Raw genomic sequence first — 72,089 nt, 5'->3', positions numbered from 1 at the left:
GGTGCCTTCTTCCTCCTATGCAGCAATGTTGATAACCCTGTGGAGATGTGATATGCGACCTCTTGCATGACCAACTTGTACATGGCATACCTTGGTAGAACATGTGGAGGCTTCTCTCCACCAAACATCTTGATGAAGGTACCACTGAGTGAGGCATACCAATCTACAATGCTAAGTACTGCCTCCATTTCTTCCTGGGACATGCAAGGTGGATCCTGCTCAAATATCAACTTGTACACTAGGGTGATGAAATGTTTAGCTAGCCTAGTCATAACTCCTCGATAGTTGCACTTGGAAAGCAACTTGCAATAAATATTAACGGCATGCTCCTGTGTTGTCCATTTCCAACCCATGCCAGGAAACTGATGTTAGGCATAGATTGCATCAAGTAAATACGTGTACATGTAGAATCTCACTTGCTCATCCTTGGGCGGATTCTGAGTGTTAGTCACATGGACTTTGAATTGATGAGCCAATAGATCTGACCAGTTGAATGGTTTTCCATCATTCACCAACTGGTCCAACACAACCACCCTATTCTACAGAAAGGTCTTCGTTCTCTCTTGACCATACAATCTACATTCAAATATGATCAAGAACTCGTAGGCCTTCCTAAGTGACTTCGTTTTGTAAACATGATTGGGTGTCGATCTGAACTTCAATGGATATTTCACCCAACACTTTATAATATCCCTAGTGTTCACGTAGTTGTGGGTGGCATAGAAAATTTCATCCATGCGGTTCACCGACTGAGGTAAGTGATACATGTGATGATAATTCTCTATCCTAAATGTAGCAAATTGTGTTCCACTAGCACTGCTCAATGTCATAGTTTTGAGATCTGTGTGTGAGACAATCCAGTTGATGATGTCCACACATGGGAAGGTCGGGTACCTACATGCAACCTTATGTAATTCTGACAGGTGGATATTGACATACACCTTCCAGTCTTCTAGATCTACCTTGAAGTCTCCTGTAAAGATATCCTTGGTTTCCTGCCATGTTAACTTCATGCCCTTCTCAATGAACAATTGAGTGTCTGCATAAACTAACAAATTCATTGACACCTTCTCAGCTACATCCCGAGTGCTACTTTCAACAGTATCCTCTGATGTAGCTCTCTTGGAAGCCATGTTACCTATAACTCTCGGAGTGTTTCTCAAAAATTGTTGTACTTGGAGACAGAGAGGACACTCATGACATGCAAATATTAGCGTGAAACCAAATGCACTTCAAGAACGGATCAAACAACAAGTTCGGCAACTACTGGGAAGAATTACACAATACTAGCTCTCAGAGGTGACTAACGGCCAGTTGGTTCTGCAAATTGCACATTCCCAGTTGCCAGTGGGGAGGTGATGCTAACTGGAACTACACAAGGTGCAATTCAATCTGGATTAGACTAGCTAGGATTGTGCATTGCACAATCCTAGTGACCAAGGCTCGGGACTAGATCCTAGAATTGCACAGTGTGCAGTTGGAGCGAGGCCTTGGCAACCTCTGCACAATTTCTAAAGCCAAGGAAGAGCCTTACGATCCAGAAATGTGCAATGCATGCCTGGGAAGAGCTAGATCTGAGCCAAGGAAGCTCAGATCTGCCCAATGACAACATGAAAATCACCAGATTTGAAAGTGCAAGTGAAGATGGGGTAGATCTTAGTGAATGATGATGCGTGAAGCTAAAACGAGTGTAGGAATCAATCAAACTGAAGAAAAATGAAGTGTGTGGAGGTAAACACCGCAACAGGGACTGTTAGTGAAAAAAATGGGTAATGCATGCGATGTTTGGGAAAGGAAATGCAAAACTTAGAACATCATTTCTGCAAGCTAAAACAAATCAAAAGGCTAGTGGTCATTCAATAAAACGGGTAAAACAACACTCTCATAATCCAAACAAACAAAACTGACAGAAAAAGCAGCAAAAGACTAGAAAAGAAAGACTTACCCGGAAAAGCTACGACAACTGTGTCGAAGGTTCCTAGATCTCCTCGGGAACGCTAGAGCTCCAATATTAAATGTGAAATGAGCTTTGGCAGCGTCCATTAAACAGACTTGGTCGATTTAGGGGTTATGACGCGAAGGCCAAAAATCATGTACGAAGATATTGTGCAGTTCCCAGGGAAACTGGACAACTCACTACTTACGAATCAGGGAGTTGCTGAGGGAAAGCTTCTGTGTAATTTCTAGGCTAAGTGGCCCTAGCTACCTCTCATGCTCTGCGTATTTTCCCAGCTGAAGGAAAGATGTCAGCTAGCTTTGCGTAGTTTTGGAGCTAAAGGCTCATTGTTGGCTTGGACTACACAATTCCTGAGAGCAAGGCTAGTTTCCCTCAAGGATTGCGCAATTCACTAAGGTAAGCCTAGAACCGGGTTAAAACCAAGTGAAGAGATTAGCTTGTGGGTTAGATAGAAAGGTAAGTTAGAAAACATAAGCCATAAGCAGAGATAAAGCCCAATCAAAGCACAAGTACCTGGGTCAGCGTAAGATGAGTTGTTGTGATTTTAGGAGGGAGGCTCTAAAACGAAGGATAGGAAAAAATTTAGAGGGTGGTTGTAGCCACTACAACAGGTAGATAAAATCAAATTAATGTGTTTCATAGACTATATCAAGATTTTTCTTTGCGTAACTGATAGGTTTTATGTTTAGAAAATTAACGTGCTATTGTGCAGGCTACTTAAGAATGTTATGACTAAGAGAAAATGTGTGACAAGGTATATTATATCAAAAGGAGATAAGGTAGGTCGTGACAATAGGATTGCACAATTACGTGAAGAAAAATATAAGCGAGAATATGATTTTCTTATCGTGGTGCACCAAGTAAACTAGTATGCGTCATTGTGGCGAATGAAGAGTAGCGGTGGTGGAGAAAAGATAAATTTAAAAATCAGGCTTGGGTTAGTCATTGTGCAAAGAAAGTATAAATGTCAACTGAAGGAATTTTCGATGCTACATGATTGTTGCGAAACATTATGGGAACGAGAAGCATCAATATGAAGGGAAACTCATCAATTTGCACTATAGGATTGAATAACATAAAATGGCCAAGTGTAAAGGAAAAGGGTGAAGAAAAAAATTGAAAGAGGGGACGAAAAAGAGCAAGATCAAGGTGTAGTTAAAACATATAAAGAAGCACTAAAGAAGTAGGGGTAATTGGAAGGTCAGGGGTCAGAATGTAAAAGGTTATGCGGAATACGAAAAGATAAGGAAATGCGTGAGGATTTACCTAAAACCCTAGCATGACAGTTGGTCTCCTAGCAACAACGGGATCTCCAGTATCAAATCGTGATCAACTATGCTTCCTTGTGCCAACAAACCAAGGAATTATAGCAACAAGAGAGTAAGGTAAGAATGATATGGGATATTGCCCTTATATAGATTTTTCACATATTCAAGAGAATTTGTGCGCATTAAATGCACTATCATCATAATGTTTATGAAAAGGCTTAAGGCAGTGTGACAGGGTTTGAGGGTCGCATTATCATGAAGGAAATTGTACTATCAAGGTTTTGTGTGTGATGTGTTACACTAGATAAGAGTCTTGTGTAGCACTAATTAATAGTGTTGCACTATGTTAAACTTTAACACGATGTGAAAAACAACAGAAACATGTGATATTCTCATTTTGCAAAAATTAGCAAGTGTGAACATTTATCACTTAATTGACTTTAGGAAATTTAAAGCAGCGGAGAATCCAAATTTTAGAATATGTCAAAAATTTGGGGTTGTTGTAGTAGCTACAATAGAATCATTATTATTTAAAATTTATTTTAAATATAAATGTTATGATTTTTCCTTCAAGAAATTCATTTTCGTACAATCAACACAGGTGTTATGGAGCTTCACCCCAAGAATGTTGAGAGAATTGAATCTATGACCTCTCAATAGCAGAGGTGCTTTAACAACGAGGACTCGACCAACTAAGCCAACCCTTGAGGCCATACATATATATATATATATATATAAAGAGAGAGATGGAATGTTGAAATTAATATAGCAATAAACATTTAACATTTACAATAATATATTTGTATTATAAATAAAACGTTGCAATTACATATACCATATACTTTATGTTTCGTTAACTTATATTGGTAGATATTCATTATAGTTATCAATCTATATTATACATCAACGTGATGAAACATTTCATATTACTAAAATTTGAGAAAAGGAAACATAAATAATAATTTTATTTTAAATTTATTATTATTAATAGTAATTACAAAAAAAAAGGTTAAACACATACACATATATAAACGAGCATAGATTCATTTTAACAAGTGCCAAGAGGGATCAATTTTTTTTTCATTCTAAAAGAGGTTTGCACCTCAAGAGATTTGATCCCTCTAGACTTTTAGCAAATCTAGATTTAAGATAGATCTATACTAGTTTAAGTATTAATTTTAATTAATTATATTTTTATTTATTTATTAATTTTATTTTATTTTATTGTTATATAATTTAATGGAGTATTAATAATTATAGTTATTTTCTTTTTAAAATTTATTTATTTTTGCATAATTTAATCTAGTCAAAATGTTTAAATAACATAACATGACATCCAACATGTTTTCTATACTAGAATCAATAATTAAAAAAAACATAATAATTTAACATTTCTTAATAAATATTTAATAACATATGTAAATATGATATATATTTTTAATTAAAAAAAAAAAAACATAATTATTTTTAAATAGAAAATAATTTAGAAAAATATTATATAAAGTTAAATTCTACCATCTAATTATATTAAAATTATAAAAATATGATAAATATACAACATATATAATTTAATTTTAAGATATAAAAAATAAATAAATTATCGACCTAATTTTTTAAGTTAGCAAATCTGTTATAATAATCTATATGCTCTTTTTGATTTAATATGAAATATGAAAATGAAATCTCCCCTTCATTGCTCCAATCCATCCCTTCATGCTTACTATAATTCAATTCATGCATGAAAACTTGAAGAGGAAGAGATGGCCATATTGCCCATCCTATCTCCTTAACATCTATGTGCACTTGTACTCAACCTCCATTATCATGGTTAAGAAACAGGTTATGTTTCTAAACTTCATGGGACATGGGAGTTTCATAGAACCCTCCCACGTATACTTAACATTTCAATTTCTAATGAAACAACCAGACATTTGCCTAAATCCCAATAAACACCCACTGAACATTTTGAGAGTTCAATTGATTATATATCTATCCCAATAAACACCCACTGAACATTTTGAGAGTTCAATTGATTATATATCTATAGGATTAGAATTGAGATGTCTTCTATTGCACTAAGGCTTTTGATTCCTCTTGATCTGAGAATATTTAATCCCTAGTACGATGTAATCACTTCAATTGGTTGTTGATAAATTATAAATTTAATTTTTTTATTTGACTTCTCGTTATTGATAAATTATAAAAAAAAAAAATTATTTTCTTTGAAGTCAAAAAACAAAAAATCCAACTTCAACCATTATTATGAAACTAATTTAATTAATGAAAATTCATTATAATATATGAAACATATCTCCTATAAAATTACTCTTCAACTTATTATTTTTCAATTTACTTATTTATTACCTACTACTACTATAACACATGTGGGGATTTGAACCGAATCTCTTTGCACACAAAAATTATTTCCACGGACAATTGAGTTGTTCCAGAAAATTAACTTATTATTTTTCAATTATTATTATAAATCAATATAATTAAAAAAAAAAACTCATATACTAAAATTTATTCTCAAACTAAAAAAACAATATAACCAACTAGAAATTGAAACATAGAACATTTAAATGGTGATTTAAGAAAAATCAACAAATAATGGTCATTCTAAAAAATAATCTATGGAAAAAAACGCAAACACAACTATTTATGAAGCTAAAAAATTAATTCCTAGATGGGATGCAAATGAGGGCAGAATTAGGGCAGCGTTGTAAGTTGTGCCCAATTCAAAAATGTCTCGATTTGGTTATGGTATGCCAGAGTACCGTTGCGGAGCATTGGGACGCAGATAAGGGGTCTCATCGTTATAAACGTGGAGTAAAGGTTATAAATGTGGAGTAAAGGTTGTCGGGGTAGCGGAGGTAGATGTAATGTGGGAATGGAGGTGAGGTTTCATTTTAGTGCTATTTTCTTTAATTATTATGGTTCTCACTTTGTTGAGGGCATTATATGTTGTGGAAGCTGGAATTGCCATAGTTGTTACCTAGGTTAGTCTAGGTATTGGGAACCTTTATGGTTTGGTTTGGTTATGGGGAATTTAGTGTTATATGTCGTTGCGTTGTCTTGAATTGGGTAATATACTTGATTTTGGTCTTCCAATTTGACCATTGGGGGTGATTGGTTAGCCTTTTGGTCAAAGGTTCAAGGGTCGATGCTCCATCTGTTTTCTTGTTTTCCAAGTCAATGTTGTTGTACTTACTTTCCCTATTTACTTGCCATAGTAACCATGCCTCCTCGGTAGAGAATGATGAGAAGGAGGGGTGGTTTAGGCAACATTGGATTCAAAAGAATTCAACCTTTTGCCTATGACTCAATTGGAACATTTTTTGATGTTGTTCCTCTTGAGGTGAGGAAGGATATTCTTTTGTTGGAGTAAAAAGAAATAAGAGAACACCCTTATCATTCTAATTTAGAGGTGATATGTGCTAATGTAAAAGGGGTTTTAGTTGGTAGATTCCAAAAGAGGCGACTCCATTTCCTATACTCTTTGGCCTTACACCAACAAATGGACACACTGCTACACTTAATATTTAAAGGCAAGCAAGTTGAAAACTATAATCTATTTCTATGGATTGGAGGACATTAAACGCATGTTATGAAACCAAAGGTTATGTCTAGATAATGTGCACTCTAGACTGACTCAAGTGGAAAGTTTTTTGGTGGCATATTTAGCTTCTGGTGATCTTACAGATCCCCATGGTGACCCTACTAATCTGTTAATTGACACTGCTTAAGAACTCATTAGTATCTCATCTAACTAGGATTAGAAATTGGTATCAGGTGTTCTTGCTGCCATTTTGAAAATCATATTTAAGTATTGTAGATGGTATTTTCTTATTTCTCTTAACATGGGATTTGTTGGCTATGCAGTGGTTTTTGTGGCCTTCTTGGATATTAATATTTTTGGTGCAAACAAAATTTGCATTTGCATATCATTTATGCTTTTGGTTGGTGTTATACATGTGACCTTTCTAGCACAAATTGGTATGGAGATTGTAAGTTTCCACACCACTGTGCTACACTCCTGGGTTATTAGGTGTTCTGCCACCTGGATGGGCTCTTATCCTGTCATGCTTTTCAGTCATTAGAGTCGAGTGTACACACTTAATGTTAATGGGAAGGTTGTGTTGCTCGTGGTTGGTGCGGAATTGGTATATCACACTGAGACTCATATTTTTGTCGTTTACAAGTATATCTTTGCAGTCTTGCATTATATGGTACTTTGGCGGAATGTTTGATGGTCATACTTCCATCTACTACTTCGTTTGTGGTTATATGGCTTTGGATTTCGGGTGTAAAGACTAGGTTGGTTGGTTTCCTTTCTATCCACTGCATGGTTCTTGGACAAATAAATGTTATAATGTATACACATTACGTGGCTCTTAAGTGTAAGGTATATGGTCTGAACATGTTAGTTTTTTATGTTGTTGTCTTCATTTGCAACAAATGCTCCAATGTTATATGCTTTGTCTTGGTTTTCAACAAAAACTCTAATGTTATATGTTGAGAAATTCATTCCCATATCTCTTATTTTTTGCGAAGCTTATTTAGTTGAGATACAAAACAATATAATCTATTTTTATTAATAAAAATTAACTTACACTTATTTAAGAAAAAACTCTACCAAATTGATTTTAATGAAATTCAAAAAAATTACATACACTTTTACTTAACTTAAATGAAAGTTCATTACTTAAAAGTTATCATTATAAAAATGGAAGTAACGTTACATAGCTGGAAGTTCATTACTTAAAAGTATAATTATAAGAATGAAGGTAACATTTCTAATAATACGATGGTTTTTTTACTTTTAATTATTTAAACCAGCGAACTTTGCTTAAACACATCGAAATCATTTTTGCGAGTGTACAGATGATGATATGTTTAAATATATTGTATTAAAAATATTGGGTAATTATTTTTTTAAGCCTACTTTGTAAATGAAAATATTTTTTTTCATTTACAAAGTAGGCTTAAAAAAATAATTACCCAATATTTTTAATATTTTTGATAGGTTTTGCCACCTTCCGAGAAAATATTTATAATAAAAATTATAAAAGTATTTTAAGAAATATTTAAAATTTTAATGACATTAAATAAATAATTATAAAAAAATTATTGATAATAATTATTAATTTTTAAATACATTATTTAAAAAAAAATAGAAACTTGTCATGACGATGAACCACACTGGTTGGTTCGAAACGCGTCGACAAATGGTTTCTCATGTGATTTTCGCCGAAAAATCTATCATAAACTTGTTATGGATCACAGAAGCCTCGACTCTACAAAAACAGAAACCCCAAAAATGTATATAATTATTTAATAGTTAAAGTATCAAAGAACACATGTAAATAAGAGTTATTTTTTAAATGTTACTCTAATTTAATTTTGAAAGTTATTGTAAAGTTCTAAAAAGATATATGTTCAAGTGGAGAAGCAATATAATTTATTATTAAATTTTAATTTTAATTTTAAATATTAAATATATAATAATGATGATAACGATTAAAGTTCATCGAGATTTTTATGATTTGCTGGACTTTAAAAAGGTAAGAGATTAATTAGAATTTTAAATATCATAGTTTTGTTGAGTTAAAAAGTAAAGAGGTTGGGTAGTGTTATAAATATTTTTGAAAATTAGATTGATTGTGAGTATAAGATGGACAACCTAAGACAAAGTGTTTTTCATTGTAAGTATAAGATAGACAACGAAAGTGTTTTTCATCTTCAACTCTCCTAAGATCACAAGACTATAAATTATTTAATCCCATGGCATTTTGGGAATCGACCAATGCCCAATTTCACTATGAAACCCATGAAATTTAATTCTAATCTTTGCAATGTTAGTTTTTTCCTTAACATTAGTAGAAAGATGATTTTGGTTTTTGAGATTGGGGTGAGCACTTCCTTGTAATATGGTAGTTAGGTGATCACCTCCTATTTTTCAGAGAAAAAACCAACATATTTTTATATTAAGGAAATATAAAAAACCTCCATACATATAGCTGCAGATTCAGCAGATAGAGAAACCCCCTGAGATTTAGAAATGGACTCATATACATATAGTCCGAAGACTACCATATCAGAAGCTAAAATAGGGAGACCTATATATCACCTCAAAATGGCCCACAAGGCCCGAAATTGTCCCAAAACAGACCCAGAACCAAAAAAGAGATAATCCACATATCCACATATTGATTACAATATATATTACCCATAGAAAGGAACAGACAGATCGGCCGAATAGCAGAGATCCAAAAATTGAAGAGGAGATACCAGCAAAATGAGAAGAAAAGGAGAAAACGAAGCTAAGAAGATCTTCAGGCAAATAGCTGCGCCTTGCATAGATTGGCGATCAGGCATCCTGGCAAAAAAAATCATGACAGGACTGAATTCGCTGAATAATGGCCTGAAGAGGGATCCCCGAACCATTGAAGATGTGATCATTCCGCCAAGTCCACAGAAACCAGCAAGAAATGATGAACAACGATCTCCGAGAAGAGGAATGCTTGCTCCACCAACAAAAGGCTTCCTGGACAGAAGAGAAGATGGTGAGAGGAAAACCAAACTGCAAAGACAAGACATACCAGATTTTGAGAGTCGAGGCACATTGAAAGAACATGTGCAAGTTTGATTCCCCGTCGTTTAGGCACATAGAACATCTGCTCGGCCCCTGCCATGATTTCCTCTGTAGAACCTCCCATGAAAGATTTTTATTCCAGAATAGCAGCCAAGAGAACAAAATCATTTTGAGAGGACACGCAGCCTTCCAGAAACAGGTGGGAAACTGCGGCTGAGGACTACCTTCCGTGATAGAGATGAGATCAGCATATATAGATTTTACATATGTTGACTGATTGGGATTTTTGAGGCCCCAAACCAGGGAATCTTTTGAACCCGATTGCAAGATTCCAGAGCTGCATAAACTCGTTTTTGTCATATTCCACTGGGAGAGCATGGATAGAGGGAGGTGCAGATCTTCACCCTCCTTCCAAACCGGGGAAAGTCCCGACCATTCCTTTATCAGCTTATCCCAGGTAAAGCAGCCCAGCCTATGAAGGGTGTGGAGCAGCGGCTGAGGAAAAGAGAGCTCCCGGGCACCTGTTATAGTATCATAACCAATAAGAATACTGGCCCCTGTGCATATATTCCAGCAGAAATACTTCATGAAGAGGTGTTGAATTTTCCTGTAACTGTGCCAGATGGATGATCCTCTCCCGACACCAATAGATCTTCTCCTGTACCAATAAACGATACTCTTACCTCGAAGGTATTTTGCCTTTATAATTTTACTCCATGGGCCTAGGTGATCACCTCCTTACAATATAGTAGTTTCTTTTTTCCCTATTACTCTTTATTTCCCTAGAATTTGAAAGTGATAATATTTTCAAGATTATCTGAATTCTACAAGACGATGTAATAATATTTTCAATATTACAAGATAATCTCCTCCAAGACAGGGGATCTTTATGCTACCCATGCTTGAGTGGAAGGTGGATGTTTCAACAAGATTTATAAGCAATTTAGGAAACCTCTTCATCAATGTTGTATAACTTCTTCTTATACATAAGATACCTTGTCATTGTCATGCTTTCAACAGGGACATGACTTACTTCAATAAAGAGGATAGGATAAGAAGTATTTCCTTTAATTTTGAAGTTATAGGTTATAAAGTATTTTTGGATTTATTCAATATTCTTCTATGACTTTTTGAATTAATTGAAAGAAATCATATATCCTACTACTCTAAGTTGGAAATAATTATATGATTTTTTAATTATTAATTTATAAAATAAATCTAAATTGAAATAGCAATATTATCTCTGATGATGGTTTTTTACCATCTACCTTTAATTTGATTGCTATTATATTTTTTTTTAAAGGGAGGGGCTAGTTCCCAAGCAGAAGCTTAATCGGGCCCTCTTTTTTTGTTACATTATACATATCAGAACAAGCTAATAAGAGTCACATCGCAGCCATCAAATCAACCAGAATATTCCATCATCCGCCGAATATACGCCAGCATCCGCAGCGCTGCAGGATTCGATCGTGACCGAGGTGCGTGAAATCGACTGCCACTACCACTATGTCATGCACTCATGTGAAATTTGATTGCTATTATATTATATATAATGATTGGTTTTTAACATGTATCTGATCTAGCAGTCATGGAAGTTCAAATTGCGCTGACCCTCGATGTAATTTTGGAGAACATGGAAATTTTCTTTGCTTAGAATTTCGGGAATTTTAAACTGCAACGAATTTTGGACAGAACCTTGGTGTATGAAGAAAACGGTAATGCTGGAAACATATACACTATATCCATGTTCAAGAGTATTGTGCCTTTTTAAGATTAATGCTATATCATGCCTATATTGAAATTGTTCAGAAAATTAATAATATTCAGTAAAATTCCTTTGCCTTTTCTCCGAGGAACAAAGGATGGGAGGTTTTTTATTAGATCCCTGCTCTTCTTCTTATCAAAGAAAAGAAAATTGTTTACTATGGTGCAATGCAAAATATCCTAAACTTGAGTGTAAACTGAATAATAATGAAAATGTTTACTATGATGCAATACAAAATATGCTAAGCCTTATTGTAGACTAAATACTTTGTACCAGAGTCATTTAAATGAAAGATGAATAGATAAGTGCGTTAATTGACTTTTGTTTAGCTTATTCTTTGTTTTTAACTTCCTAAATGTTTTAAGTACAGTTATAATTCGTTAAATCTCAAATCTCAATGCCTTTTTTCTCTTGGAAAAGGGTGTTCATATTTGTAAATTTGAGTGGTAGGAGTTTTTTTATTTTCATCTAATTTTTTTTAGTTTTATGAGATATTATTGAATATATATATAAATCTGAATTTAATGATAGAGTTTAAATAATTTTTAATATATTTGTTTTTTTAATAAAAATGATTTAAAATATATTTAAAAGTTTTTTTTTTCGTAAAAAGTGATTTAAATTTTAATAAATTAATAGTTGAAAGATACCATTTAATTTTGTAATTAATAAAAAAAAAATTATAAAAAAATAATGTAAATGTTTAAAAAAGTTAAGATAGAAAAGTTAGTCATGTTTGTTTTTTCATTATCAGAGTGTTTTTTTCTTTTGTTATATAATTTTTCTTTAAAAGTGATTTTGGTTTTGTTGGCCAAGAGAGGAGGATGCCAAGGAACCTATAAGTTGTCTTGTAACTAGAAATTGTTAAAATCGAGATTTAACAAGTATTTAATTGATAATTTTTCATTTAAATTTCCAGGATAAACACTAAGTTTTTGCGTGATGAATCTCTCTGTTAGCTATGTTCGATTTCCCATCAGTAAATTAAGATGGCGTACCATGTTATTCTAATGGTTGTCTTGTAATTTTAATGGTGCTAATTAGCTCCATGTAATAGAAAACTCCAAGTTTTTCTTTTTATATTCGTTGCTCTTCAACATAAAAGAATCATAACAAATATAAAATTAACATTTTTTATTTATATCTAATATTTAAGATTAATAACTCATAACATTCTTGTTGCATTATTATAGAGTATTCAATAACTGATTATTCATGATTGTTCATGTTAATTAATTGTTAAAGAAGAGAAAAATGTTAATTTTGTTCAGCGTGGTTGCCCAAAATTATCTTCTCTATTTTTGAAATTTCAGAAGCTACATGTACACTATTAAAAGGAAGTACAGTAGTCAACAATCAATCAATACCACTCCACAGGTTGGATTAAGATACCACTCCATAGGTTGGATTAAGAGACACTACACTACCCATCAATCAATATATACCACTCCACAAATTGAATTGAGAGGCACTACAATACCCAATAATCAATAGATACCACTCCACAGGTTGGGCAAGTCTAGCATTTGGAAGTCATATGAGTGTCATACAGGTCGCACTATTAGTGCAACAACAAGTCATGAAGGCTAAAAGTATTTGTTAGAAAGTCATGAAGGCTACAAGTATTTTTTAGAAAGGTTAATAGTATTCGTCATGAAGGTTCATTTCAACAATATTACTTTTATTTGCACGTGGATGTGAAGTTTTTAGACTTAAAATAGTTAAATTTTGATATTGTTCACTATATTGTATATTCACATCAAATAAGGTTACATATAAATACATTTAGTGTTGTCTCAAGATAGGTAGACTATCTTGGACACACAATCACTTGGTTGAGAGAATATCTCAACCACACACCAATCTATGAACATCTAGATATAAAAACCCTAAGGAATAGGAATAGACTCCTATAGATAGAATGAATCACAACTGAGACAAGTAGGAATTATAATTTCCAAGTCACCCCCTTAATGACTACTTGTCTCGATCTCAATCTGCAAAGTCTAGTTGTGGTCAAACATAACAAAAGAATATGTCGACATTCATATAAAGGAGCAACCATCCACCGGAATGCATGGGTGCCAACCGCCAGTCTACTAGGATGCCCTTCACATACATGGTTTTGTCAACCATTATAATTACATACATGTACCTGCAAATCCCCCTCCATCATCATCATGGGTTTTATCAAATTACCCATAACCATGCTCTGGGTTTTATCGGATTACCCTCAACCATGCCAACAAGGGCTCTCAGCCACCAAGGCTCAACACAGCCACCAAGGCTCAAGTCTGCCACCAAGGCACTCAATTTAGCCACGAAGGCTCAACACTACCACCAAGGCTCAATTTTGACACCAAGGCACTCAATTCAGCCATGAAGGCATTCAATTCAACCACTAAGGCTCAAATGTGCCACCAAGGCATTCAATTCAGCCACCAAGGCTCACCACAGACCCAACTTAACCAAGCCCAAGGTTTTCTCGGCTCACCCTTAACCATGCCAAGGGTTTTGTTGGCTGACCCTAAACCATGCCTACAGGAATCCCTATCCACTTCACTCTCACACGTGGTTTCTGGCTTACCACAAACCAACACTGCAAATACAAAGTGGTTTTAAGATTACCACAAACTTTATGGCCGTATATATGCCTCATCAGGCTTACATTACACACTCCAACTCTTGGAGTTACCAGGTACATACTTTACAAAGACCACTATAAACATTACATAAAATTTCTTACTAATACATATGTGATTCACATTACAACATAATAGAGTCTATTCCATAAACACAAACAAACTTTCAAGCCCATTTGGATCCTTTGGCACTCATCTTGGATACACCATACCATTCATATGCTAGAACAAACCATTGCTTTCCCACTTGAATATCATAGGCTTTGTACTTTTGAGTCTTTTTCATCTCCATTTTTAACTTTGGCATATTGGTCTTAGATCTCCATGCTTTACCTGTCATCAATTAGAGTCGCAAATTCTAACAAAATGACTTCATATTGAGGTCATGAATCTCAATATGTATACAAACTTTAAAGACTTATTCACCTTTACCCATGCCAAAAAAATATACAATACCAAATAATAATATAAGCACAAGCGATGACAGTAATGCAATATCCATTTTTACAAATGAATAACAACTGGTCTGTAAACATTCAACAATACCTTTTTTCCATGCTACACCAGTCAATTCAACATGGACAGATTGCCCCAAACTTCATCTCACCAAAACACTGCCCACACTGATGTTGTGGGCAGATCCAAAATCATATATTGCATGCTACCTTCAATCTGATCCCTATCAGATTGTTGACAACAGATCGCTCCATGATGCTTCACGAACATGCACCGGCAGCACCATTGCAACTCCACACGGCTTATGCTTGTTGGTTTACACTTCAACAAGTAGCAATTCACCACCGTTGCTCACGCGCTCAGCCTCAAGGCGATATAATCACCAATTCATCATCCAATCAGCTCTTCAATCTCAGCCATAAGGGCTCTTCTCAAGAGCACGCAACAACGCGTAGATCAAATCAGTAGTAATGTCACCACAATAACGTGGATCACACAATCCTAAAGTTGATCAAGCCGACCAACATAGGCTTTGTCATTTCTAAAGACTTGAAAACGTGGACAAACCAACAATACTACAGACAATCACACAGATCTGTACATCCATTCATCAGAATCACAACATTAAAGATGCTTTCTTCTTCTTTTAGGTTTTGTATTCCAGCTTCTTTAGTAAACATTTCTTCAGTCAGGCCACCGCACCACGCAAATAAAAATCTGGGCAAGTTCTCTCCTCCTGGCAAATTCCAGGGAGCAGAGTACAACCTTTGAGATAGAGAGAACAATACAAAACTTTAAAAGAACTTCCAACGCTGCTAATTGAGCAGCTTCTCCCACACGTCACACCCACAAGATTATGCAGGTTCTCAAACAACCACACACATAGTGATGTGCTAAACACAATTGGCCTTCGAAATACCTCTTGCACAGACTCGAACAACTCTTCCACCCCTGATCTGATAATCACCCTATGAGTGACATCAGTTAAGGATTTATCGATTAAAGGTATTACAGACTCATGTGCTAGTGTGTGTTCTGTGTTATTTAAGCAATGGATCGATCAGATTGCAAATACAAAGACACTTAATGGAAAGACAACAAAGAAATCCAGTAAGCAAACACAAGAACACAAGAAATTAATAAGGAGTTCACCCTCTTCTCCAGGGCTACATCTCCGATCCAGCTTTCAGTGGTGGCATTATTTTATTATGTCTTAAGCAGAGAATTACAATGAAGGAGCTCAATATGAGTCACCTGAAACATATTTGCTTGGCAGGGTGGTTCTTGGATTCCCCAATGCCACTACAGTACACAGACTCTTCTGCCTACCAGCTCTTTGACCTCTCTGGTCTGACAAATCCTCTATGGGATGGCTTGAATCTCTCAAGCTCTCTGGTGCTCGACGCTGCCTATGGTCAGCTCGGCCCTCTTTCTTCTTTCTACTTTTTCTTCACTGTCTTCTTTGCTTCTCTGTTCTCTGTCTTCCTCTCGGGATTCTCTGTCCCTCTCTGTGTGTCTTCTGTCTTCTTTCTGACTGTGTATTCTGTCTTTGTTCATGGCTTTAAGGCCATTCGATCCCAAGACTGTTCAATTCCTCTTCCACCTCCATCGAATCGCCTTCTGCATCTGCGCTTGGAGTTCCTTGTTCGGCGTCATCATCAACTCACAGGGAGTGGCCACATGTCCTCCTGTAACGTGCTAGCCTGCTTCGTCGGTTCAATTCTTCAATTACATCATGGAGTGAGTCTTCCTCCACTGTGGCAGTCAAAACGGACCTCAAATCTTTACAAACTGCAGCTTAATCCCTTGTCGATTTCGCTTCCCCCATCGGGCGTGATCTCAGCCGTCTGATTTGGATCCCCTAGATCCGACACCGTTCGCTCATTTCACGCAGTTGACTTGCTTGACTATTAGCGCGCGATGAGCGGCGGTTTTCTCTCTCCTCCGCTCGCCACATGTCAATCGCTGAGTGGGATCGCTCCGCTTTCATCCAAAACCACTTACCATTTGAGGGCGCCCCGATCAATACCACCGGTTTTTCAAAGCGCGGGTCCCGCCTTTTGGCTTTAGCCCTTTTCGCCTTTCGCCCTACGGTTCTCCGGCTCTCCACGCAACCGAGTGCTCGGGGCTTCCCCATTTTGAGCCTGTTCGCCCAATGATGTGCGATTAAAATCCACCTCCTTTTCCCGATCCGAGCCTCCCAGGGGCTAATTCGGCCTCCCGCCCAGTCCCCATGGGCCTAGGTCAACGCACTTTGTTCGAGGTCCTCGTCGTTCCATGCTGGCTACCATTGCCACTGGTTCAGGGGTGTTTTTTATCGTTGTTTTGAATTCTTAGAAGTTTGTCCTGCCCTGATACAATCATGGTTCTTTTGATAGTTCTTTATGGATCCAATTCAGATCACGGCCTTCCCACTGCTTTTGGACCACCAAAAGTTGGTTTTCAAGCATCGACTAAGTGAGGGTATTGCTTTCTCACTTGTCCAATCTCAATTCACTTTGCACTGCTCGGCTTTGAACCTTTGAGCCCAATCCTGAGGTACTCCACATCTCCCCTGCGCATTGTCCTTACCTTCCTATCCAGCACTGTGTCTTCATGCAACTCATTAAGATATTCATGTAGCAGGTCATTAATAGAAGGAAATTGACCTTGCTCTTCAAGGTCCTCAATCATTGAAGGTTCAAACAATCTCAAGCAATCTGCATTTACGACTGAGTAGATGTGCATGTAAGCTGGTAGGTCAAGATGAAAAGCATTTTCACCAATCTTCTCAAGTATCCTAAAAGGTCCATACCTGATAAGATTTAGCTTTTTACCTTCACCTTGTATCCTATCCTTGCTAATATACAGCCAAATCTAGTCTCCAACTTGAAAACTATGCTCCATCCGATGCTTGTCATGCCTAGCCTTGTACTTGGCTTGGCTCCTTTCCAACTGTTCCTATACTCCCTGGTGGATCTCCTGGATCTGTTCAATGAACCTAGTTGCCCTATCCACATCACTGTGTCCATCAACCATGGTATCTTTACCAAAGACAAAATCCAAAGGAGACCTTGGTGTGAAACCAAAACAGGTCTCAAAAGGAGATCTCTATGTAGAAGAATGTTTTGCTCTGTTATAAGCATGTTGCACATAACACAAGTGTTCATCCCAAAGCTTAGGATGTTTGCTGCAATAACTTCTCAGTAATTGGATCACTGTCCTGTTAACTACTTATGTCTGGCCATCTGTTTGTGGATGAAAAGCTATGCTTTTCTTCAGTTTGGTGTCCATCAGTTCCCACAGACTTGACCAAAACTTCCCCAGAAATCGAGTGTCTCAATCAGATACAATAGAAGTGGGTAATCCAAAATGAACCCATACATGTTCAAAGAATAATTTTGCAATCTTTTCAGCTGTAATCTGTTTATTACAATGTATCAAAATACTCATTTTGCTGAACCTATCCACAATAACATATAGATAATCATGACCTTTCCTAGATTTACGCAGTCCTCCAACAAAATCCATGGAAACACTTTCCCAAGGGTGAGAAGGAACTGGAAATGGAGTGTAAAAGCCTAGTTTTCTATCGTTGGGCTTGCTTTTAGCACACGTAGCACACCTTATTACATATCTAGAAATTGTCTCGTTCATTTTCGGCCAATAGCAAAACCTTTGCAGCTGTGCAAATGTTTTACTTACCCCAAAGTGACCTGATATCAGAGAAGTGTGTGCTTCCCTAATTATCTTTACTCTGTCAGTTTGTGGAATGCAGAGTTTCCCATAATGGTAGAAGAGTCGGTCTTTTACATGATAATCCAATTCTTCTGCTCTTTTGCCTTGACTCAAAGTTGCATATACATCTTTAAAGTCCATATCCTGAGCATATTGTTCAATGTAGCTTTCATGTAGTACATAATTATGCTTAAGTATGGTAGATGCATTTATAATGGGTCGAGATAATATGTCTGCAACCTTGTTATGTATGCCCTTTTTATATCTAATGACTAAATGAAACTGTTGTAGGAAACCCATCCATCTGTGATGTCTTGATTGCTGCAACTTAGTTTGGGAGTGTAGATATTGAAGTGGTTGATGATCAGTATGTATTACTGTCTCTTTGCCCATTAAGTAATGTTTCCACTTTTTCACACTCTGAACTAATGCATACAATTCTTTATCATATGTAGGATAGTTAACTACTGCAGGATTAAAAGTCTCAGAATGATAACATATGGGTTTACCGTGCTGTGTCAACACTGCTCCCATGGCATAGTCACTGGCATCAGTTTGGATCTCAAATGGTCTTTGTAGATCTGACAGTGCTAGTACAGGTGTTGTACTAATCTTTTCTTTCAAGGTGTCGAAGGCTTTTTGATGTTTGCCTCCCCACTGAAACACCTTATTCAATCTTGTTAAAGCATGTAAGGGAGCTGCAATTGAGGAAAAGTTAGAAATGAACTTCCTCCAATATTGTGTTGCTCCTAAGAAGCTTCTCACTTCTGTAGCAGACCTGGGTTTAGGCCAGTTCACAATGACTGCCACTTTAGAGGGATCTATTCTCAATTCACCTCCCCCTACTATATGACCCAAGTAGTTTAGAGATGTTTTGCCAAATTCACATTTTGAGAGTTTAACGTAAAGTTTTTCTCTTTTCAAAACATCTAATGTCTGCTTAACATGCTTTAAATGTTCTTCCCACGTTTTACTAAAAATCAGAATGTCATCCAGGTACACAATAACAAAATCATCAAGAAAAGGTCTGAGTACATCATTCATTAATCTCATAAAAGTAGCAGGAGCATTAGTTAAGCCAAAAGGCATAACCAGCCATTCATACAATCCCTTCTTTGTTTTGAAAGTAGTCTTCCATGCATCTTGCTCTCGGACTTCTTAGGTCTCAGCTCTGGATGCAAAATCCAATAATGCTCATCATCATGCCCATCCTTTTTACAGTGAGTGCATGAAGCTTTGCTTTTCTGTGTAGTGTTAGCCTTCCTTGCTTTCCACTTCTGCTTTCTTTTCTCCTTGCTCTTGCTTGCAGTGGGTTGGGATGGTCCCCCAACTTCTGGATTTACATTCTTTCCTCTAGCTTCTAGATGAGTAGCTTGTATTGATACCTCATCTATACTAGTGGGATTAAACAAGAGGATGGTATGCCTCATGTAGTTGTGTAGACCACCAATGTACTTCAGAAGAGTTTCTGGTGACTCTAATGAGATACCCAACATCAATGCTCTCTTTCTAAATTCTTGAGTATACCCTTGCACACTTTTCCCTTTCAACTGCCGAAGAGTTTGCCAACTCATCATGGCTTGTTGCATGTAGGCCAATGGATAAAACTGTTTTTTGATTGCAGAAACAGATTCACTCCAGACAGAGATAGTCTTACCATGTCTTTTCATATTAGCTTGGGTTCTGCCTTCCCACCAAACCAAGGCAGTGCCTCCTAGGCATAGGCTTGCCAGCTGAATCTTACTCTTGTCTGAGTCTATGTTCTGTACCCTGCAATACACATCAATTTGTCTAATCCAATTGTCTAACTTTTCAGCATTTAGCTCTCCATCATATATAGGCAAATCAAATTTAACATCTAGCTTGATCAAAGATGATTTCTTATTATGCATAGGGCTATTAGGAGGTGTGAGAAAGCTTTCCTCTTTCCCTTTTCCTTTGGAGTGGTCATGGAAATGAGACTCATCTTCTTCTTTATCTTGCTTAGAACCTGATGAATCTTCAACCTTATGCTTTCTAAAGTCCCTATACATTTCTTCTACCATAGAATTTATAGCTAGGAAAATTTCTATGAATTGAGGGTCTGGCCCCATAGAACCTTCCTCTGACATTGTCTTCTGAGGATAGACTCTCCCAATTTCAGGGTTAGTTTCCACCAACTCTCCTTCTCCTAATTTGAACTTTGATCTAATGAGCATTCACAGCTAAACCAACACAAGCTTGTCTGACCTTACAGCCTAAAACTCTGATACCACTTGATCTGATAACCCTATGAGTGACATCAGTTAAAGATTTATTGATTAAAGGTATTACAGACTCATGTGCTGGTGTGTGTTCTATGTTATTTAAGCAATAGATCGATCAGATTTCAAATACACCAACACTTGAAATGGAAAGACAATAGAGAAATCCAGTAAGAAAACACAAGAACAAAAGAAATTAATAAGGAGTTCACCCTATTCTCCAGGGCTACATCTCCAGTCTAGCTTTCAGTGGTGGCCTTATTTTATTGTGTCTTAAGAGAAAATTACAATGAAGGAGCTCAATATGAGTCACCTGAAACAAATTTGCTTAGCAGGGTGGTTCTTGGATTCCCCAATGCCACTGGAGTACACAGACTCTTCTACGTACTAGCTCTTTGACCTCTCTGGTCTGACAGATCCTCTCTGGGATGGCTTGAATCTCTCAAGTTCTCTGGTGCTCGATGCTGCCTATGGTCAACTCGGCCCTCTGTCTTCTTTTTGCCTTTGCTTCACTGTCTTCTTTGCTTCTCTGTTCTCTGTCTTCCTCTCGAGGTTCTCTGTCCCTCTCTGTGTGTCTTCTGTCTTCTTTCTGACTATGTATTCTATTTCTGTTCATGGCTTTAAGACCATTCAAGCCCAAGACTGTTCAGTTCCTCTTCCACCTCCGTCGAATCACCTTCTACAGCTGCGCTTTGAGTTCCCTGTTCGGCGTCATCATCAGCTCACAGGGAGTGGCCACATGTCCTCCTGTAACGCGCCAGCCTGCTTCGTTGGTTCAATTCTTCAGTTACGTCATGGAGTGAGTCTTCCTCCATCGTGGCAATCAAAATGGACCTCAAATCTTTACAAACTGCGGCTTAATCCCTTGTCGATTCTGCTTCCCCCATCGAGCGCGATCTCAGTCGTCCGATATGGATCCCCCAGATCTGACGCCGTTCGCTCATTTCGTGTGGTTGACTTGCTCGACCGTTAGCACGCGATGAGCGGTGGTTTTCTCTCTCCTCCGCTCGCCACGTGTTGATCGTTGAGTGGGATCGCTCCACTTTCATCCAAAACCGCTTACTATTTGAGGGCGCCCTGATCAATACCGCCGGTTTTTTGGAGCGCGAGTCCCGCCTTTTAGCTTTAGCCCTTTTCGCCTTTCGCCCTTCGGTTCTCTGGCTCTCCACACAACCGAGTGCTCGGGGCTTCCCCATTTTGAACCGCTAATCATGCATCAAAATCCACCTTCTTTTCCCGAACCAGGCCTCCCAGGGGCTAATTCGGCCTCTCGCGCAGTCTCCATGGGCCTCGGTCAGTGCGCTTTGACCGAGGTCATCGTTGTTCCACGCTGGCTGCCATTGCCACTGGTTTAGGGGTGTTTTTAATCGATGTTTTGAATTCTTAGAATTTTGTCCTAACCTGATACAGTCATGGTTCTTTTGATAGTTCTCTATGGATCCAATTCGTATCAACTCCGAACCCGCGACTCTCAATAGATCTCAACGGTTCATGCAACAGCGTATCAGTAGCCACACTACGCGACAGATATCTGCACTCACTACACCACAATCAACTCTCCATCTTCGTCGACCGACATCTAGTACAAGCACACTGTTAGAAATTGTAATTACTCCCGCATGAGGAGTTGGCTAAAATTAGAGAGTCAGTTAAGTGAGTGTTGAGCGTTGAGCGTTGAATCAAGTTGAGTGATGGATAAAAAATTAAGTGCAGTCGATATTTTGAGTGTAATTTAACTAAATTAAGTGTGTGTGCATGTCGAAAAGGTTTAAAATAAAATTTTGTGTGATCAATTAAAATGTTGTGTGATTAATGCTATGATGCACCTTGTAAATTAGATACATGACATTATAACGCATAAAAGTATCAACAACCACGGTATTACAAGATGAAAAATTACACGATTGTAAGAACCCCGTGTCAACCTTACATTGGTAGCGTTAAAAGTTTAACGCAAGATTTCTATAGCGTGGATGCATTGAGTCAAGCGAGGTTACTTTTCATAAAAGGTACGAATACTTATATGGTGAGTGGGGTTATGGTGAGTGTTAAAAAGGGAGCATATTAAAAAGCTTTCTTTATAAAGGTTTTCGAAACTTTTTGAAAGGATTGATTTTATATTTATAAAAGGGCCTTCAAATAAAAGGTTTTGTTTATATATATTAAAGTTAAAAAAAAAAAAAAGGGATTTTAAGGATGGTTTTGTTTATATATATAAGTTAAAAAAAAAAAAAAGGGATTTTAAGGATTTTTTAAGGTTTTTTTTTTTTCCTTTTTAAATAAGAAAGCAAAATGTAGGTTCAAAGGAAAAGGCTTTATAGAAAGTATTTTTTAAGTTAAAAAAGGAAGATATTATAAAGGAAATTTTTGTAAGGGGAAGAGAATTAAAAGAAAAGGATTTTATTCAACAAGAGAGTTTTGGGCTTTGAAAGTTGGTCAATTTACAAAAAAATTGTGTTTTGTCAAGCGTGACAATTTTTTTGGTGAAGAGTGTGCCTTACAGGGATACATATTGAAAATCATATTTTTTTTTTTCGAGGGTGATATGGAAGACAACTTTGTGTTTAGAAAGGTTCAAGCCGCAACCGATGAACTAAGAAGTTTAGCAAAAGACAAAGAAAAAATCAAGGGTGATTGGTGTAGCTTTAACATGCGACCACCTCCTATGTTTATAGGTGAATATTTTGATCATTGGGTTATCAAGATGCTAACTTTTCTTCGAGCTAAAGAGTTAATTGAGTACGAGTCTAATAACACATATGATGAAGTATGCGATGCTTTAGCACTGAATTTTATAAAACAAGCATTGGATGAGAAGTGTTTGTGCAAGGTAGCAAAACCTACAACTTCCAAGGAAGCATGGAAGATCTTGGAAATAGAGTTTGGCACAAAGGAGAGTGACATGCAACAATGGGTTATGTCACAAGCAAAGAAGTCATATGTAGATATGAGAGTAGATGAGAAAGACTATGAGAGGAAAACAAAGCTTGGAAAATCCCACTCAAAAGTGGATGATGGTTGTCAAGACCATAAAATTGAAACTCATTATGCAAGCATGCATATGGATGAAGAATATGCAACAAAGATTGCAGAGAGAGAAGCATGAGCCTCCGTATGTGAAGCAAACCAAAAGCATATAAATGCTCAAGGAATCTATGGATGATGCAAATGATTGTGAATCCCACTGTGATGAGACTCATGTGAAAGATGACTGCAAAGTGAGATGTGAATTGGTTAATCCAGCTGCAACTCATGGATTTGGTGAAGTTGAAATTGTCAATGAAATTGACAATGACCACATGCATGCTCGAATATCCCACCATAGTGTGGATGAACATTATGTTGATGATATGTGTGGTTTCTTTTTTGAAACAAAGATTGATTGTGGCAATATGGTAATGTTTGATGAAACATTGAAGGTTGAAGCTACCATTGTAACAACAAGATATGAAGCAGTATGTCATCTAAGAGCAGCTAATAATTAAGAACAATATAGAGTGATTGAAGAGTTTTTTATGAGAATATCCACTAACATTGTAACAGTGGAAGACAACCTCCATGCAATTGAAAAGAAGGCAGATGTAGAGTAGGAAGCTCTCACCGAAGAGAGTCATATTAAAGATGTTTTTAACATTGTTTTTGAATATGCAGGTGTTTAGAATATCATGGGAAAAAAAGTTGAAAGCAAAGTTGTTAATAAATTTGATGCAAATTTGAAGCTCGTTGAAGAATGGATTCAGAAACCAATAGAACAAATTGATGTGAGTCTTAAAGCAGCAGGTGGAATAAAAGAATTCACTGAAATGGTGAATATTGATCTTGAGTGTGCAAATTACAGAAGAAGAAAAAAGCAGCAATACTTGATGATGAAAGTGAAAAGAATGATATGAAAGACAAAGATGAATGCATTGAAACCATTTTTCAACAATGGAATCAAGAAGAGAAGATTTTTCTATCAAGAAATATGGGAGAAATAAAATTAAGGATATGAAGCGCAAGAAGCAGAGAAACGAAGACAGTTTGAAGATGCAATGTTATGGAAACAGTCCATAGTTGAACGAATATTTGAAGAGGAATGTGTAGAAGACATGATCAAATTGTTTTTCAGAACAAGTTCAAGACAAGTCAAAGAAAAATTGCAGCAAAAACAAGTGAAGAACGCCTACAGCGAGAAAGTTGAATAGAGAATGAAGAAATTTCGAGGATATAGATCTTAAAAGAAGAGAAAAAAGAGAATCAAAATTGTAAAAGTTTTGAGTCATTGTAAGCCTAGCTGAGACATAGACCAGCAGGCATGTTTCAATGATAATTGAATCAAGTTAAGTCATGTTTGAGTTATGTTGAGTCATACAGTCGTAATTAAGGGGGAGTGTTAGAAATTGTAATTACTCCCGCATGAGGAGTTGACTAAAATTAGAGAGTTAGTTAACTAAGTGTTGAGCATTGAGCGTTGAGTCAAGTTGAGTGATGGATAAAGAGTTAAGTGCAATCCATATTTAGAGTGTGAGTTAACTGATTTAAGTGTGTATGCATGTCAAGATATTTTAGGTGATTCGATAGTAGAAAAGGTTTGAATACACTTCACCGAGTTCATTGTAAGAATCAAGTTTTCTGTGATCAATAAAAAATCCGCAACTCGTATGTTTTGTGTGAATTTGTGTTTTAGCTTCTCTGCCTCTGCATGCTGTCTGTCGGGCTGCAACATCGAAGAACCATTGCTGAGCACAATTTTGGAGGAGCACCCAAATGGGTATCTCGGGCCTTCGCAAGCATCTCTCCCATGCGAACAACAAAATCATGATTCTTTTTCCTGATGCCTTCAACACCACTCTCAAATTGTTTAACAAAATCTACCGTAGCAGGCACAGAAAGCTGCGAACTGTAGCCCATGTTTCCAATCCAGGTAGACTCCATAGCCAATCTATTTCCATATTCACTTGAAACAACTGGGCGATGTAGATTAGGAAGAAGGGAAGGACGGCAGTAAAGAAACACAACCAACGAAGGACAAAAAAACCATTTGTGAAGATTACTAGTGTAAAAGTCGGCATTGATGTCTTGCATATCAATGACCAAATTCCCAATAGAATGAGCTCCATCTACAAAAACCTGGTCCACACCCTCCTCCCTGCAAATCCTAATAAGCTCTTTCCCTGCAAATCCTAATAAGCTCTTTTATGGGAAAGATAATCGATGGCATAAGATGTCACATGATCAAGGACTTATAATTTGATTTTCCTGGACTGGGCCTTACCCTGCTGCAGAGCCTTCCTAAATTTCACAACAATCTCTTCTTTCGACGACAGCGGAAAAGGAAAATGAACTTCGATTACCCGGGCACCTGCATGAATTGCATAAGCTTGTATGGCCTTCTTCACGGCTCCATAGGCAAAGTGAAGCATCAAAACAGCATCTCCCTTCTCAAATTTCCCTTCCATGAAACCCCAGGCAACCTGTTACAACACTATCGTCACTGTTGTGGTTACATTATCTACTAGACAAATTTTCTCACCATGAGCAACATTAACCAGTGTACATATCATCTGTCTGGACTGCGAGAGCCCCTTATGAAGAGAGCCATAGAAAAAACTGTCAGGTTGTTGTAAGAACAGGCGTGCCCACTTTGCCTGTGTAGATAACACGGAAGAAGGGAAGCAACCAAAGCTTCCATTATTGATGCGGGCCACGCCCTTTTCGTGATGCCCAAAATCCCTTCTGATCAACCCCTCATCTTCCCCTTCTCAAATGATTTTTTTTTTCCTTTTTCAATAACCTCGACCTTTTTCAATGTCTGAGTCACGTTTTCAGGAAATTTGCCTTGTCGTCTCGAGCTGCTATACCAGGGGACCATTTTCCAATTTCCAAAGGGGCAAAGGCTGGTACAGATGCTACGGAAGATTCAGTATAAAAGAATGGTGTTACACAGAAGCAAAGGAGTTACTACTGCTATTAAAGGTCGATAGTTTTTTTTCATCAAAGTAAGTATGCCAACGATAACATAGGGGAGAATAAGGATAAGCTGGCAATCGTAACCACTAAAAACTCATAGCAGGGTCGAGTGATGCTCTGGCCACAGAAACAGAAACAAACTTGTTGTGCTTCTCTACTCACAGCAGAAAATAATTTTCCATTGATACACTACTTTCAATTTGCACGTCTCCTTGGGCAGGAAACTGACCATACTGGATCACCCACCACTCTCGATCACCATAGATTAATAAAACAAACAACCTTGACCAGCAGAGAGCTACAACACCTTAATTAGAGACTTCAACACCTTAGCTACAAGCACCACTGAAGTTGTAGACAGACAGTGACACCACGAACAAACATGCCTAAGGACACAATGACTTAAACCAGCAATGCACAGTAGAGCATTCAACATTCAACTGGTCGCATTTATCTGCCCAAAAATTTACCTGATCACAGTGCCTCCAATCATGCAAATGAGATCAGTTGTGCACAATCATGGGCATTGTCTTAGCATCTGTCAACTCGATTCTCAATAGCACTCAAGAAATCGTGACAGACTCCCGCTGCTCCACACATGTTTTATCACTCCAATGATCTCTTTTCACACATTCACAACAACCACGCCCTCTACTCTTCAGCTCTTGCACCACTTGGCAGACTCGGCCTCCACATACGCTTGAGTAACAAATACCAGTCTCACATTAATGGCAACAACAATACCTTAAGAAATAGGAATATACTCCTCTAGATAGAATGAATCACAATTGAAACAATAAAAATTACAATTTCCAAGTAAAATATATATATGTAAATCAATAATGGATGTGATTGTTTTTTTAATAATGGATATGATTGTTTTTTTAAGCAGCATTAAAATTTTCTAAAGAAAATTGTATGTTCTACTAAATATGAAACCAATGTTGAAATATTACTTTCAACTGCAGCGCCAAAATCGTCATGGGATTTGTTAGCTATTTTTTTCTTGTTCTTTGCGATGTGATCTTATCGCTATCGCAAATCGCGTCCACGCCCTGTTGCCTTCGTTATGCCCTGTGTTTTCTGCCGATTGCGATTCTGCGATGCGATCCAATCGCAAATCGCACCCATATGTTAGTGCTCCACTTTTCTCTTCCGCCGACGCGACGTTGCGATGCGATCCGATCGCAAATCGCATATCTCACCTTCTTCAAACCGATCTCAGTCGTCCGATTAAATCAACGGTTGATGTACAGGCTTGCAGCAAAATTACGTGACGTGAATTAGAAGTTTCATTGACCGCCAGTTTTGTCAGTGAAACAATAAATGAAAAATTTACTACGGTTGGTAAACATAGGTAAAAGCCTTTAATTTTATTGTTTTTTTCACGGGAGTATGGCACAGTAAAAAATGTAATGTCCTGTTTTATTGTTTATTGAACATGAAATGTAAGTGTAGACGCAGCAGCGCAAGCATATCAGTGTAGACACAACAGTGTAAATTTGCAAGTAGACACAACAGTGTATTTTTAGCAGAGACAGAGCATTTTTGTTTTAAAATGCACAGCAGTGCAGAGACAGAGTAATTTCCCAGGGAGACAGTGAAGTTTTTTTTACTGCATTTGAAGCAGTTCAGTTGGTGTAATCCCTTTGATAGAGGAAGAAATATTTTGTAACAGTTAGTCCTATAAATGAATACAAGTTTCTTTTGTATGTGTAAAACTCTGTTCTTTGGAAACAAATTCTTAGTTCTGGTGTGCTAAAAACAGAGCATCATTCTCTGTTCTGTTCAGTTAATTTTGTTTGGAATTACCAAAAATTCCCAACAGTGGTATCAGAGCTTGTCCAGTCTCTTTGAAGGTGTCAAAGAAGCTGAAGGAAGGATTTCTTGTTGCAGCAGCTTCTCCAGCAGAGTGAAGACTCAGTCAAGAAAGAATCCAAGGTATTTCTCAAGTTAGTTTCTTGTGTTACTGTTGAGGATAGTCAATTATTTTAAATACACAGTCAAGTATTTTGAAGCATAGTTAAGAGTGCAAGAATGGCTGGAGCCAGCACTAGCATGGGTATCTGTAATACTCAACTCCCACAATTTAATGGGAAAAACTATGACTACTGAGAAATAACTATGAGAGCTTTTCTTACTTCCCAAGACTTATGGGAATTTGTTGAGGATGGTTTTGAAGAACCAGCAGATGAAAATGAGTTTAATAACTTAACTCAGGCAGAGAAAGATCTGTTGAAGAGCAATAAGAAGAAGGATTCTAAAGCCCTCTACTTTTTGTATCAAGCAGTGCATGAGAGTGTGTTTCCAAGGATAGCAGCAGCCAAGAGATCCAAAGAAGCATGGAAAACTCTCAAGATAGCCTATCAAGGCATGGAGAAAGTGAAGACAACAAAACTACAGTTGCTGAGGAGAGATTTTGAGAATCTTTGCATGAAGGAGTCAGATAATATTGACTCATTCTTCACACATGTGATTGGTCTGGTCACACAAATAAGGTCTCATGGAGAGATTCTTGAAGAAAGGAGGATTGTGGAGAAATTATTGAGGATCCTACCCTCAAGGTTCGATGTGATTGTCACCACCATAGAAGAGACAAAGGATCTCACAAACTTCTCAGTTGATGAACTACATGCATCACTAATAACACATGAGCAAAGATTAAGTAGGAATGAAAACTCATCTCTAGAACATGCCTTTAAGACCCAGATGTTCTTTGGAAGAGGAAGAGGTCAAGGTAGATGAAACAAAAGAGGAAGAGGCAGAAGCCAAAACAGAGGTGGAAGAAACAGTCCAACAAATGCTCAAGGAAGAGGCAGCAATCCAAACCAGAACCAAGGCCAAGGCAGCAACCAATAAAGTGGACAACATCATGCTCAACGACAAAGGTATGATAAATCTAATGTTCAATGTCACTATTGTAAAAAATATGGGCATTATGCAAATGAATGTAGGAAGAAGCAGCATGATATGAGTAATAGAACTAGTGCAAATTTCACTAGAGAAAATATCAGCCAAAATAATTTGTTTATAGCTTGTAATATGGCTGAAGAAAATAGTGAAGATGTATGGTTTCTAGACTCCGGTTGCAGTAACCATATGACAGGAAACATAGCCCTGTTTTCTATGTTAGATCAGAGTGTGAAGTCACAAGTCACACTTGGGACTGATAATAAAGTTTCTGTTATGGGAAAAGGAGAAGTAAATGTCCTAACAAAGAAAGGTGAAAAGAAAACCATAGCAGATGTTTATTATGTTCCTGGAATGAAATGTAATCTCTTAAGTATTGGACAGCTTGTTCAAAAGGGGTACAATGTTTTCTTTGTGAATGATGTATGCACCATCATGGATAAAGCACCCAGCAAATGATGTATTGCTGAAGTGAAGATGACAAGGAACATGATGTTCCCTCTCAGAATGAAAGCAGATTTAAAAAATAAAGAAGAAATAGCAGCAGTGACTCAAGAGGCTTTCCAAAGCGAACCAAAGGATGAAAATTGGTTGTGGCATTTGATATTTAGACATCTCAACTTTGGAGGCCTTAACTTGTTGAATAGAAAAGGAATGGTAAGAGGATTACCATTGATAGAGAAACCAGATAGCCTTTGTGAAGGTTGTATCTTGGGGAAACAACACAGAGAAAGTTTTCCATCTGGGAAAAGCATAAGGGCAAAAGCACCCTTAGAGATTGTCCACTCAGATTTATGTGGACCGATGCAAACTCCATCACTTGCAGGCAGCCACTATATACTAACATTCATTGATGATTTTACTAGAAAAACTTGGGTTTATTTCCTGAAGAACAAAAGTGAAGTGTTTGAAAGATTTTTCAATTTCAAAGCACTTGTGGAAAACCAAAGCGAGCTGCATATCAAAGTTCTAAGAACTGATAGAGGAGGTGAGTATATCTCCAAAGAATTTCTACGTTTTTGTAGAGAAAATGGAATTCATAAGCAGTTTACCACTAGGTACACTCCGCAGCAAAATGGAGTTGCCAAAAAAAAGAATAGGACAATCATGGATATGGCGAGGAGCATGTTAAAGGCAAAGCATTTGCCAAATGATTATTGGGTTGAAGCTGTACACTATGCAGCGTACATTTTGAATAGATGCCCTACAAAAGTAGTCATGAACAGAGTGCCGGAAGAAGCATGGAGTGGGACAAAGCAAGGAGTCACCCACATGAAAGTTTTTGGATGTGTGGCCTATGCACACATTCCAGATTAGCTAAGGAAGAAGTTGGACAGCAAAGGGGAGAAATGTATTTTCATTGGATACAGTGAGGAATCCAAAGCTTACAGGTTGTATAACCCATCCACCAAGAAGCTTATTGTGAGTAGAGATGTTCAGTTCATTGAGGAGGAAGCTTGGGATGGAAGCATAGAGAAAACAGTGAATGTTAAAAGCTCTTTGTCTCATGATGAAAATGATGAGGAGATGGCTGAAATACATCCCCAAACAACAGCACCAACACAAGGACAGCAAGGGACACCCTTGAAGAGAAATGAAAGTGATTCTCCAAGCACATCACAAGGAGGAAATTCAAGTGCTTCCTCAAGCACTTATACACCAAATTAAAGACGTAAGAAGTTCATAAATTTAAGTGACATTTATGAACAAGAGGCAGCAAATGACGGTATGAACTCTTTGTTTGCTTTATATTGTCATGTTGATGACCCTGTTCATTTCAAAGAAGCAATTAAGGATAGGAAATGGATAGAAGCTATGTATGAGGAGATCAATGCCATAGAAAGAAACAAGACATGGGATTTAGTTGAACTACCAAAAGGAAAGAAAGTCATTGGAGTTAAATGGGTCTACAAGACCAAGAGTAATGCTGAAGGCAAAATAGAAAGACACAAGGCAAGACTTGTTGTCAAAGGATATAAGCAACAGTATGGGAGAGACTATGAGGAAAATTTTGCACCGGTTGCTAGAATGGAAACCGTGAGAGCAATGTTGTCCATAACAGCACAAAACAAGTGGAAAGTTTACCAAATGGACGTGAAGTCAACATTCCTAAATGGAGTGTTAAAGGAAGAGGTTTACATTGAACAACCTCTAGGCTATGAAAAGAAAGGCTAAGAGCACAAAGTGTGCAGATTGAAGAAAGCTCTTTATGGGCTGAAGCAAGCACCAAGAGCGTGGTACAGTAGGATAGATTCCTATCTACTGGAAAATGGATTTGAAAAGTGTGAGGGAGAACCCACCCTCTACATCAAAGAAAAGGATGGTAAAATACTAATTGTTGTGTTATATGTTGATGATGTTATTTTTATAGGTAATGATGATTATCTTATTTAAAATTTCAAAACAGTCATGAAAGAAGAATTTGAAATGATTGACATGGGTTTGCTGAGATACTTCTTAGGAATAGAAGTAGAACAAAATGGAAATGGGATTTTTATCTCACAAGCGAAATATGTTAATGAAGTGTTGGAAAGATTTAATATGCAGGAGAGCAAAGCAGCAATCACTCCCACAGTGATGGGATTAAAACTCAGCAAAGAGGATAGCAGCAAGGATTTTGATCCTAGTTTGTACAAGAGCATAGTTGGTAGCCTCATGTATTTGACTGCAACTAGGCCGGATATAATGTATGCTGTTAGTTTGATTTCCAGATTCATGGAGAGGCCAAAAGAAGCACATTGGCAAGCAACAAAAAGGATTCTGAGGTATGTTAAAGGTACTAAAAGGTTTGGCATTTTATATACTGTTTCAGAATGTTCAGATTTAATTGGATACACTGATAGTGATTGGGTTGGAAGTGTAGATGATCGGAAAAGCACATCCGGTTATGTTTTTCACATGGGTTCAGGAGTTATTTCATGGGATTCTAAAAAACAGCCTATTGTAGCCTTGTCTACAGCAGAAGCAGAATATGTGGCAGCTATAGCAGCAGCGTGTCAAGCAATTTGGATGAGAAGGATGTTAAGGAGTTCATGCCAAGAGAAAGCAAAAGGAACTGTGATATTTTGTGACAATAGCTCAGCTATTGCATTATCCAAGAATGTTGTGTTTCATAAGAGAACGAAACACATTGACACAAAGTTTCATTACATCAGGGAATTGGTAAACAATGGAGAAATTGTTTTACAACAATGCAGAACTCAGGAGCAGGTTGCTGATATTTTGACCAAACCATTGGGGCAAAAAAGTTTTAAGTTTTTGAGGAAATGTCTGGGTGTGACTAATAACCGAGTAGTTGAAATTAAAGGGGAGTGTTGAAATATTACTTTCAACTGCAGCGCCAAAATCGTCATGGGATTTGTTAGCTCTTTTTTTTCTTGTTCTTTGCGATGCGATCTTATCGCTATCGCAAATCGCGTCCACGCCTTGTTGCCTTCGTTACGCCCTGTGTTTTCTGCCGATTGTGATTCTGCGATGCGATCCGATCGCAAATCGCACCCATATGTTAGTGCTCCACTTTTCTCTTCCGCCGACGTGACGTTGCGATGCGATCCGATCGCAAATCACATATCTCACCTTCTTCAAACTGATCTCAGTCGTCCGATTAAATCAACGGTTGATGTACAAGCTTGCAGCAAAATTATGTGACGTGAATTAGAAGTTTCATTGACCGCCAGTTTTGTCAGTGAAACAATAAATGAAAAATTTACTACGGTTGGTAAACGTAGGTAAAAGCCTTTAATTTTATTATTTTTTTCACTGGAGTATGGCACAATAAAAAATGTAATGTCCTGTTTTTATTGATTACTGAACATGAAATGTAAGTGTAGAAGCAGCAGCGCAAGCATATCAGTGTAGACACAACAGTGTAAATTTGCAAGTAGACACAACAGTGTATTTTCAGTAGAAACAGAGCATTTTTGTTTTAAAAATGCACAACAGTGCAGAGACAGAGTAATTTCCCAGGGAGACAGTGAAGTATTTTTTTACTGCATCTGAAGCAGTTCAGTTGGTGTAATCCCTCTGATAGAGGAAGAATCTTTTGTAACAGGCAGTCTTATAAATGAATACAAGTTTCTTTTGTATGTGTAAAACTCTGTGCTCTGGAAACAAATTTTTAGTTCTGCTGTGGTAAAAACAGAGCATCATTCTCTGTTCTGTTTAGTTAATTTTGTTTGGAATTACCAGAAATTCCCAACAACCAAGGTTGTCGTGGTAATCTTACAGGTGTTTAGAGGGTTTTTTTTAAGGATAGCAAGTAAGGTTTGATTAGGCAACGTTGGTAATCTTATAGGTGAAACCAAGGTTGTCGTGGTAATATTACAGGTGTTAAGAGGGTTTTTTTTTAAGGATAGTAAGGTAAAAGATTAGGCAACGTTGGTAATCTTATAGGTGTTAATAGGGTTTTTTTTTTTTTTTAAGAATAACAAGTGAGGTAAAAGATTAAACATGTGAGAACGGAAGCGGAGCATGTCACATTAGAGGATATATTGATGAGAGCACATAGCATTTGGTTTAGTTTACTAATTCAAAATTAAATTAAGATATCATGGGATATATATAGATTGCAAGTTATCCCAGTAACCTAAAATATTTTATAATTATATGTTTATAATATATATTCCATAATCTAATGCATAGTATAGGATAGTATATATTAGTTTTTCATTTCGTATATTCCTAAAGAACATTGTTGGAGCAAATAACATTTAATCTACTTTACTAATTCAATAATTAAATTAAAATAAGATGATATATAATCTCCATATACTATACGAACTAAATGTTATTCGTTGTTATCATTTGTCAAGTATATTTAGTTATTTATTACATTTTCAACATCACATAGAGATGGGTTTGAAAGTAACTTGAACTAGTACCATTCTTATCATTAGATATGTTTGATGATGGAAATCATGAATTATACAAATTTACCAAATATACAACAAAACACAATAAACAGGTTCAAGTATCATTTATTGATATCAACATTTTATATTAATTAAAGAAAACAATTACCATAAAATAAGGTGAAATAGGAAAAAATATCACAGAGCACTTTAAGGAAACAACCAAAATTCACATGATATAGTACAACTTAGTTGCCAAATCGGAGATGATAAAGAATTTATAATACTTTATGTGCCAAATCGGAGATGATAAAGAATTTATAATACTTTATGTGCCAAATCGGCTTAATAAAACTAGAATAAAGAAGTCTAAGTGTCACTTTATGCACATCAACATTAGAGTAAAGAGTTCTCTCCCGAAGGTGGCAAAACCTATCAAACTCAGGTGTCAAACCAACAGTGAGGACAACCATCTCTGGCTGCTATCCGCGAATGTCGATTTGACTCATCACCGTTATCAAGGAAAACCACGCCACCTGTAATAACCCGCTGGTGGTCCGTAAGGGAGCAGGCTTTCACTCCTGCCAGATGCCTCTGGGTCTTGGGCCGTTAACCTGTTTCCTTACGTCCGAGGAAGACGAGCTCTTAGCCAAGCAGAAGCAGTTTTACGGCATACTCCAGGCCGAAGAGTAAAGAGTTCTAAGCGCTGCTTTTTGCACACCGACATTTTAAATTAATTAAAAGAAAAAAAAAAAAAAAATCTATACATAATAAATTAAAACAAAGAAAAAAATATCGCAAAATGCCTTTAAACTTTGACCACAGAAACAGAAGCAGCAACAATGGAAGAAACGTTTCCATTGGAGGATTCTGTTATGGTTAAGAAGAGGAAGAGGGAGTTGAGCACAGAAATAGAAGCAGCATCAATGGAATAAACTTTTCCATAGGCTTCTAATGAGTAGGACCTTCAGGAGGGGAAAAGTATTATATAGAGAGATTTTGATGGTTTAATATAAATTTAAATAATTACTGAATAATTTTTATTAAATTTTAATTTTATATAATATATTTTGTAAAAGATAAAAAATAATTAATAATTATGTTAAATAAAAGAAATATTGAATTTTATATAATATATAATAGAAATATATATATATATATATATATATATATATATATAATTTTGGAGACATTACGATTTAAGGCGTATTCATTTTTCTTAGTATAAGAATGTTCTATTCAATTTTTAAATTTATGCTTTTAATTAAATTTAAAAATGTTATATATCACAATTTTGAGTGTTTGTTCACCAATTTTTTCAATACTATAATGCACAACATATCTTTTTTTTTAATGCATCTTCTTAATATAAATTTAAGAATATCATATATTATACATATGTTTTTATTTAAATTTAAAAATGGTATATATCACAATTTTGAGTGTTTGTTCACTAACTTGTTCAATACTAAATTGTAAAACATATTTTTTTTTTAATGCATCTTTTTAATATAAATTTAAGAATATCATATATTATAATCTTGAGCAAATATTTGTTCACCAATTTGTGCAATAGATCTTATCAGTTTTTTCATCTCCTCCATTTGGTAGGGGCCTTAAATGTGTGAGAGATCAATTTGCACTCATAAAATTAACTATTTTGTCAATGACATCTAATTTCAGGTTTCCAAAATTTTATTGTGAGTGTTCCATGCAATTTCAAACCAAGATTCAAAATTTAATAAGTCATTTTTATGTTATGATCATTTTGTTTTTTTCATTATAATAAATATGTGAAAGTTTTTAACATAACTATGTTATGGAAGGGTAATTTTTAAATAAAACCTTTATTGGTGAAAGGTTAATTTATTATTAGAACATCATTCTTAAAGGGAAAAATTTTAAACATAAAGTTACTTGACAAGAAGCATAAAGGCCCAAAACGTCTAAAAAAAATATGGTTGATGGGTAAAGAAGAATTCATATTCCAACTCTGCCACGAAAGAACATCAATATAGAGCACCAATCTCGCCCAGAAAGACGAGGAGCCAGATAATTAAAAACTAAGAAAAAAATAGATCCAATAGACCAATTTGGTTTCAGTGGACATTAACGACCACCATCATCATCATCACAACTATCTGCTCTGATTTCGCTATGCAATACCAATGAAGTAAAGAAACTAGTGCTTTCGCTAAATACTTGGAAGCATGATATGTAATATCAATGAAGTAAAGAAACTAGTGCTTTCGCTAAATACTTGGAAGCATGATATGTAATATCAAGTATTTATTGTTTGTATGTGTCTTTTTTTTTTTGGTCAAGATTCATCAATCGCGTTTGATCATTGTCAGAAGTCTAAAGTCCATAGCCAATGAAATCATCACAAATCAACATTTTATAACCACACACTTTGTTGAGACTGTTAGGCTAACAATTTACTCATCAAAAGTTCCTTTTTAAGCTGTTTGAAAGTATCCCACATCTCTTTAAAATTTTTGTGAACTTTAAAGTATGAAAGATTTTTCAAGAATGGGTGTTCATGAAGGTAAATTGTCCAGAAATTTCATTTTAATTCGAATTAATTAAATTAAAAGTTGTAAACATGCTAATTTAAATAAACAGGTGATGAAACTTGACGCAAGGACAAGAAACATACTCAACCTTCTAGTTGAGGATTTGCTATTGAAATTTAGGTAACTCTCTGTAAAATTTAAGGTTTTAAATACAGAGATCTTTGTAAAATTAAGCACATTAAATACCAGTGCATACCTGGAAAATTAAGGCTCGTAAGTCCAAGTAAATCTTTGAAAAATTATTTTTTTATGAAACTAATGGTTCCAAGCACAGGTAAATGTTTATAAAATTAAAGGTTAGGTAAATGTTTATAAAATTAAAGGTTTTAAATGCAGTAAAATTTCTGTGAAATTAAAGGTTTTTGAGTGCAGAATTAAGAGCATTGTCAGATGCTTCTTCAATTTTTTTCTTTCATCTTTAGGTTTAATAAATCCATCTCTCACATGGCAGGCTTTATTAAATAAATCTTTGTCTTCTTAAGAATATGGCAAAGGTCGGAAAAGCTCTAAAATCTAGTGTTTTTTTTGATATCTTAGATTTCATGTTTGAGTTAGAGGATCTGAATGTATTATTTATGCTTATTAATATTCATGAAAGAAATTTTGAGGTTTAAAATGAGCCTCTTAAGGAATATTATAATATAATAACGGGAATAATAAAATAAGATTACATTACATCATGAGGTTTAAAATGAGCCTCTTAAGGAATATTATAATATAATAACAGGAATAATAAAATAAGATTACATTACATTATCAAATTTTAGAGGGAAAAAAGAAAAACCTTTTTTTCTTATATCCCTTGCGTTTTACTGAAATTTCGAATGGGAGCACTCGTTTGATTCTTCTATTCTTTTCTATTGATTTTCTTTGGGATCAAAGAATAGATGAATCCAACTTCAACTATTATTATGAAACTAATTCAATTAATGAGAATTCATCAAAATATATGAAGCATATCTCACATCTATTTAAACCATTACTCCTCATCTTATCATTTTTATTTTTTTAAGTCATTAGCAACTAGGTTGGTCTTGCACACGTGAATGAGAGATATTTGAACCTTGAACCTCCTTGTACATAAAAAATTATTTTCATAGCCGTCACCAATTCAAATGCCCCGAAAATCTAACTCATTATTTTTCATTTCTTATTATAATTTTTTTTAAACAAGGATGAATCAGATTTTCATTAAAACTGCACCTAGAATGTAGCAAGAAAAATAAGAAGTTTTTACATGTGGTGGATAGATGTTGTGACTTAAAAATGTATCTTTGATGGAGATTCAAAAACTAATTTTACTTTCCTACACTGTTCACACACAAGGAAAAAATTGCAACAACTGTAAATTCTACAAAATTGTCTAGAAACTAGGACACATTTGCATCGTGTAAACATGGATTAACTTGGTGGGTCAGTTGACATTTTATCACAAGATCCACAGTATTTCTCTAGGCTTTCAAATCAATATAATGGCCTTGGAACCAGTCGATTGCTTCTTATAATTGGTTTATTTTTTCTTTCTGCTCTGAATTTCTTCATGGAGAAAGAGAATATGTTTAGACCGTTGGCTCACTTGATTCTTGAGTTCCCTGATCTCCTCATTTCCTCCAAATGGGGGATGAGGGCATATAGGGAAATGAAGCGAGCCCTTAGAGACTAGTGGAAGCATGTCTTAGTTCGCCATGACTCACAAATGATCAAAGAGCCATCCCCATGACACATTTTTCTCTGAAAAGCAATATAGAGCTTGGAGGGTAAGTGTAAAGGAAGGTTTCCTTTCACACTATTGAGATGAAAATATATCTTTCATGAGGTGGCTGCGAGCTCGGCTAGAGAGGTCCATAAATTCATAACTGGCTCTCTGAGATGAAAGGAGGACAAGAGCTATCGTAGAAAGAAGGAGAAATCTTCAATTTGCAGGCCTTTCAAGTTGTCAGGGAGAGAAGAATACATTTGTGCTCTAAAATAATTTCCAAAGGTGTTAATTCCTTCCACTGCTACTAATGGGAGCAAGCCAACTACCACTTTGAGATTCTGACTATGCAACAATGCAAATTTTTGTGATCTCAAGCACCAAGCCAACTCACCCATGGAAAACATACCATCCTTGATACCTTAGGATATTGGGCTCCCAAACACCATTGAAACTATATCACATGCTTTCTGTAATGACTGATATATCTCTCATGTTCTTCTTCTCGAGAATTCGATTCGCCTGAAGCCAATTCCATCCAAATTTTCTGGTCATGAATGCCTTACCTGCACATGGATCTTCCCACACATTAGGAATTCTATCATTCCTGCTTAGCTTGGATTTGATATGTCTGTTCATTAAAGGAATTGATGCCATGGTGTGGGAGAAGGACCATATATGGATGGTATTTGTGCTTCATTGGTGCATTGCCTTTGTTGGCGTAAGCTCATGATGTCATCATTCTTCGACCTCATGATGCATGACACAAATTGTACATTGACAGTTGGACATAGTATTGATTATGAGAGAGATGTGGAGAAGTATATGGAGAACATGAGGAGAATTATGGTATATCCTTAGTTGATCCTTGTTCCTTTTGCTCATCAATCCTCAAGGGAGGGAGTATCTAATATACCTACCAATATGCTTCATGGGATAAATACCTATTCTAGTATACCATTCAATTCCCATTGCCTTGCCTCTACTTCACATGCTCTGTTTTCTTGAATGCCTGCCTTTTTGTTTTTCCCTCTGAAGATGTGGAAATAATATTTAGATGAGAAGGTCTCCAACATGGCTCTTATCTTTGAGTATTAGATGGTAATAAGTGAATCTCCAATATTACAATTAAGGAGATATTCAAATTCTTAGTTATCTGGAGATCACCATACAAATCATACATCTTTGTAAAGTTGTTTGATTTATGCCCAATCCCTAAATATACTTAATTTCATTTTTCTTTCAAATTTAGAAAAATCCCTCTCCTCTTTACACCTCTATAAATTAATTTAATTAAAAAACTCATAAATTGAAAATTAATCTCAAACTAATAAACAATACATTAAACAATATAACCAATTATAAATTCAAACATAGAACAACTAAATGGTGATTTAAATAATTATGATAAAAACTCAAAAATTAATATGGATTTAACTAATTAAAATGAAAATTAAGAAATTTATTAATAAAAAAATTATATATAGTTAGACCTATTATGGCTCCCAGCTTCGCAAAGATAGCTGCTGGCTTAGTTCCGTCAGCCTCTGGGGGGTAAGCTCCTACCCATATCGTCAGTGAAGCCACAACTCCCATTGTCCAGGTGGTCTAGGTCTCACTCGATGAGGCTTTGAAGTTTTTTGAAAGTGCCATAATCTGTCAGTTCAATGGTTTTTGGCCACGACTGACAGCGCTTCATAGTTGGATCTCGGAGGTATGGAAGCCTGTCATTTCTGATGAAATTAATATCTACCCCTACGCTAGGGGTTTCTTTCTAGTAGATTTTGAAAACCTTGAAAGCAGACAATGTATTCTAGATTTCGGCCCTTAGTTTTGGGAAAACTCAGGCCCATTCATGAAGCCATGGAACCCATCATTCGATCCCTCAACAACAGTCATAACCTTAGCACCAGTTTCGGTGAGATTGCCAAACCTACCCTTGCATCTCTAGAATTTCTCCTTGCTAAAAGCCATTGGAAATGCAATTAGGAAATTTTACTACAGGTGCCCAGAAACAGAGGAATATGCTAGAAACACCTATGCACGAATCTGTGTGGAAATGGACTTCAGCGCCAGATTCCCAGCTGAAATAAACCTAACAAGTAAAGACTATTTGTGGAACCAGAAACTCGATTATGAAAGTGTCCTCTTCAGATGTCGATCCTGCTTTGAGATAGGCCATCTAGCTAAAAATTGCCGAAAAGCCTCCCAGAAAAATTCTGCTAGAAAGAATCAACACAGATCTACATGGTGGGAAGGAGCACAAAAAGAACATTACACTGTCACCAAGGAAGAATACTCTCCAGAAAACTCTGAATCGCAAGAAATCGGGAAAGAAAGAAACAACTCTCAAGACAAGCAAGGGGAAAACCCCGCCCAACAGCAAAAAAGTGAACTCAACAACCCCTCAAGCATCAACAATTATGAGAATTCGAATATCGCACAAAATAAATCTTCATTTAACAACAAAGCAGATCCCCCAAACCAAACTTCTTCTTCGATTATCTTCAAAAGGATGAACACAACAAATCGCGAAGCTAAGACACCAATGTCCCAAGAACTAGAAGAGATGAAGGAGATGCAAGATAAAGGAAGTTGGAAGACGGTAGAGGAAAAAAAGAAAGCTATAGCACCAATCTCGCCAAGAAAGACGAAAAGCAAGACAATTAAGAACTAAGAAAATTATAGGTTCGATAGACCAATTTGGTCTTAGTGGACGTTAACCACCATCATCATCATCAACATAAAAAATCAATGCATAATGGTCATGCTAAAAAAAATTTCTACAGTAAAAAACACAAATGAAACTATTAATGAAGCTAATAAACTAATGGTATTGAATTGCTTTTAATTGGGGTCAAAGAAATACATAACTTTTACATGGCAGAAAGTTCATTACTTCAAAGTTATAATTAAAAGAATGAAAGTAGCATTTATAATGATGTAGTGTTTTTTAATTATTATATAAACCAGATTGCTTAAACACATATTGAAATAATCGTTGAAAGTGTATACATGATGATTTGAAATCACCCCTAGGTGACTTCAGGGAATTAATGAAGGTATTACAGACTTATGTGCTGGTGTGTGTGTTTATGTTATATTGTGCAACGGATTGATAAGATTGTGAAATACACAGACACTTGAAACAGTAAGAGATCACAGTAAGCAAACATAAACACAACAAAATTTAATAAGGAGTTCACCCAATCCTCCTGGGTTACATCTCCTAGTCCAGCCTTCAGTGGTGGCCTTTTTATTATGTTTTTAAAGCAGATTCTTACAATAAGGAGCTCAATTTGAGTCTCACTTGACAGAGGATGATCAATAGGATGGCACTTGGAATACCCAAGTCCTTAGAGTTCACAGACTCGCCTTACCAAATTTCGACCTCATTTGGTCTCTGTCTGCTTGATGCTGCCCTTACTCTGATGGTCAGCTCGACTTCTCTGTCCTCTGCAACTTTGCCTCTCTTTTTGTGTCTCTCGGCCTTCGGCTTCTTCACTGCTTCTCTACCTCACTATCTATCCTGTCTCTGTCAGCTCGTGGCTTTAAAGCTAGTTTGTTCCTTCGACTGTTCGTTTCGGCTTCCCAGCTCTGTGGATTGCCTACCTCTGTCCGTTGGGACTCCTCTGCCTGTGTCATCATCGTTGTGTAACACTTCGTAGAGAGGTGGCAACCTGTTTCTTTGCAAACTAAGTGTCAGTTCTTTCTGAACGGTCGTTTTTTTTCCGTTATTTCCCAGATGCCTGTGAAATGGATCCTTCTGTCATTTCATCAGTCAAATCAGACTTCAAATATTATGCGTCATAGTTTATTTCTCCCTCAGGTCCGGTCATCCATCAGGTTGAACCTCTGCCGTTGATCTGGAGCCCCCAGATCCTACGATCTTCACTTATATCGTGCGGTTGAGTTGCTTGACCGTTAGTCCGCGATGTAATTGGTTTCTCTCTCTCCCCGTCGGACACGCATCACTCAGTGTATCGAATTGTTGGGTCCTCGGCAAAACTCACTTACCGCCTGAAATGCCTCCAATATTCCGTCGGTTTTCAATGCAGGACCCGCCTTGTCGGTTTTAGTGCTTTCCCACAGTTTTCTAGTTTTCCCTTGTGACCGAGCACTTTGGGCTTTTCCTTCTCGAGGGGTTTTGCCCAGCGATACGCGATTAGCTCTAATTGCCTATCAGAAACAACCTCCATTTCCGGATCTGAGTTTCCCAATTGCCATTTTTACGCCATGCACAATCTCCATGGGCCAACGGTCAGCGCGCTTTGACCGAAGGTCCTAATTGCTCCGTGCTGGCTGCAAATTGCCATTATTCAGATGTTATTTCTGATAGCTATAAGATTTCTTGAAGTCTGTCATTCATTCTTAACATTCATCGAATTGTTTGAGGATCCAATTCGGATCACGACCTTCCCACTGAAAAAGCTTTTGGACCACCAAAAGTTGGTTTTCAAGCATCGACTAAGTGAGGATACAACTTTCTCACCTATCCAATCTCTATCCATTTTGCACTGCTTGGCTTTGAACCCCTGAGCCCAATTCTAAGGTACTCAACATCTCCCCTGTGCATCATTCTCACCTTCCTGTCCAGAACTGTGTCTTCCTGCAATTCATTAAGATATTCAGGTAACAGGTCATCAATAGAAGGCAATTGACTCTGCTCTTCAGGATCTTCAATTAACAAAGGTTCAAATAGTCTCAAGCTATCTGCATTGACGATTGAGTAGATGTGCATATAAGCTGGAAAATCAAGGCGAAAAGCATTCTCACCAATTTTCTCAAGGATCCTGAAAGGTCCATACCTTATTGGTTTTAGCTTTTTACCTTCACCTTGCATCCTGTCCTTGCTGATATATAGCCAGACTTGATCACCAACTTGGAAACTATGCTCCATCTGATGCTTGTCATGCCTTGCCTTGTATTTGGCCTGGCTCTTTTCCAGTTGTTCTTGTACTACCTGATGGATCTCTTGGATTTGTTCAATGAACCTAGTTGCCTTGTCCACATCGCTGTGTCCCTCAACTGTTGTGTCCTTAACAAAGACAAAATCTAAGGGAGACCTTGGTGTGAAACAAAAACAGGGCTCAAAAGGAGATCTTTGTGTGGAAGAATGTTTGGCTCGGTTGTAAGCATGCTGCACATAACACAAATGTTCATCCCAAAGCTTGGGATGTTTGCTGCAATATCCCCTGAGCAACTGGATCACTGTCATGTTGAATACTTCTGTCTGGACATCGGTTTGTGGATGGAAAGCTATGCTTTTCTTTAGTTTGGTGTCCATCAATTCCCATAGACTTGACCAAAACTTCCCCACAAATCTGGTGTCTCGATCAGATATAATGGAAGTGGGTAATCCAAAATGAACCCATACATGTTGAAAGAACAATTTTGCAGTTTGTTCAGCTGTAATCTATTTATTACAAGGTATCAAGATAAACATTTTTCTGAACCTATCCACAAAAACATACAGATAATCATGACCCTTCCTAGATTTAGGCAGTCCTCCAACAAAGTCCATGGAAACACTTTCCCAAGGCTGAGAAGGAACTAGAAATGGAGTGTACAAGCCTAGTTTCCTATTGCTGGGTTTGCTTTTAGCGCACATAGTACAACCTCTTACATATCTAGAAACTGTCTTGTTCATTTTTTGCCAATAACAAAATATTTGCAGTTGTGCAACTGTTTTGCTTACCCCAAAGTGACCATATATTAGAGAAGTGTGTGCTTCTCGAATTATCTTTACTCTTTCAGTTTGTGGAATGCATAACTTCCCACAATGATACAAGAGTTGATCCTTAATATGATAATCCAATTCTTCCACTCGTTTGCCTTGACTTAAAGTTGCATATACATCTTTAAAGTCTATATCTTGAGCATATTGTTCAATGTAACTTTCATGTAATATAGAATTATGCTTAAGTATAGTAGATGCATTTATAATGGGTCTAGATAACATATCTGCAACTTTATTATGTATGCCCTTTTTATATCTCATGACTAAATGAAACTGTTGTAGGAACCCCATCCACCTGTAATGTCTTGATTGCTGCAACTTAGTTTGGAAGTGTAGATATTGAAGTGGTTGATGATCAGTATGGATAACTGTTTCTTTGCCCATTAAGTAATATTTCCACTTTTCACACTCAATACTAATGCATACAATTCCTTATCATATGTGGGATAGTTAACTACTGCAAAGTTAAACGTCTCAGAATGATAACATATGGGTTTATCGTGTTGTATCAACATTGCTCCCATGGCATAGTCAGTGGCATCTGTTTGGATCTTAAACGGTCTTTGAAGATTTGGCAGTGCTAGTACTGGTGTTGTACTAATCTTTTCTTTCAAGGTGTCGAAGGCTTTCTGCTGTTTGCTTCCCCACTGAAATACCTTGTTCAATCCTGTTAAAGCATGTACGGGAGCTGCAATCAAGGAAAAGTTAGAAATGAACTTTCTCCAATATTGTGCTGCTCCTAAGAAGCTCCTAACTTCTGTAGCAGATTTGGGTTTAGGCCAGTTTACAATGACTGCCACCTTAGAGGGATTTATCTTCAATTCACCACCCCCTACTATGTGTCCCAAATAATTCAAAGATGTTTTGCCAAATTCACATTTTGAGAGTTTAACATAAAGTTTTTCTCTTTTCAAAACATCTAGTGTCTGCTTAACATGCTTTAAATGTTCTTCCCATGTTTTTCTAAATATAAGAATGTCATCCAGATATACAATAACAAAATCATCAAGAAAAGGTCTGATCACATCATTCATTATTCTCATGAAAGTAGCAGGAGCATTAGTTAAGCCAAAAGGCATAACCAGCCACTCATACAATCCCTGCTTTGTTTTGAAAGCAGTCTTCCATGCATCTTGTTCTACAACTCTGACCTGATGATATCCACTATGCAAGTCTAACTTGGAAAAATAAACAACTTCCTTTAACTGATCTAATAGATCATCTATGCGAGGAAGGGGATAACGATTTTTGATTGTTATTTTATTCAATGCTCGGTAATCAATGCACATTCTCCATGAGCCATCTTTCTTTCTCACCAAAACGATTGGTGACCCACATGGTGATGTGCTAGGTCTGATGAACCCCTTCTCGAGCAACTCCTGCACCTGCTTCTTGATTTCTACATTCTCTAAAGCGGACAACCTATACAACCCAATGCTAGGCAATGGAGCATCTTGCTGCAAATTAATATCATGCACTATTTCCTTTTTGGGTGGCAAACCTTTAGGTTCTTGAAACAAGATATCATACTCTGAAACAACTTTTTCTAAATCAGCTTGCTGTTTAGCATCACGGCCCTCAAATAAATTAGTTTTATCAGGTTTCTTTTCCCTTACAACCATTAGTAAAAATGGTTTGCATGAATTTACAATTCGTTTCATCTACCCTGAGTTTATGAGAGTATAATTATTCTTGAGCTTATGAGCTCTTACAAAGTATTCGATTCCATCTTTAACGAGTAGATACTTGTTCTCAGCTCTATAGAAAATAGCTTTTCTGTCATACAAGTAAGGACTTCCTAAAACAATTCCACATATATCCAAAGGAATTATATCTAACTCAACCTCATCTACAAATGCTGACCCAAAAGAAAACTTGAGTTTGCATTGTCTAGTCACTTGTAGTTGTGCTTTATCACTTAACCAACCTAATGGGTATGGTTTCTTGTGAGGTGTAGTCAGTAATCCCAACTTCTTTACAATTGCTTCAAAAATTAAATTTACTTGTGAGCCACTATCAAACAAAGTATCAATCTTTTGATGTTTGGAAATAACTCGAATATGGAAAAGCTCATGTCTTTTTCTCTCATTTTCTTCATCAATAGTAGATTGTGCAAAATTACTAGTAGATGCTTCAGAATTCTTACCTCTTATACCTGTGGCTGCAATGGTTGTTTCATCTCCTGAGTCCGACCCCAAATCTTTCTGAATAGCTGCAGCAGTCTTCTTCTTCTTGCCCTCGAACTTCTTAGGTCTTAGCTCTGGATGCAGAATCCAACAGTGCTCATCATCATGCCCATCCTTCTTACAGTGAGTGCGTGAAGAGTTGCTTTTTTGTGCAGTGTTGGACTTCCTCTCTTTCCATTTCTGTTTTTTTCTCCTTATTCTTGCTTGCAATGGTATGGATGATCCTCCAACCTTTGGGTTCCCATTCTTTCCTCTAGCTTCTAGATGTGTAGCTTGAATAGATACCTCATCTATATTAGTGGGATTAAATATGAGAATAGTGTGCCTCATGTAGTTGTGTAGACCATCGATGTACTTCAACAGAGTCTTAGGTGAGTCTAATGAGATTCCTAGAATCAAATCTCTCTTCCTAAATTCTTGGGTGGAACCTTGTACACTTTGCCCTTTCAATTGGCGAAGAGTTTTCTAGCTCATCATGGCTTGTTGCATGTAGGCCAATGGATAGAACTGTTTTTTGATTGTAGAAACAAATTCACTCCAAACAGAAATAGTCTTACCATGTCTCTTCATGTCAGCTTGGGTCCTGCCTTCCCACCAAACCAAGGCAGTGCCCCCAAGGCGTAGGCTGGCCAGCTCAATCTTGCTCTTGTCTGAGTCGATACTCTGCACTCTGCAATAAACATCAATTTGTCTAATCCAATTGTCTAGCTTTTCTACATTCAGCTCTCCATCATATATTGGTAAATCAAATTTAACATCTAGTTTAATCAAAGATGTCTTCTTTTTATGTTCGGGGCTATTAGGAGGTCTGAGAAAGTTTTCTTCTTTCCCTTTTCCTTTTGAGTGGTCATGGAGGTGAGACTCTTCTTCTCCTTTATCTTGCTTGGAGCATGATGATTCCTCATCTTTATGTTTTCTAAAGTCCTTATACATTTCCTCTACCATGGATCTCATGGCTAGGAAACTCTCTATAAATTGAGGGTTTGGGCCCACGAAACCTTCCTCCGACATTGTCTTCTAAGGGTAGACTCTTCCAATTTTAGGATTAGTTTCGACCAACTCTCCTTCTCCTAATTTGAGCTTCGATCTAGTTAGGATTCAACAGCTAAATCCAGCATAAGCTTGTCTAACCTTAACAACCTATAGCTATGATACCACTTGATCTGAAATCACCCCTAGGTGACCTCAGGAAATTAATGAAGGTATTACAGACTTATGTGTTGGTGTGTGTACCTTTGTTATCTTGTGCAACGGATCGATAAGATTGTGAAATACACAGACACTTGAAATAGTAAGAGATCATAGTAAGCAAACATAAACACAACAAAATTTAATAAGGAGTTCACCTAATCCTCCTAGGCTATGTCTCCTAGTCCAGCCTTCAGTGGTGGCCTTTTTATTATGTTTTTAAAGCAGAGTCTTACAATAAGGAGCTCGATCTAAGTCTCACTTAATAGAGGATGATCAGTAGGATGGAACTTGGAATACCCAAGTCCTTAGAGTTCACAGACTCCCCTTACCGAATTTCGACCTCATTTGGTCTTTGTCTTTTCGATGCTGCCTTACTCTGATGGTCAGCTCAGCTTCTCTGTCCTCTGCAACTTTGCCTCTCTTTCTGTGTCTCTAGGCCTTCAACTTCTTCACTGCTTCTATGCCTCACTGTCTATCATGTCTCTGTCAACTCGTGGCTTTAAAGCTAGTTCTTTCCTTTGACTGTTCGTTTCGGCTTCCCAACTCTTTGGATCGCCTGCCTTTGTCCACTGGGAATCCTCTGCCCTGCATCATCATCACTATGTAATGCTTCGCAGAGAAGTGGCCACCTGTCTCTTTGCGAACTGAGTGTCAGTTCTTTCTGAATGGTCATTTTTTTCTGTTATTTCCCAGATGCCTGTGAAACAGATCCTTCTGTCATTTCATCGGTCAAATCGGACTTCAAATCTTATGCACCGTAGTTTATTTCTCCCTCGGGTCCGTTCATCCATCAGGTTGAACCTCCGTTGATCTGGAGCCCCCAGATCCTACGGTCTTCGCTTATATCGTGCGGTTGAGTTGCTCGACCATTAGTCTGCGATGTAAGTAGTTTCTCTCTCTCCTCGCCGAACACGCGTCACTCAGTGTATTGAATCACTGGGTCCTTGGCCAAACCCACTTACCGCCCAGAATGCCTCTGATATTTCGCTGGTTTTGAGCGCGGGACCCGCCTTGTCGGTTTTAGCACTTTCCCACAGTTTTCTGGTTTTCCCTTGTGACCGAGCGCTCAAGGCCTTTCCTTCTCAAGGGGTTTTGCCCAGCAATATGTGATTTGCGCTAATTGTGTATCAGAAACAGCCTCCATTTCCGGATCTGAGGTTCCCAATTGCCATTTTTGCGCCATGCATACTCTCCATGGGCCAACGGTCAGTGCGCTTTGACCGAAGGTCCTTGTTGCTCTGTGTTGGCTGCAAATTGCCATTATTAAGAGGTTATTTCTAATAGCTATAAGATTTCTTGAAGTCTGTCATTCATTCTTAACATTCATCGAATTGTTTGAGGATCCAATTCGGATCACATGATGACATATTTAAATATAATTGTATTAAAAATGTTTGGTTATATAATAGAAATTATAAAAGTGTGTAAACAAATATTGAAAATTTTAATGAAAATAATTATAAAAAAAATTGATTCATAATTATAAATTTTTAAATATTTTTTTAATAAACATTAAATTAAAAACCTGAAAGAAAGTATATAGTTAAAGTATCCAAAAAAAATACTTTTCAAAAAGTGTTAATTTTAAAGAAAGTATATAGTTAAAGTACAAAAAAACATATTCAAAAAAGTGTTAATTTTTAAATATTACTTTAATTTAATTTTGAAGATTATTGTAAAGTTATAAAAAAACAAAAAAAAACAAAAAAACAAAAACAAAAAAACAAAAAAAAAAAACAAAAAACAAACAAACATATATTTGAGTTAAGAAGCAATCTAATTTGTTATTAAATTTAAACATTAAATATAATCATGATGATAATTGAAGTCTATTATGATTTATGTTATTTGTTAGATCTTAAAAAGATAAGAGATTAATTAGAATTCTTTAACATTTATTTGTATGCTAAAAGAAAGTAGAGAAGGGCTTTGAGATCACCATAGTTTTGTTGAGTTAAAAGGTCAAGAGGGTGGATAGTGTGACAAATATTTTGAAAATTAGATCAATTGTGAGTATAAGATGGATAATCTAAGAGAGATTTATTTTCATTTTCAACCCTCTTGGGATCACAAAGGTGACAAATTCTTTCATCTCATGGCATTTTGAGAATTGACCAATGCCTAGTTACGCTATGAAACACATGAGAATTAGTTCTAATCTTCACAATGTTCATTTTCTTCTTAACACTAGCCAAGACAAAGATATTTGTTTTCGAGATTGGGTTGATCACCCTTATATAATATCATAGTTTCGTTTTTCCCTTATGCTCTTTATTTCCCCTCAGTTTCTCCTAAATTTTGAAAGTAATAATATTTTTAATATTGTCTGAATTCTACAAGATGATATCTTCCTTTATTCCCCAATTGTCTAGCTAAGACTGGGTATCCTTATGCTACCCTTGCTTTAGTCAAAGGTGGGGAATTCAACAAAAATTAGAAGCAATTTTAAGAAACCTATTGACATCAATATTGTCTAACTTCTCCCCCACCACAGATGTTAATTCTCACCATATGGATTAACCATGCAAATTGCTCATAGATTTTACAGCGACTTGGCTCAGGAAAACTCCATAACAAGTTGACACAATTGGTTTTATTTCACAGTGATGTGTTGCTCTCTCACTACAATTTTTCATATGAGATCTCCCTCGTAGCTTGCAATTTAATCATGGCGACTCATAATTAAGAGGAATGGTATTCATTGGAGTTGTGTAAGGGTAGCGTCATGGCCAACCTGTAAATTTCCTCATGTCTATTTATAGACTAGGTGTGCTTCCAAGAAAATCCATTTCTCCCTTCTGCAATGTCTGTGCCGACCTCCCACCATGCCCATATTCTTGATTATCTCCCTCCATTCACTGGTTGGTCCTTTTGTTATTTGCATTAGTCCTCACAAAGGTGGAGTGTCAGTATTTTTGTTGTCCTCTACTTCGACACTTTTTAACCTCCTCCAAGAGCATGGGGAATATGGAGTCTTTCATGGCATTTTTTATTCTTTGTAATGGTGCGTCTCTCACAAATGGTGCTTGACTTCCTCTCGGTGAGCAGGAAGCTTTGATTATTCTTCAATCCACAGGAAGCTCTCCTATTGACTGGCAATGGCCTTTGTATTGTAGCTTTGGCTCTGTCAATTGTGGAAATTGGGTCTTCGTATTGGAGGTTCAACTTTGTCAATTGTGGAAATTGAAAGCCTCCCTCTCATGTCTCATGTAACACATGGCTCCCAGTGGGGGTTTTCCTTGCTCTGCACATGACTTGTTTGGCTCATGTTCTATTGCTTCGGGGATAATGTCGATGGGGTGGCCGAATCTCACGAGCTTACTATGATAGCTCTGTGGTGGTTCACAATTAATGTCAAGGATTTTGAATAACATCTGGTCAGTGGGTGATTTGTTTCTATGTGGTTTTATAATGGTTCATCACGATATGCCCTTCATCACAATTCTTCTTATTCTATGGTTGCTTCTTATCATGGATGTGCTTCTTGTTCAACCAGTGATTCATGTGTGGTGCAGTTGAGGTTGACTTTTCACATATGGATTTCATTGTAGTTTAGTGGTGGATCTCCATACTAGTGATTCTCTACAAAACACTTTTATATTTTAGTAAAGCCTCATTTTGTGTTGTAATTTCCAATGGGTAGCTCAATTTTGTCACAGTTTAGTCATATATACTTCGCCAAGTAGAGCTCCCATAACTCTGCTCTCTTGCATCTCTATGTACTCAGAGGTTATGTTTTCTTTTTGTCATCCAAACTATTGACAAGGGACACTTGTAATCGTAAGACTCTTTATTTGTGTTATTGGTTTGGTTTCCCAACGGGCAGACCAATAGCACAAAGAAATGTCTCATCTAAATCTCTATTGTAGTAAAAGGCGAGCTTCACACAAAAAACAAAAAAAAATGATGTATAACTTCTTCTTATACATAAGATACATTGTCATAACCACGCTTTCAATGGGGACAAGACTTGCTTCAATAAGGAGGATAGGATAGAGAGTATTTCATTTAATCTTGAGGTTGTAGATTATAAAGTGATTTTGGATTTGTTCAATATTCCTCCATGACTCTTTGGATAAACTGTTAGCCCAAACCTCACATCCATATAAAATAAAATGATTGATGAGAGTCTCAAAGAGATTTTTTTTAATCCCAAATGCAAAGATAAATCAACTTACAATTGTTTTCAAGCCCATTGTTGTAACTTATTTTGACATATGCATTTAATTTCTGAAGTGCATAATTTTTAAAAATTAAGTCAAAAATTTCTTCCTGCATTTTGTAATAAGCGCGCAAGTCTAAATGTCGCTTTTAAATTTTTTATTAGCGAAAAATTATTTAAATGATTATTTTATTTGAATAAAGTTACTGTTGCTGAAGGAACTAAACATCGAGCAATTTCCAATGCCCTAAATCTTCTCCATCGTGATCAACGACTATAACTCAATTGTGGGACCCCATGCACTCTCAACGGTTAAAAAAGTAGGGGACGGGGAGGTGGGGGGGTTTCCAAAATGGTTTTTGCCTTACCGCACATGAATATGTGTCGCTCTCTTACTAATTGCGGGACACCCCCCCCCCCCCCCCCCCCCACCCCCGCAAACCACCTCCGCGAATGCCTTCGCTAACACTTCTGCTAGTTTATCACACTGACAATGCTTTCAATAAAATAACCACTGCTAAATCTATCGATAATTTAATAATTTTAAACATTAAATTATTAAATATGCTCCCGCCAATGTTCCGACAAGTAAATGTGGACGCTCCAATAATGGTCATTGAGAGAAAACACTTAAAAACCTCTGATAAGTTTAAATCTCTACTATTAGTCTCATGTTGATCTATATGCTATTCTAAGAAAGAATGTGTTGTCATACCAAAGCAACCAATTACAACAAACACCAGTGTTACCAGTCATTGATTCAATCGGGTAATTCCTTAAATTATCCTTTTTTCTCTTAATTCTTGAAATGGAAACTCAAAAGGGGAAATCCAAAGTAGTTGTAGAAATTGCAACCTTACCCTTTGTAATCAATCTTGATGAACTTCCTCTGATTGATACATAGTTCAAAATTACTGAAACTCAATGTGAATTCGTTCTTTATAAACTCCACAATTGGGCATACCAGAAATTTGAGGATGCCAGTGATGAATTTTTCTTATGGGAATCAATGTTGCCTCAATTTTATTTCCCCCAAACCCATCACTTCCCCAAATTCATCAACTGGTGCTAAAACCACTATTTACCCATTCAAAGAGCCATAGTTGCCAGAAACAATGAAATCTTGTTTTCTATAACCTCTGAGTCCATTTGTCAAGATTTCCAGATCAATCCTCAAGGTTCCCTTCATCCTTTTTCAACTGATTCCCTCATGGAAATGTATCAAAAACTTACCTTTCAATAACAAGCCCATATTTTTGAGTCTTTTCTGCATAAAAATTCAGAATTCCCCAAACGAATCCACCAAATGCTTCTACAATTTTTCCAAAAATGTCCAAACAAGTTATTTCTATGGTTTCTTGTCTTTTAGGGTATCAAATTGATCAATGGGTGGATGAATTCATTCTAGTATATCTCTTAGTATTTTCTTCTAAAAAGAAACCCACATTCCTGTTTAATTTTAGCCATTTTTTATCAGATGTCATCCATGACCAATTTATAAAATTCAATGTTGAAGGATATTTCAAACATCAGCCTATTTTTGTATCATAAATTAGAGAGGTTCAAATTCCCATTACAAAATTTGGACTCACAAGGCAGACCATAGTCAGTTATCCACTGGACTTCTCTGCTTAAGAAAAACACAGAAGAATATTGTTTTAGTGATTTTGTTAATCAGTTTCTACATATGGCATTATGTCTTTTGAGTAATGATGTAGTTCCTAGTGTTTCCACATAAATTAAAAGTATTTTACATCTCAGTGAGCAATCTAAGGTTAGAGATTGGTATCTTTATCAAAATTTTGGAAAAATTAGAGTCTGAACTTCCTCCTTATAAACTACCAATTTTCCTGCCTATGAGGATTGTTTCTTTGGAATTCATAAGGCAAAGAATGAATATGGATGAATCCATTTTGTGTCAAGGAAGCATAAAGCTCTGTTTAAGTTAAAAGCACAAATTATTGTTAATACTAGAGAAACAAAGAAAGGAAGTGGACAATTTGCACAAACAAATGAAATTCAAAGTAAGATTCAGTTCGCCTTATGACCCCCTAGGAGTAATTTCATCAATGAGATCTGAACATAAATCAACACTATAGTTCATATAGAAAAACCAGAGATTGAGCAGTATGCAAATCAAGAAGAATGGGAGGGGAATACACTGTAAGAAGTTGAAGAACAAATTTCTAGTCAAACATCATTTGAAACTCCAAGACTAAAGGAAAAGTAACTTAAAAGACCAAGAGAAAGTATGTCATCTATAGGTTCGGGGATTAAAACAGTAGGATTCAAAGTTTTTAAAAGAAGGAAATCAATGAATACAAAAAAGATGATCATCAGAGGCTAGAACTTTAGAGGAACCCACTACAATGATACTATCAGGAAAGCCTATATTTTCCCTATAGAAAGATGAAGAAACAACCATGGATTCTCCTACTTCTCCTACTTCTCTTTCTTTAGGGCAACAAATCATATTTTCTGCCCTGACAGGGAGAAATTCCAACTAGAAATCCTTCAGCCAAAGGTCTCGGTTTCTAAAAGTGCAAATGACTATAAGACACATGTGTTTTCTTTTGATGCTAAACAAATACATCCAATAGATCAGGTTTATCTTCATAAATAGGCAGGTGAGATGATCTATTCCTTACTAATAAGATCAGCTATGGCAGTACCAAAATTGCAGACTTCCTTGAACAATATTCGTTCTCAACAAAAAATGAAAATGAAAAATTCAATCAATTTTTTTTCGCATTCTCCCAAATAAAATGGTGGTCCTTAGAGGCCGGGACCATCTGCGATCAAGATTAGAAGATGCAGTACGGTTCCATCTTCTCCCACCATAACGGACCCCCTTCCGCTGCATAGCCCGTAACCCACCTCAGCTTCTCTGACGGGCACGATCACATGTGATATTTTCTTGCTGAAGGGTTTGTTTTTTTAGCTAAGTTGTATTACGCCCGCCACTATCGCTGTTACAATTACAACTATGGGAGCCCCATCACCCCTGCAGGCAGTTGGTGCAAATCGGTTGTGACAGTTATGGAAGAATAATAGATCATTCGGCAAATCTGTTGGAGGACGTGCCTATCTGGACACAACCACATTCTTTTCTGGCAGTTTTTTTTTCCTTCGATAACGAACTTTCCAAATCCGTCGACGCTTTGCCCTCCATCCCTGGCACCAAGGTCTCCTCTGTAACCCTCCCGAAAGATGCCCCATCTCTGCCAGACCTCATCTCCCAGCCCTTATCGCCTTCCTCACTCAGTTTCGTGGACCTCCCACCAAACCCTAGTGACCAAACCCTCTTGGAGGTCCTGGTTTCAAATCCACCATTGACTGATTCATGCAACCCTTCGGTAGACCACCTCTCGGCTTCAAAAACTCCTGTGTCCACCCCAATCGCTCCGCTGACCTCGTCCGCTCCTCCACTAGGTAACCTCACAGGCATTTCCCCCATTTCTGGCATTTTTGCCTCTGTACCATTGACAGCTCCGCCTGGATCTAGGGTTCCCCCACACTCGACGGCACTAAAGTAGAGCACACCGAACTAGAGAGAACAAGGGCATATAGGAAGAAGAAGTGCCTCAAGATAAAAGTCTATGAGGTCTTCCTCAAACTGACTGAGAAGGTTTTAGTGAGTCGAGTTCGAGGCAGACATTACAGTGTAGAGAGGCTACAACAATGGGCATCTGAGGTTTGGGGCCATCACCTGAACGACCCTCCTTTCGTACAGACCTTTGTAAAAGGCTGGTTTGCTCTACGTTTTGACAGGTTGGAACACACCAATTGGGTGCTCTCCACGATATGGCATATTGATCAGGAGCCGGTTCTTCTGCGCAGATGGACTCCCCTGTTCGATCCAGAACAAGAACGAGTGGATGCTAGCCCCCTCTAGGTCCGCCTCCTTGGTTTACCATTACATTTCTAGACGGAGGATGTTTTTAGGCGCATTGGAAATGCCCTAGGTACCTTCTTAACATTTGATAAATCCTACCAGACCACTCGATGTATGGCATACGCAAGGATATTGGTGCATATGGATACTACGGATGGTCTGTTGGAGCATATCAACATTCAGTGGAGGAATTCCACCAGGAGACAGACTCTTGACTATGAGGGAGTCCCTTTCAGGCGTAGGAGATGCCACAAAGTTGGGCATTTATTCAAAGACTACCCTCTCAATGGGCAAGCAAACAGGAAGGCACTTGGAAAGGAACCACCGATTCAGGCATCACCGAAGCATGGGGAACAACCCCAACATGCTGATTCAGAAGTCCAGGCGGAACCTTCAATCAAGGAAGCGGCCCCCTCATAGCCAATCCCGAAAAACCGAGGCAGATCTTTGCATAGACCACCTTCTCCTCCACACCCAGATCCAAGGCGGCTTCCAAGGATGTGGACACTTCAGGTAAGCGCATTTCTGCATCTGTTTCCTCAAATTTAAGCTCTTTTGTTCTTGATTTTATTATTTCAGCCCTTAACATTGGTTTGGGATCAGTTGCCCTCCCCTCGTCCTCTATTCCTTTGCCCTGCCCTCTTGGTTCCCCCCTTTCCTCTTTCTCCCCCACCCTTCCCACCCTTTCTACATCACTTTCGCTTCCTCCACCTGCTTCTGTCTTTGATCTCCCCTCCACTGGGTATTTGACCCGATCTAAGACTAAACGTCAGGCATCGGACCACGTTGGGCTCGACCTCGTCCCCTCCCCTCTTCCGCTTAAGATCTCGCATGGTCGACCTTCCTCTCTTACAAAAGCACAAAGCCTGGATGGAGATGAGATTGCATCCGGCAGACAGGCTACCATCCTTGGGGTACTTAGAGAAAGAGACACCCCCATAGCACCTCCCCCATGAATATTGTCTCATTTAATTATAGAGGGATAGCTAGGCCCAATAAAAAATTAGCACTTCGCCGGTTACTTGCGGCCGACCCTTTAGATATCATATTCTTACAGGAAACTCTTGGACCTGTTGATGCCATATCTCACACCCTTGGAACAATGCTACCTGGATGGGCATTTACTTGTCTTAATGCCCATGGCAGATCTGGGGGTATGGTGATGGGATACAATTCCCGCTCCATGAAACTACTCAACTGTTGGAAAGATCAGATATACACTCAGCAGATCTGGGTATGGATTTTCAAATCTTCAACATTTATGGACCGTGTCACCATAGGCCCAATTTCTGGGACAAATTACTGGGATCTGACATTTTACAAATGGACAATATCATTTTGGGTGGAGATCTTAACTTCTCAATCGACCACTCTGAATCCTGGGGTCATCGAGCACAAAGAGATCCTCTTTCGGAATACTTTGAAACTACTTTGGAATCCCACCATCTGATAGACATCCCCTCTGCAAAGATCCAAGCAACCTGGAGGAACAATACGACAAGGGATGATAGCCTGGCTCGCAGACTAGATCGTTTTCTGGTCAAGGAGAATTTATTGGAATATGGCTACAATATCAAACAATGGGTGGGATCGGGAGGTATCTCCGATCACCTACCAATATACATGGAAATAGATGGGGGTCAGGCTAAACCCAAAGGTCCATATAAATTTTGCTCAGCTTGGCTGAAGGAAGCCTCTTACATTCGTATGGTCACAGAATTTTGGATGTCCAACCCACCTGGGGCTGGGGGGAACATTATAAATGGTTTTGTGCACAATCTCTTGGAGCTGAAGAAGCTGTCCAAAATTTGGGCACACAATAAAAGAATCTTGGATGATCAATCCTTGAGGCAGATCGAATCTGACATAGCAGCATTTGAAAATAATCATGGGGGGATATACAGATCAAATGAACACAAGGATAGGATCTCCTCACTTTACACAGCTGGAGGAAAAATTCTTAAGGATAGCGAAGAAGTCTGGAGACTGAGAAGTAGGGTAATTTGGATGCAGGAAGGGGATGATAATACTAAGTTCATCACAAATATGCCAATGGGAGGAAGGCTATTAACAAAATTTGGCAACTAAAGGATGATCATGGCCATTCTGTCAACACATTCCCGCATCTGGCATCACTGGCAACCTCATATTTCAAAAAATTCTACAGTGTGCCTCGAGAAGTAAACCTGGCTGAAATTATTCAAGTGGCACAACTCTTCCCACGATTTTTGGATCAAGAGGAGGAAAGGGAATTGACAAAGGAAGTCTCTATAGGAGAGCTGGAAGCCACTCTCAAGTGGTTCAAAAAATATAGAAGCCCTAGGCCAGATGGATGGACAATTGAGTTCTTCCTGGCTTTCTTTGAGACTCTTGGCGCAGACCTCCTAAAAGTCATAGAGGATACCAGGATAAATGGCAAGTTGGCTGCTTCTCTCACCTCTACTTTTATTGCGCTCATCCCCAAATCAGATAACCCAACCTCATATGATGAATATAGGCCTATTTCGCTGTGTAACTGCATATACAAGATCATAGTGAAGATTATTGAAAATCGGATGAGGCCCATACTTTCCAAGCATATTTCACCTGAAAAATTTGCCTTCCTACAAGACTGTCAATTTCATGAGGTAGTGGGAACTGCATAGGAGGTATTACACACTCTGCATATCATGAAATGCAAAGGTATGATCCTTAAAGTTGACCTCTCAAAGGCTTTCGACAAAGTAAACTGGTTATATATTAGAATGTTGTTAACTCATCTGGGATTCCCATTCATGTTTATTAAATGGATCATGAGCTGCATTACTAACATACCCTTCAATGTCCTAGTTAATGGAAGCGCATCTCCCTTCTTTTATTCAGAAAGAGGTCTTTGATAGGGTTGCCCTCTATCACCATTACTCTTTCTCCTAGTCATGGAAGGACTCAGTAGACTTATCAAAGAAGAACACAGAAGGGGCAAACTACAGGGAATTAAAATCACTGAAGACTGTATTCTCACACATCTACTTTTTGTGGATGATGTCTTTATTTTTCTAAATGGAGTCATTGGGGATTTGTCAATCATGAAAGCTACTTTCTCATTATTTCAAGTGGCTACAGGGATGACAATCAATGATTCAAAATCTACTCTGACAGCGGCAGGATGCACACACCATGAGACCTATTTTGCATTGCAAAGATTTCGTTTTACCCCCCTGATGAGCCCCAAAAATGTACAATTATTTGGGCTCATTCAACCTCCTAATTTGGCTTAGTCCACCATTCTCATTTGTTTATTGCATGTTTTTGATTATTTTTATGTTAATAGAGTGAATTTGGTTAGTCATTATGCCAACAAGTCTAATGGGTGCTTTGTGTAGCCTTGTTGGTCAACTTGGAGACAAATTTGAAGGTCTTAATGAGCACTTGGCAGCCAAATTCGTGGGAGAACAAGCTAGAGGATTTGTAGGAAGGTGTCCCCCTCATTTATGGGCCCTTACCTCGAATTCTCCACCATCAGCTCGGAGTTCAAGGGCCACCGAATCAATCAGCTCAAGGGCAGCTAAGCAAGTCAAGTTGGACTGCTGTTAACTCCAAGTCTTGGGCAGCCAAGTCCCTAACTTTTAGGAGGACTGTTGGGTCCTCAAATTGTATAAATAAGAAGGCTTGGGCCTCATTTTGGTTAGCTAGTTGGTAGTCATTTTTGTTAGCTAGTGGGTAGTCATTTTTGGTAGCTAGTTAGTCATTTTGTTTTAGCCATTAGTTAGCTAGCTTGTAGTTCGATTTCTAGGCCATGGATTAGCTTTGCTTTCAGCTCATTCTCAAGCTCTCCTTGTGGACAGTTTTGATGTAACTTTTCATTTCTTGATTAATAAAGATGGATCCAGCTTTGCACCAGCTCTAAATCTTTCATGGGAGGCTGTAGCTCTTGGGGTTGGGCCCATCTCAAGCGCCCAGTACCTCCCTTGTTTCTCTTTATGTGTGTTTGCTGCGTTCTTGAGAAAAAATCTGCTCTTTAGATCTTGCTTTGTTATGGTAGTTGGTTTTGATGGGTAACGTAGCTTTTTATGCTTAGAATCGATTGGTAGGAGTTTGTTATGCATTTAGATCTTTTGGAATGCTCTTTCTCACGTGAAGTACATGGTTCTCTTTCCAAACAAAGCTGCTGTTCATTTATTTCATTGACAATTAGATTAAGTTAGCTAGGACTTGGTTTGTTTGCAAGAATTCATTGATTCGTTTAAATGAGCATTGTGCAGGGCATCTCTATCATCTTCATCACCTCCTCAAGTTCTATTTAACCTCTGTCTCACTCATTTACCCTCCAACTCTCTCATTTCCCACATAGCTCCATCTCCTTCAACTTTCGTTGGTTCCATCCTTCCAATCATCAAACCATTGCATGCACTCTTCCCTCATCTGATTTTCCAGCTTCTGAGCCATCACCAGCCTCATTCCTACCTTACACATCTCCCCCTACCATTCCATTACTCCTCCATCACTCCAAACACTCACGGTAGGTCATCCTGTAGCCATTTGTAGACATCCTGTAGAAAACAGAGTATCCTGTAGGATCCTCTGCAGGCTTCCTGTAGGAGGCCACTCACTCGGTTGCCGAGCTTCTGAATGTGAGGGACCTCTGTGGATGGATGCTAAGGATCCCTAGGAACCTCTCCTAGCCTCCCCAACCTGTCCCACGCTTTCCTTCCTTCTCCATCCCACCTGCACAACCAAACCCTAGTTAGCACAAGATCACAATCATTCCATTCACTTAGAGGAAAAATACAAAAACATAACTTTCACGATGCAAGTAGCTTAGATCCATGCATTTTCACTTATTAGAGGTAATGACAGCATTGGTAGAGGTTTCATTCACATTCTTTGCATTGTAGAGGTTAGACTAGTTAAATTAGGGTTTCCTAGGTTTACATGCTTTGATTTGCTTTCAGTTCATTTTTTTCAAGTAAAGTAGCTTTCCTTTGAGAATAGCTTTCGTCCATCAATTAGCAAGCTTCTTCTGAGAGCCTATAGAAGTTGGCTTGAGCCCTAGCGGACTTGTGCCAGCTGACCAAGTGACAGCTGCGACAAGAGCTAGTACTTGTGCATACAGCACCGCCGCTTCCAAGTTTGTACGAACTACCGAGTTGATAAAATTAAGAGACAGGAAGCCCCACCCTCGTCTCCACCTGAGGTAGAGAAAACGGAGGCCCCAAAAGTAGAGAAGAAGGAGCAGGTTCTGGGCCCCAGCTCTCGGCCAAGGACAAGGAGCCGGGGAAAAATTGCTCAAGGATGAGCAAATGGTTCAGCTGGGGGGTGATGATGAGCCCCAATTTTGGTACAATTTGGGATCATTTTGGCCTATTCTACTTGCTCAAACCATTCATTTTTTATTGCTTATGCATGCATTTCTTAGTTTATTCATGTTGTTTGTAGGAAGAAGGGTAGGCACTTTATCTACATGACTAATGCATTATGATTCCAGGTTTTGGCATTAAAAGGGAGCAAGAGACAACGAAAAAGGAGATAAAGAGACAATGAGGTGGCACTGCTGGTTTTTAGGAGAGGATGTCCACAGTCTTGGGACATTCCTCGTGATTCCCACCAAGAACTCCGAGCTCCAATCCATCTCCCCTCCGAGCTTAAGAAGCAGCCAGCTGTTCTACAGGAACAGCAGTTATAAACTGCTCTACAGGAACAACAGTTATGACCGTCCTACAGGATCAGCAGTTAAACTCTAGTTGGACAGCCGAGCTCCTAAAATCAAGGACACTTGTTGGATCATCGTTTTTGTATAAGTATAGAGGCCTTAGCCTTGGATAGGTTGTTGAAACTCTCGTATTGCTATTGTAATTTTGGAGCACAGTTCAGTTTTCGTTCCTTTTTGTAAGCCAATTTGGCATAACATCAGATTATGAATAAAGAAGGCAGTTTGTGATCTAGTTCTGAGTTTCTTAAGGAGACTATAGCTCTCAGGTTAGGGCCCAACCTGAGAGCCATAGATCCCCTCTGCTGTAGTGTTGTTTCCATTTCATTTCAGCACTTTGAGCTTTTTATTTGCACATGCAATTCGAATTACAGGTTGTTAAGTTGGTCTTTTTCACGAGTTAGATAGGATTTGCTTATGGTGAGTTTGTTCACAGTTGTTTAGTGTAGCAGAGGATAGATATAGTCCATTGGAGCTCCAACAAAAAGGGTTGTTAAGGCTCACTGCCGTCTCATTTGGGATTGGGGTGCAGTCCATGACTAACCACCAAAAACACGCATTCCTTTATCTCATGATTACTGCAAACACAGTCACGTTACGTTAGATGCTTCCTTGTCATTCACACCTGCACCACACTCCTTCACCACAGCTTCATGCACGTTCTCCTTCGCGTTTTGGATTGCTGTTCATTGAATTTACAAGCACAGGTAGTTTAGGTTAATACATTTTCGGTTTGGTAACAGTCACAAGCATTCGTTTCACTTGCACTGCCCTCTCTCATCCATTACTTCATTCTCCATCTTGATCACGCATGCATCACATCTCCTCGACCTTTACCCCGCTCTGTTATCTCCCAAAGCCTTCCACTCCTCACGTAACTTCATTTCCTAGCCTTTTGTTGACCTAGCCCTCTATCTTCCAACCTACTCCCTACACTCATTTCTCATCTCATTCCTCCACTTCTAGAGCCATCACCAGCCTCATTCCCACCTTGCACATCTCCCCCTACCATTCCATCACTCCTCCATCTCTTCAAACACTCACGGTAGGTCATCCTGTAGCAGTTTATAGACATCCTGTAGAAACCTCTAAGTATCCTGTAGGATCCCCTGCAGACATCCTGTAGGAGGCCACTCACTCGGTTGCTGAGCTTCTGAATGTGAGGAACCTCTGTGGATGGATGCTAAGGATCCCTAGGGACCTCTCCTAGCCTTCCCAACCTGTCCCACGTTCTCCTTCCTTCTCCATTCCATCTGCACAACCAAACCCTAATTAGCACACAATCACAATCATTCCACACACTTAAAGGAAAAATACAAAAACATGTCTTTTATGATGCAAGCAGCTTAGATCCATGCATTGTCACTTATTAGAGGTAACAGCAGCATTGGTAGAAGTTTCCTTCACATTCTTTGCATTATAGAGGTTAGACTAGTTAAATTAGGGTTTCCTAGGTTTACATGCTTTGATTTGCTTTCAGTTCATTTTTTTCAAGTAGATTAGTCTCCTTTGAGCTAGCTTTCGTCCATCATTGATAAAGCTTCTTCTGTGAGCCTATAGAAGTTGGCTTGAGCCCTAGCGGACTTGTGCCAGCTGACCAAGTGACAGCTGCAACAAGAGCTAGTACTTGTGCATACAACACCGTCGCTTCCAAGTTTGTACAACCAACCCTGTCACTCCTAGAGTTAAGAGTGTGGAGTTCGGCCCTGAGAGAGCATTGAAAATCAGCTCCTCCCTATCTCCTTCTCAGGAAAAGGAGTTGTGCAACCTGTTGGCCAGCCACCTAGATGCTTTTGCTTGGAGCTATAAGGAGATGAAAGGAGTCCATCCCTCGGTCTGTACTCATCATATATACATCAAGGAGGACTGTAAACCGGTTAGGCAACCTCAGAGGAGAATGAATCCAGCCCTTAAAGACATTGTCAAGGAAGAATTGCAAAAACTGTTGGATGCCGGATTCATCTACCCCATCTCAGATAGTGAATGGGTGTCCCCTCTAGTGTTGGTTCCCAAGAAGAATGGGAAGTGGAGAATCTGTGTAGATTACCGTGAGCTGAACAAAGCTACCAAAAAAGACCATTTCCCTCTACCTTTCATAGATCAAGTGTTGGATGGACTGGCAGGAAAGAAATTCTTCTCTTTCCTGGATGGGTTTAGCGGGTACAATCAAATCCAAATCAGCCCGGAAGACCAAGATAAGACCACCTTCACTTGCCCTTGGGGTACCTTTGCCTACCGAGTCCTTCCCTTTGGGCTATGCAATGCTCCTGCTACTTTCCAGAGAGCTGTCCTAAGCATCTTCTCGGAGCTGGTCCATGATGCAGTGGAAATCTATATGGATGACTTTACTCCTTATGGGGCCAACTTCCAGGAAGCATTGTCCAATCTGAGGAAAGTCCTAACCAAATGCATTGAGATGAACCTGTCCCTCAGTCCCGAAAAATGTGAATTCCTGATGACTGAAGGGACCGTGCTAGGCCATACCATCTCTAGCCAAGGATTACAGGTGGATCCTAACAAAATTGCTCTCATCAAGAGGGTTCCACCTCCTCAAAAAGTAAGGGATGTCCGGAGTTTCTTGGGATTAGCAGGATACTACCGGAGATTCATTAAGGACTTCAGCAAGTTAGCCTCACCATTGTTTGGTCTGTTGGCAAAAGATGTGGAGTTTAAGTGGACTGACGATTGTCAGAGGAGTTTGAATGAGTTAAAGGACAAGTTGGTGTCAACACCAATCTTGAGAGGTCCAAACTGGGCCCTACCTTTCCACATCCACACTGATGCCTCGAACAAAGCCATAGGTGCAGCCTTAGGACAAGTTGAGCAAAAAATTCCATATGCCATTTACTTCATTAGCAAAAACTTGTCCAAAGCAGAGCTGAATTACACTGTAACCGAGAAGGAGTTCTTAGCTGTGGTCCATGCACTGAACAAGTTCCGACATTATATTACTGGTTACCAGACTTTTGTACATACTGACCATGCTGCTATTAGATATTTGATGAATAAACCCGATGTGAATGCTCGTATTATTAGATGGTTACTTTTATTGCAGCAGTTTGATCTAACCATTGTTGATAAACCAGGTAGAGAGAATGTTGTTGCTGACTTTTTATCTAGATTGGATTTGTCTGCAGGTGAAGATGGGACGGTGGATGACCAGATGCCTGATGAGCATTTGTTTGCTATCTCAGTACTCTCTCCATGGTTTGCTGATATAGTGAACTACCTTGTTTCAGCTCAGTTCCCTCCGCACCTCTCTTCAAAAGAGAAGAGCAAAATCATCAGAAAAAGTGCCTCATTCACTTGGATCGGGGGCAACCTGTTCAAGCTTGGCCCTAATCAGATCTTAAGGCGTTGTGTAAGGGAAGAGGAAGTCTTTGACATCATCCTCACCTGTCATGATGGGCCTTGTGGGGGACATTTTGCAGCAAAGAGAATTGCCTTCAAGATCCTGCAGGCAGGCTACTATTGGCCCACACTTCATCAAGATGTCAGAAGATATGTCAGCCAGTGTGACCAATGCCAAAGGATGGGGAAACCAACCCAAAGGGATGAGATGCCTCTCCAACCTCAAGTGACTCTTGAGCAATTTGAGAAGTGGGGCATGGACTTTGTGGGTCCCATCAATCCCTCTTCGAGTCAGAGGTCCTACATCATTGTGTGTACTGACTACTTGACAAAGTGGGCAGAGACTAAAGCAATCAAAGCAGCAACAGAAGAGAAGGTGGTCGAGTTCTTAAGAGAGAACATCTTCTACAAGTTTGGCTACCCAAGAGAGCTGGTGACCGATCAGGGGAGCCAGTTCACATCCAACTTGATTGAAGATCTTCTAGCTCATCACAAGATCAAGCACAGGACTTCCACCCCCTATCACCCTCAAGCAAATGGGCAGGTGGAAGTCACCAATAGAGCATTAGAAGGGATCTTGACCAAAGTGGTGAGCAGCAGCAGAAAGGACTGGGCAGATCGCCTGGTTGAGGCCACATGGGCTTACAACACCACCTGGAAGACCACCACCGGCTTCACACCTTATGAGCTGGTCTATGGGAAGAAAGCTTTGCTGTCCATTGAGTTTGAGTATAACACTTTGAGGATGGTAGCTCAGCTGGACCTAGATCTCAGCCATGCACAGCAAGAAAGGTTATTGCAGCTGAATGGACTGGATGAGCACCGCATGCAGGCCCTCCTTCACTCAGAAGTGGTTCAACTTCAGAGAAAGGTGTGGCATGATCAACATCTCCATGACAAGCAGTTCCAGCCGGGAGATTGGGCTTTGTTGTATGACTCCAGATTCAAAGATTTCAAGGGGAAGTTGAGAACCAGATGGCTAGGACCATATGCAGTGGAACAGTGCCATGACAATGGATCTGTCCTCATTCGAACCATTGATGAGGAAGCCATTCCCATGCTTGTCAATGGGCACCGATTGAAGATCTACAGAAGACCTCTCTCAAGACAAGAGTTTATCAGCACTATGGAGAAATCTGTTTTGGTCATAGAGAAGGGTTCTGCCTCCACTTTGGGCATACCCTGAAGAGAAAAAGAAAAAAAAAAAAAAAAAAAAAAAAAAAAAAAGAGAGAAAAAAATAAAGATCCTTGGGTGAAAACCTCTCTGAGGCGCCCAAGGCAGGCAGTAGGGGTGAAAACCTCATTGAGGCGCTCCTATTGTCTTTCAAAAAAAAAGAGAAGAAAGTTAAAAAAAAAAAAAAAGGATCCTTGAGTGAAAACCTCTTTGAGGCGCTCAGGGCAGGTAGCAAGGGTGAAAACCTCTTTGGGGCGCCCCTGCTATCTTTTCAAAAAAAAAAGAGAGAAAAAAAAAAACAATAAGCACAATAAAAGTTTTGCATGCAGATGTTCTATGGAGGAGAAGAAGCCTCTCCACTCCAAGCCAGGGGCCTTCATCATGCTATCAAAGGATGTCATCAACACCTCCTCCAAGAATAACAATGCTTTTCAAGGTATGTACAATTTTTATCATGATTTGGATCTTCTACAGGAAGATACAGTTTTCTACAGGAACAGACAGTCTTCCTACAGGAAGACGCGGATCTTCTACAGGAAACTTCCTGTAGAAGGTTGCGACGGCCGAAATGTGTTTCAAGTGAAGATCTAGCGACTGAGGAGTGGATTGAACGCATGCATGCCACTGATGGCACCCCTGAACATTGCTATTATCTTGCTCCACCATCCTCGTCGCCATGCAACCAAGATCCCTGCAGCAGCACAACAAAGCAATGAGTTCTCGTAAAAAAACATCTGTCAAAGAAAAACCAAGCACCGAGAGCCATACCACATCCACGTTATGCATCAGAAGCGCTGGGATCGTGATCAAGAAGCCAGAACCGCCAGCATGCAGCATGTACCCAAGGAGAAAGGACTGTGACAAGACCCCTCGCGGGGATCCTGTAACAGTTCAACCTGCTCGAGTGAATACCGTCCACAGCACCGCCATCCGAGATAAAACACGGGCGCATGAACGCGAAACCATCCACTCCAGCGTCAGCAACCGGTAGCCATGTGCCTCCGGGTCTGTGTAAGCCGCGTGCAGCAGGTAAATCCATCGTCCACAAACTGGAAATCATGTGCAGCCGCGCGCAGGTAAGTGTTCTAATCCTTCTCTCCGTCAAATCGCATGGATATTACTTTGATTTGTTTTGCATGGCATAAAGGTGAATGTTTGAGCGGCCGTAAGGCCAGTTGACTGGCCACATCGGCTAGTGAAAGGATAGTCAGATGATGAGGTGGCAGCCACGACAAAAGACACACGTAGCACGCACGTGAAGATTAGTCCCGTCAACCGTGAAACGAGTTTAACCGAAAAGGGCGGCGGCAGATCTGTGGGAATGAATGCGGCAGCAAGCGAATGTGCAGGCGGATGATGGGTGACGTCACCCAACGGTCCGGCGGGGACAGCTCACCCCCTGCGCCACGAGCTGCGCCGATTCAAAATCTAATCGGCTCGATTAAGCGTGTATATCCATCAACCTCACTTCAAAACTCGAGTAGCTCCTCTGATTACCTCTGCATGTTGATACGCCAAGCTCTCGGCTACCTGAACGCTGGTAAGGCACCTCTCGACCGCTGTCCAACTATAGCTCCCCCCGAAGTCTGCGCACTGCTCCTACAGGAACAGTTTCTACAGGAACGCAGTCCTACAGGAAGCAGTATCTACAGAAAGCAGTCTCTACAGGAAGGTGAAGTCTTCACGTAAAAAAGGTGGCGGAAAAGAGGTAACCCTGAAACTCCTTCCGCAATTGGTTTTCAAAGGTGAAAAGGTCATTATTCACAGTCTGGTCATAAAAGATATTGGATTGCCGTGCCCATACTATCGCTTCTACAGGATAGAGGTATAATTAGACTGTGGTTCTGAGAATTCATTGCATGCTCTGTCTATAAGACCGAATTTCCTTTGTATCTACCGCCTTTGGTCAAAACCACTGTGTTCATCATGCCTGGTGGGTTTATCAGGCGAGAGCCCACTGATTCAAATACACTAAGAAGAAATCCGGCAGTGGTTGAGCTCTTCACTAGAGCACAATGGATGCCTTTTTGTGATAAACTACAGGGCTACGATGAGGAAGTGGCCGAGGAATTCTTGCAGGCCCTGAGGCCAAAATCCAAGGTGCTGGCCACAGTCAATTTCAGAGGCCTAAGCCTCAAGATAACCCCGCAGTCCATCAGTAGAATCACTGAGCTTCCTATGGGTCTCCCGTGGGATAAAGAAGAACGAAAACAGAGCCAGCAAGCGAAGAAGGAATTCTTTCCACCTGAGGAAGAATTCTCTGAAGATAAGAATGGAGTACGAAGGAATAGTTTGACACCACCTTGGAACGAGGTCAGCTTGCAGATTATGAAATATATTACATGTGAGGGGCGCTATAGCATCGTCTACGGGTACCATTTCCGATTGCTGAACGAGTTAAGGCACCGAAGTGAGCTTCCTGTAGAAAAGAAATTAAGCATTCCTTATTTCCTGTTGCAATCTTTAATGGAATGTGCTAAGAAGCTGAAGGGTGGCGTCCCAGATCAGGTGGCACACCATGGGCTGATCAAGTTGCTTGTAGAGGATGCACTGCACTCCTATAAAGTTCCCCTCTCCTGGGAGTCATTTAGAAATCTAACACGAGATGGGGACATCAAAATGCTGGTCGAAGATAGTGGCCCCTCCAGCAGTGAAGACAAAGAGGCAGTGGCCAAAGAAAAGAGGGAACCAGGTCAGAAGACCCCTGCCACGGTGCAGAGGAAGGAACAAAAGAGGAAGCAAGAAGAAAAGGAAGACGAAGAGGAGGGTGACACACCTGTTTTGACAGCAAGAGAACAGAGGATGAAGAGCAGAATGGACAAAGCGGAGGTGGTCCCTGTCAGCCCAAGCACCTCGTCAGCTCCTGCAGTCAAAGCCAAAAGCAAAATCCATGCAGCCAAGCAAGAAAAGGTGGTGACAGTTGCATCTACAGGGAAACAAACGCAGGCTTCTACAGGAAGCCCCAGAACAACGCCTACAGGAAAGCAGACGAAGGCTTCTACAGGAGGCTCAAAAATAGAGAAGGGATCTTCTACAAGAAACCCACAGAGCGTAAAGAAAGAGTCTTCTACAGGAGGGCTGAAAGTGGACAAAGTAGGGTCTTCTACAGGAAGCCCGAAAATCACTAAGGAACAGACTTCTACAGGAAGTCTGGAAACAAAGACAAAGGCTTCTACAGGAAGCCCAAAAATTCAAGAAAAGGCTTCTACAGGAAGCCCAAAACTGCTAAAGGAAAAAGCTTCTACAGGTAGCCCGAAAGAAAAAGGAAAAGCTCCTGCAGGAAGCCCAGATGTGCTAAAAGAAAAGGCTCCTACAGGAAGCCCAAGAGCTAAGGAAGATGCTCCTACAGGGAGCCCAAAACTGGTCAAGGAAGGGTCTTCTGCAGGAAGCCCGAAACCAAAGGAGGAGGGACCCTCTACAAGGAGCTCCGAGAGAGCAAAGCACAAGAAAGAGAAGGATAGCATCCTCGAAAAGGAGGCGGCAGTGGTACTGGCTGCCCTCAGCACACCGGCAAAACCCAAAGAAAAGAGAGAGAGGGAGATCCCTCTACCTTCCGAAGCAAGGAGGAGTCAGAGAATGAAAACAGACAAGTCACAGCCTCCACCTAGCAGCCAACCCACTTCAGGAGACATCCCTACTTCACCCAGTACAAGAACTCCCTCCAAAACACAGGCCACCCCTGAGAAGGGAAGCCCAAAAGTCACTTCCTGGACGCGAAAAATAGGCCAGTCGCCTTCTGAAGCCCGGCTCAAGGAAATGAAAAAGGGGGAAGAAGCACCACCCTCGTCTCCACCTGAGGCAGAGAAAACGGAGGCCCCAAAAGTAGAGAAGAAGGAGCAGGTTCTGGGCCCCAGCTCTCGGCCAAGGACAAGGAGCCGGGGCAAAATTGCTCAAGGATGAGCAAATGGTTCAGCTGGGGGGTGATGATGAGCCCCAATTTTGGTACAATTTGGGCTCATTTTGGCCTATTCTACTTGCTCAAACCATTCATTTTTTATTGCTTATGCATGCATTTCTTAGTTTATTCATGTTGTTTGTAGGAAGAAGGGTAGGCACTTTATCTACGTGACTAATGCATTATGATTCCAGGTTTTGGCATTAAAAGGGAGCAAGAGACAACGAAAAAGGAGATAAAGAGACAATGAGGTGGCACTGCTGGTTTTTAGGAGAGGATGTCCACGGTCTTGGGACATTCCTCGTGATTCCCACCAAGAACTCCGAGCTCCAATCCATCTCCCCTCCGAGCTTAAGAAGCAGCCAGCTGTTCTACAGGAACAGCAATTATAAACTGCTCTACAGGAACAACAGTTATGACCGTCCTACAGGATCAGCAGTTAAACTCTAGTTGGACAGCCGAGCTCCTAAAATCAAGGACACTTGTTGGATCATCGTTTTTGTATAAGTATAGAGGCCTTAGCCTTGGATAGGTTGTTGAAACTCTCGTATTGCTATTGTAATTTTGGAGCACAGTTCAGTTTTCGTTCCTTTTTGTAAGCCAATTTGGCATAACATCAGATTATGAATAAAGAAGGCAGTTTGTGATCTAGTTCTGAGTTTCTTAAGGAGACTATAGCTCTCAGGTTAGGGCCCAACCTGAGAGCCATAGATCCCCTCTGCTGTAGTGTTGTTTCCATTTCATTTCAGCACTTTGAGCTTTTTATTTGCACATGCAATTCGAATTACAGGTTGTTAAGTTGGTCTTTTTCACGAGTTAGATAGGATTTGCTTATGGTGAGTTTGTTCACAGTTGTTTAGTGTAGCAGAGGATAGATATAGTCCATTGGAGCTCCAACAAAAAGGGTTGTTAAGGCTCACTGCCGTCTCATTTGGGATTGGGGTGCAGTCCATGACTAACCACCAAAAACACGCATTTCTTTATCTCATGATTACTGCAAACACAGTCACGTTATGTTAGATGCTTCCTTGTCATTCACACCTGCACCACGCTTCTTTACCACAACCTCATGCACATTCTCCTTCGCGTTTTGGATTGCTGTTCATTGAATTTACAAGCACAGGTAGTTTAGGTTAATGCATTTTCGGTTTGGTAACAGTCATAAGCATTCGTTTCACTTGCACTGCCCTCTCTCGTCCATTACTTCATTCTCCATCTTGATCACGCATGCATCACATCTCCTCGACCTTTACCCCGCTCTGTTATCTCCCAAAGCCTTCCACTCCTCACGTAACTTCATTTCCTAGCCTTTTGTTGACCTAGCCCTCTATCTTCCAACCTACTCCCTACACTCATTTCTCATCTCATTCCTCCACTTCTAGAGCCATCACCAGCCTCATTCCCACCTTGCACATCTCCCCCTACCATTCCATCACTCCTCCATCTCTTCAAACACTCACGGTAGGTCATCCTGTAGCAGTTTATAGACATCCTGTAGAAACCTCTAAGTATCCTGTAGGATCCCCTGCAGACATCCTGTAGGAGGCCACTCACTCAGTTGCTGAGCTTCTGAATGTGAGGAACCTCTGTGGATGGATGCTAAGGATCCCTAGGGACCTCTCCTAGCCTTCCCAACCTGTCCCACATTCTCCTTCCTTCTCCATTCCATCTGCACAACCAAACCCTAATTAGCACACAATCACAATCATTCCACACACTTAAAGGAAAAATACAAAAACATGTCTTTTGTGATGCAAGCAGCTTAGATCCATGCATTTTCACTTATTAGAGGTAACAACAGCATTGGTAGAAGTTTCCTTCACATTCTTTGCATTATAGAGGTTAGACTAGTTAAATTAGGGTTTCCTAGGTTTACATGCTTTGATTTGCTTTCAGTTCATTTTTGTCAAGTAGATTAGTCTCCTTTGAGCTAGCTTTCATCCATCATTGATAAAGCTTCTTCTGTGAGCCTATAGAAGTTGGCTTGAGCCCTAGCGGACTTGTGCCAGCTGACCAAGTGATAGCTGCGACAAGAGCTAGTACTTGTGCAAGAGTAGATTAGTATTTCAATTCTGTAAGCGTAGACTAGCATTTCAATTTTGCAAGCGTAGACTAGCCTTTCCATTCCTGCCAGCGTAGATTAGTATTTCAATTTTGCAAGCGTAGACTAGCCTTTCCATTCCTG

At 38.7% G+C, this 72,089-nt stretch overlaps 1 protein-coding gene and 1 pseudogene across 1 annotated transcript; one reads left to right on the top strand and one right to left on the bottom strand.

Annotated features, from left to right (window-relative positions):
- Nucleotides 1-25,305: 25,305 nt before the first annotated feature.
- Nucleotides 25,306-55,360, bottom strand: LOC149156620 (putative L-cysteine desulfhydrase 1 pseudogene; annotated as a pseudogene).
- Nucleotides 55,361-57,121: 1,761 nt separating this feature from the next.
- On the top strand, nucleotides 57,122-57,886 carry LOC149156619 (uncharacterized). Its single transcript, XM_089444808.1, has one exon. It carries the CDS (start codon nucleotides 57,122-57,124, stop codon nucleotides 57,884-57,886), a length of 765 nt encoding a protein of 254 aa, XP_089300934.1.
- Nucleotides 57,887-72,089: the final 14,203 nt, after the last annotated feature.

Source organism: Pinus tabuliformis, chromosome 9, assembly GCF_031772625.1.
Source record: "Pinus tabuliformis cultivar Carrire ecotype Pingquan chromosome 9, CPIR1, whole genome shotgun sequence".
In the NCBI taxonomy this organism is placed as follows: Eukaryota; Viridiplantae; Streptophyta; class Pinopsida; order Pinales; family Pinaceae; genus Pinus; species Pinus tabuliformis.
This window is presented reverse-complemented; position numbering and strand designations above follow the sequence as displayed.

Coding starts and splice junctions, on each gene's coding strand:
- LOC149156619 (XM_089444808.1), top strand. CDS start 57,122: ATGGACAATATCATTTTGGGTGGAGATCTTAACTTCTCAATCGACCAC.